General features: G+C 31.8%; 2 protein-coding genes across 3 annotated transcripts in view; one reads left to right on the forward strand and one right to left on the reverse strand.

The window, feature by feature from the left end:
- The first annotated feature begins 12,738 nt into the window (after positions 1 to 12,738).
- LOC124355454 (UDP-glucosyltransferase 2-like) lies at positions 12,739 to 40,731 on the forward strand. The gene is made up of 6 exons (XM_046806599.1): positions 12,739 to 12,925; positions 22,509 to 22,766; positions 23,841 to 24,407; positions 28,876 to 29,098; positions 32,695 to 32,914; positions 40,373 to 40,731. The coding sequence occupies exons 1-6, from the start codon at positions 12,917 to 12,919 to the stop codon at positions 40,659 to 40,661; spliced, it is 1,566 nt and encodes a 521-aa protein (XP_046662555.1). The 5' UTR covers positions 12,739 to 12,916; the 3' UTR covers positions 40,662 to 40,731.
- Positions 40,732 to 69,685: 28,954 nt separating this feature from the next.
- LOC124355456 overlaps positions 69,686 to 72,089 on the reverse strand; it is a 4,949-nt gene continuing 2,545 nt past the window's right edge. The window contains exons 3-4 of one of the 2 annotated variants that reach the window (XM_046806601.1): positions 70,036 to 70,329; positions 69,686 to 69,896 (exon numbers count right to left, since the gene is read on the reverse strand). In XM_046806601.1, coding sequence (XP_046662557.1) covers positions 69,819 to 69,896; positions 70,036 to 70,329 — 372 coding nt within the window. In that variant the 3' untranslated portion in view covers positions 69,686 to 69,818. Of the gene's footprint in view, positions 70,330 to 72,089 lie in introns of both variants that reach the window. The other variant, XM_046806600.1, reaches the window with a different exon arrangement.

The raw sequence follows: 72,089 nt of genomic DNA on the forward strand, positions 1-72,089 counted from the left end.
GTGGCGCTAGAGGCGCTATTGTTGCTTGCTATTTTTGATGTTGAGAGCATGGAATTGAAGCAACTTTGATTTCCATAGAAATTGCTCTTCTTTGTGATTTGCATTTGCTTGAAATCGCAGTAATTTTTTGGGTAAATTTTCTCGTTTCAATTTCTCTGTATGTCTACTATTGAAAATTTGAAAAAAACAGAAGGACAATATCAAATGTTTGTAAGTGTATTTATGGTTATGTTCCAGATTTAAACTTTGGTTAAAGATAGGGTCAAACTATTAATAACTTTGACTAAAGCATTTTTATTCTAATTATACCAAAGAGACTCAAAGGAGGCAATGATGTTCTTATTCACAATTGTTTTAAAATCCCTTGACACAGTCACCAGACCTCCAGGACAGGTCTCAAATACTACGAGCATAAGCTGAACTTCCATTCTTTCCAACAGCTTACCTTTTACATACTTCTTTCCAAATGGTTCTAAAAACATATCTAATTCTATAATTATAATCTTAGTGTATGATTTCCCTGACCTTCGGAATTGATGATGTTTCATTCTGATAATCCTCATGACGTTTATTTAAGAGATAGTTTCCTAATGTGTTCTCTCCAGGAAGATTAGATCATTGGATTAGTAAACTTTATTAATATAGTTTATTTCATCACTTACTGTTTCTTTGTATTACTGTAAAGAATTTTGTAGATATACCTCTGTATTTATAATTTGAAACGTCCAAAATTTTAGAAAACACCTATCTAATGTATATATTATTTAGGTGTATACGTAATCCGCTATAAAACATAGGGATAAATTATGATTAAACTGCGCATTTGAGTGTACTTTTTATTTTAAACAAACTGTATGTAAAAATCTAAAAAGAAAAACATTTAAGATCTCTGGAAGGATTTTATCGGTTTTAATACTATACATAATTTCACTGTGTTAAAATAGAATTTTAAAATTCAGTCCTCTCTAAATCTAATAGTGTTAGATAGTTAGTTTGTGTGTGTGTGTGTGTGTGTGTGTGTGTGTGTGTGTGTGTGTGTGTGTGTGTGTGTGTGTGTGTGTGTATTACTGAATCACGTAAAAATACTGAACCAACTGTACTGAAATTCTACATGGACATTCTTAGTGTCCTTGAATAACATATATGCCCATTTCTATTTCGAAAATCTCTCTGGGATACACTACATTGGTTTCTATAGTTGCAAAAATCCCATCTTTATCTCCAAAATTTATTACAGCAACCAAATATTATAACTTAAATAACCGTAACAGCTCAACCATATTTTTAAATAACTTACCATTAACTTAATGTGTTTAAATTTATAGTCCTGAAAGCACAGAGTAATCTTGATAGTAACATCACTTCTTATATCAACCTTTTCTGCAACCGATCTTTAGACTGTATCCAGAAACAGAAAGAAAATATCCAGATAAATGAATTAAAAATCGACTTTTAACTCTAGATTTGAGCAATTATGTAAAGAGCGTTACAAAAGGCACCTGAAGGAAACAGGATTTATCCGGACATTTGCCATCGTTTTTATTAAGTACATGATTTTAGAGCTAGTGAAGTTGACAAACAACATGGTGGTTGTAATTCCTGACTTAGGCGTGCCACAACGCTTTGGTATCATTTGTTTATTTTAACCTAGTTTGAAATATTATGTATTAGGTTAGTTATTTACCTGAAGAAGAGATCAGATTGCAGATCTTGAGGATTTCTTGTTTCACTGAACGATGGCGAATTTCCAGAAAAAATCCTGTTTCCTTCACAATCCTTCCATTGTCAAAAAATTGTCTTTTGACGAAAGTAGCGTCCTTGAATCTTCATATATTTGTGTGTGTGTGTAAATTATATACAAATATATATATATATATATATATATATATATATATATATATATATAAAACGTTTGATAACTTTGTGTAAGTAGCTGTAACCTGATTTAATTTTCAATAAACATCGAGTCGTAAAAAGTACTTTCTCCGCCGGGACTAGAGATGAAATTGTCTTGAAAAAATAGCAAATGCAATTTCAAAGATTAAAATTTGTTTCATTGAGATGTCGTACCGACATACAGACGACCTTCATCTCAATTAAAATAAGAAAACTGTCAGGGGAAATCAAACTTACAGTCCGAGTTAAAGCCATCTGAGTCCAGTGGATCAATTCACTGTTTCCTGTGAAATGAATTGCTTGGATTTTAATGAATACAGTTGCAACGAGTGAACGTAACGTGACGAGTCAATAGTAGCTCAAGAAATTTAATTACAGAATCTTTAATTTTTTAAACATGGGACAAATTTATATGCCAATAATTAAGAAATTACATGTTTTAATTAACTATATACACACTCGCATTGCAATCTGCCATTTGAAATACATACGAGTAGGATCAGTATTGAAACTTTCGAGCATCGCTATTATTTTGTTTGTGATTAGCTTTTGAGGTCTAATTTGCGGCATGATGTTAAACTAATTATGAAATTTAAAATAGTATGCATATCCACCTATGCCTATATTTAAGATTTTCCTCTTGTGAAGAGCTAGTACTGCATCAAAAAGTTTAATTTTATTTTTTATGCCCTATGCCACTGTATACAAAGTTTCATATTTCTACTACAACGAGTACAGCAGATATTTAGACCGTTTCAAGACTGATAAGCAACCCTGTATATATGGTTCAAGCAATAAGTATTTTGCTCTGTCCTGAAATTAAATTTGTATTTTCCTAACTTTTTTTAATCCTAATAGCAATTAGTAAATTCGTACCACGTTAAAATCCGTAATTACATAGTAGATATAAGTTGATTCTAAGTTGTTTAATGGCTGACACATAAGTGTAAGAATTGATCATGCACAATATTTTCACTACAATGAATTGTTCACTATGAGGGCCTGGTAGAAAGTATTCACTTACCACATCAAATATAACAGGTATTATTTTTTCTTGGTAATAAATCACCTACTTTTAAAAGTAGTTTGGTCTACGAAACTTCGTTGTGCCTTAAAGTAGTTTTCATTAAGCTTTGTTTTTATCCTGTAATTTAACTTTTTTTGACGTGTAATGGTGATTTTATATTTTTAACGCAAAACATGTTGATGGCCTTGTAGAGTTTAATGTAATCATTAATTATATGGAAGAAAGAATAAAAATCGAGATTATTGCAAGACATTGACATGTTAGTACAAAATATTTTAATTAGGTTAAAGCACCTATTGATTTAAATGATTAGTGAAAATAAACTAATTTAAAACTTTATTCTTCATTTAATTTTTACAAACATTTTTGCAAAAACAAAAAGTGAACCTATACTAAAGTAAAAAGTTATTATTATTTGGTTTTCATTATGTATATATTTATTAATATATTTATTTTTTTTTTCGCTTTTTACTGAAGTAAAATATTATTATTATTTAGTTTTCATTTTATACATATAAATATGATACATTTTAATTTTTTTTGCTTTCTACTGAAAAAATTAAACCATGTTACGTTACAGCGTAGCTTTAATATGACTATTAAATTCAGAGTTTCCAATGGTCTATGTTGGTTTATTTCTTTATTTTTTGTTAGCTACAGTAATTTATGGACACCTAATAACAAATGAAAAATTTTTCCACGCTAATTAAACCTGTCAATCTTTATATTAACGTGACAGTTATTTCACCCTAAATATTATAGGAGTATTTAATAGGAAGGCAGCCCTTAAATGTGTTTCTCTATGGAATTGATTTCGTAATAAATTGTTTTGGAAACAATACTCTGTGCACTGTGTGTGGTTGAGGTTCAGTTATAGATTGGAATTACGAGGATTTCACGTTATAGTCAATTATTTAATATTGGTCAAATGCTGTTACCATTGATTGCCACTCCATGATTAAACAAGGCAATACTCGGCCATCACTATTGCAATGATTATTTACTCAAACATTGCTGTTTGCTATGGTGATACGATAACATTGGTGTGCATAACGTTAATGTTATTAACTTAATAACTGAAATAACACATTATCCTAGTTGTAAGGATATGACTAATAACGTGGCAGATAGTATTCAACATTAATATATAGAGTATTTATGTAATTTTTCAAAACGTAAGATCAGACAGATGCCACATCGTACAATGCTTAAGACGGTAACAGTGCAAAGTACGCCAAACTACGTGTCGCGTATGAGGCTTCGCTGATGTTGACCGAAGACTAGGATAAAATATGTTTGAGATATCTTGCCAATGAAACATTCACATTAACATTTATTAATATTTAGGTTACGTTTTAATGGTTTTTTAGCGTAATAGCATGGAGAAACTAATTATTTTTATTTTATTTTATTTTGAGTGTTTAGCCACTACTTTGTACTAAAGTAATGTATATGAGCAAAAAAGACACAACGTTTTTTACCTTTCGTGTGTAAAACAATATCCTGTTTGAAAAATATAAAAGCTGTCCTTTTCAGTGTACTCCATGTATGTTTAGTGGACTTATATTATATATAACGCCTTATCAGATAAACGTAGGCAACAAGACATTAGTTTAGTGGCTTGTTTTATATAAAATACATAATTTGAAGTGGAAATATTAAGGATTTTATTTACAATAATCACAAAAATGGCATAAAAGTGTTTATAAAAACAGTATACAGTACACTTCCTTTATATACTAGAAGCTTTCATCCTACTTGGAATGAAATAGTACAAAACACTTTGTGTGGAGTACAATAGCAACCCTGATTCATTTGATTGCATAGTTTTTTACAATGATCACATCTCGTTTGACTCTCACTTTTATGAATCATGTTAACTTCGTTGTGATATAGTTACTTGTTTCTTACTGCTTCAACGTTGTAGTGACGAGGACGTTTATATCTGCTTCATCCCCCCACTAAAGCATATCGCAGGTGGAAAGATGTATATTTTTGCAGATGTGCATTGTTGTCACTCTCTATCTGATTTAAAATCTCGTAAAATGGTATATCAGTTAAAAATAAAATATGAAATCATGCTGTAACAGTATTCCATTAGTTAAGAACAGTTTAGGTTAGGTATTTCAGTGGTTGTTTTTGTAGTCGTAGGCAAAGCCGTAACTAATAGACTGTCCTAACAAAATAATAGTTATTTTAAAGCTACATTCATTGATAAATATATGTTAAAATGTTTTTATCTGAATTTATAAACTTTCATTACAAAACAATTATTTACTTGTCACCGATTGTTTACCTTTCTTATAGATATACTGTATATACAGTAGTTAAGACACACATTGATGAAATTTTATTTTATGATATTGCGTTATGTTACATACTTTTGGCCTGATAACACTGTAGTATCTTTTATACGTATACAGAAAAACAGAAACTACAGTTGAAGATAGAAAACATAGCACTGGTTCAGTGTAGCCAACAGTCCAACAAATGTTTTGAAATCCCAAACTGTAAACAAAATTACCTATATACACACTTTTCATTTACGTTACCAAAATGGAAGAGCAAGCATAAACGGGTAAAATAATAAAGTTTAAACATAAAGCTATAAATTGAGTATGTACATAAAAGGTATTTAGGCAAACATATATTACTTCATCGTACGTGTTTGTACGATACATTTCATATGATCGTATTTAATTAAAAAACAAATAAATATTCTCTGATTTTTCCATCTCCGCTGTGGTTACCCATTAAACCAATGTAAATATATTTGCTAACGCTCAGAAAAATCCTATTTAGTGACATACACCATTATCTACTTTCCACTTAAACAGTATTTCTATATAGAATGAAATTCTTGCAAAATTTGAAGTCTATAGGTCAATTCGTTCTTGTAATATTGTGCAGGCAGACAGCCAGAAATTTTTCCAGCCCTTTAGGTAATAAACATAGCTAAAGCTCAGCCAATAGTTCCTCATTGTCGTGCCTAAGTCGCCGCGTCGCTAAGACATTAGATAGAAAGTCATGATTCAGGTCGCTAGATACATGCTCCTTGCGCCTTCGAATTGTTAACAACGCAATATGTTAGCACATTTACAAAGATATTGCCAATAACAGACAGCAGTAGTTTCTTAATTTAGCTCAGATAGTAAAACGTGACATAGCTCATGGTGCTTTTATTATACAATTATATGTAACTAATAATAAATACATTTACTAAATTCTTATTCTTTTACTATTACCTGTGTTATTTATTTATAAATCTTATTTATATATAATGTTCGTTAAGATTATTTAGAATGTTTCTAAAAAAAGTTGAGGAAACCTCTTATTGTTCTCAGTCCAAGAAAACATTTGCGCTTACTTCCGGAGAGATACGATTTTCAGGCTTGGTAATGTTGGTGTTAGATGCCGCTTGCTGCCGAGATCCCATGTCGAGGGATACCGAGCTCTATGTCTTGGTCTTATCACCTTGGAAGAAGTGAATACTACCAATGTTCTAGTTTCCTCCAGTCAAGACAAGTAGGCTAAAAAATAGTACTTCCTCATGTTTAGTCTAGCAACAACCTTTTATAACAAGGAAGCTTCGAAAAGACACACACAAATAATTATCCTCCGAAGTAGTATTGATTCATTATTTTACTCCATTATCTCGAGATCACCTCCTGGACCTCAAATGGGTTGTAAAGATGAAAGTGACACATCGGTGTTTGATGCAACCAGTGTAGAAACAACTGAAAGGTTTGTAACTGGTTTGGAATCGTGTAAATACATTTTATTAATTATAGTGTAAGATAAAATAGTAAAACAATTACAATGCAAGTTTATTTTCATAAGCTGACAATATAAATTTGGGAATAAAGTTTCTGATTAAAATGTGAGCTATTGAATTTTATGTTTTCACATAATAGGGCAACTGTATGTTAAAGATGAGAAATAGCAACATGGTAGCAAATACCTCAAAATTGTAATAACCATTTTTTTCTGCATACAATAAATTTGTTTAGGTATGGCGAACAAAAACTCTGGAACTTGCTTGCTACAAGTTTAAAACAAATATAAATGATTCATAAATTAGTTATGGATAAAAAAAATAAAAATGGAAAAGAAATGTGATTAATTTTTTGCATGACACATTTCTGAGGTAAGAAACATTTCCAGCACTATGCACGGTGTGAGTCCCAGGACTTTATGGTCTGGGCGATAATTCAATAACTGGTGAGTATATTTTTAAACCACGGAACATCTGAAGCACAGCCCGTACAGCTAAAAGACAGGTGTGTCGCCTAGTCAACCGTAATGCCCAGTGGCCCGGAAAACCCCACTGAAACGTCCGAGCAACACTTCATCGCTGAACTGAGGATCGATTTTAATATTGGATATCGCCTTTATAAACCTTCACCGGCCTGTAGCCACTTCAGGATTCAATCTTCAAAGTGGATAATTTGGATCTAAGTAGTGCGTAAATTCGTGTATAAAGAAAAACATTGTATTTTGAACTATAATGTCATGTAAATATTATTTAAAATACTTAGTTTTGCTACTAAAAATCATTCCTCATCTTCGCTTTTCTATTTAAAACTATATATATATATATATATATATATATATATATATATATATATATATATATATATATATATATATATATATATATATATATTCAAGGGGTTTGAAAAGTCTGGGCAATGGGGCAGTACCATGTGCATAATGTACTTCACAATGTGTACCTAAAACAACCCGCCATTTCTGATTGGATAAACCTTTTGAGATGCGGTTTGCGGCATTCAACTCCACTAAGTGAGCTCTTTCAAATGAGAAACCATGTTTTCATTTAAGATTTCCATGTTTTTCTCTGTGGGCCGTCACCCCATGGTTTGTCATGTCATGGTAATAGCAAGGAAAATACTTTACATAGCCATATGACACTGTGCAAAGTTTATAGATGTTATCTGCTATGGTTTGTAAAATATTAAGCCGTACCCAGACTTTTCAAACACACTCACACACACACACACTGGCGCTGCAAGCGTCTAGAAGGATAATGGCGTTAGTCTACCGTCTGATTACCCCACACATTGCGAGTGCATTCCGCTGGTGTCAGAAATCGCAGTATGCGTAATCGAGAACCTAGCTGAGGTGCGGAGATCTCTCTATGAACGTTGACATATACGCTATATACATGTATATATATATATATATATGTATATTATATATGTATTATATTTATATATATGTTATATATATAATATATATAATATATATAATATATATATAACATATATATAATATATATATTATATATATATATATATATATATATATATATATATGTTACATATAATATAGATATGTAGCGTATATGTCAACGTTCATAGAGAGATCTCCGCACCTCAGCTAGGTTCTCGGTAGGCACCACTTGGCGATTACGCATACTGCGATTTCTGACACAAGCGGAATGCACTCGCAATGTGTGGGGTAATCAGACGGTAGACTAACGCCATTATCCTTCTAGACGCTTGCAGCGCCAGTGTGTGTGTGTGTGTGAGTGTGTGTGTGTGTATGTGTGTGTATGTGTGTGTGTGTGTGTGTGTGTGTGTGTGTGTGTGTGTGTGTGTGTGTGTGTGTGTGTGTGTGTGTGTGTGTGTGTGTGTGTGTGTGTGTGTGTGTGTGTGTGTGTGTGTGTGTGTGTGATTTTGAGATCTTAACGGAACTCTTAACGGTAGACTAAAGATACTAAACATCATTTTCACAGTAAATGACTCTTGTTTGTTTTACAGTCAAACTATAAGTCAAATTTCATAACACGGATTGCCTGACAGTTATAATAGCGAAACCCAAATGAAACATTTAGTTAATTAATAAAACATAAATTAGACCAAATGAGCCGTCTTTCTACATAGATATTAGGGGAAATATTATATGTATACTAAACAATAGCGACTTCATTTTAAAATTAAAGATAGATATAGATTTTAAACAATCTATTTTAACAATAGAAAACCACATGAGGAAAAATTGCATTACATATAAACATGTAATTAAAATTTACTCATCCAATGCTAGATTACATAAAACATATTATATAGTCTGACAAGTACTTAGTGAAGAGCTAAAAGAAAATGCTGAAGTCCTGAATTGTGTCGTTTAATTGAAGGGGTCCAGGAACAATCCAGTTTGTACATTTCACTCAAGCGTTTTTTAATACGAAAGCCTTCGTAGCTTGTTGAACACAAACACTTCTAGAGTTGTGTTTCTCCATAACATAATTGGAAACAGCAAAGAGGAAACACAAAGCATCGTGCAATAGTTGCACTAACAAGGCAGATGCACGCTCCACTTCAGATCGGTGTGGGAGACTATGTTCTTGTACTCCTCGCACTAACAAACTTGTCAGCCACTGAACAATACTTTACGTTATGTAGGTCGTAGCTTTACCATCGTAACCTATTAGAACTTTCTTTTACACATTCCTACAAGCGCGATATCGTTAGAAATTCTATTCCTTCGATGATTAGTGCATTCTATATTTTGTTCTCGATTGGAACTCGTCGGGATTTGAACCCGAGATCTCTCTATGGAAGAGGATCAGACTTCATTAGACTCCAAAATAAATATACAAACTTCTTACAAATAATTTACTCGTACTAAACCTTTAGAATGAAAATATGACGATTAGTATTGTCAATTGCCTATCGTTTTTATACTATCACATATTTGTAGGAAAACTTAATAAATTAAAAAATACAATCTTTTCATAAAAATCTTTGATTATTTATTAAAATATCATACACGCCAATACTTAGTGAAGTTATCAAATATGGTGCAACACTTTTCAAATGGCATTACTTCTTGAGAGTATATTTTGGTCAGACAGCCAATATTCAAAACTATCTTGCAGTTGTATTAGCATAGATTTATGAAACAAAGTAACAATGTTATGTTCGTATACGTGTAAGAATCTGTTTTCCGTAGCATGTATATGGAATAAGGTATCAAGAGGATTATGTAACACACAATTACAGGGCAAAGTCACAATGGCTATATCACTCGGTTTAAGGCGGGCAGGAACACTAGCGTTGAGAACATTTACATAGAAATTACATCTGGTTATGTCAGGCGTGTAGAACGACCTGACTTATGTTCACCACCTTCACTTGCAAGCAGAACAATACTCGCCTACTCTGAAAACATTGTGGATAGTCACATTTTTACGACACATGTACCATTTAAATAAATAAAATTAAATAGTGTACGATTGGTAGATTTTCAACAGTTGATTCATTTCAGATATGGATGTACTAATTGAAATATTTCAATTTATAATTTATTATATGTTGCACATATTTTATATGGATTATGTACACAATCCTGAATACCGAAACTTGTGGAGGCTATAAAAACCAGCCCTATTAATTAGAAAAATCAAATAAGTTTGTTGGTCAGCTTGGTACGACATTACTCTCCAATGTAGAGGCTGTTCAATATTGAACATTTCAGTATTTATGACCTTATGACCATTTCGCACACGCGTAGTTGGATCGCTGTATTTCTAAAATAAATCATATTAATGTTTCAGTATTCAAAAAAGCAACCTATTTCTTCCGACTGAGCCAGGACTATACTTTTACGTCATCTAATTTTGTAAATTATAAACCTTAAAATTAAAAATATAATTTCCGTCATTTATAGATTTATTAACAAAAATATATTTGTCGCCTGTTTCTCCACTAAAATATATATTGGTATTTAGGGTTATAACTACATGATTTATTAGTAGTTCTACGCATAGTCATTATTGCTCCCATATTATAATGTCGATATTAGAATGAAAACATGTTATTTAACAGAAAGTGATTGTTGTAGTTCGACATCAAATTAGTCATAATTAGTGTATATGCTTTTGAGGGAAGTGGGAGTTTAACACTTTTGTGATTGATGTTGGGAAACACAACTATTTTTTTATATACCGCTGTAGCAGTTTTATTACTACGTTACTCTTGAGTTTATTAAAATTACAAAGTGTCACATAAGTGATACATTGAGTCAGAATGTATTTAAAGGCAACATGTACAGTTGATAATAATCCTTTAAAGGTAATAACCCAGAATCAAAACATTGTTCTAATTATAATATTCATAAGTTTTTTTGGTTAATGGTCTAAATCATAGAACATGACCAGGCATTATTTCATGAAAAAATTTAAAATTTTTAGAATATCTTCGAGTTTTGATGTGATCAATAAACGTAATAATTCCAAACACTCCTGATAATACACTGTTACATAAATTAGAAATGTTTATGAGTTCTCCAAATATTGAATTTTCCAACATAAATTTAAAAATTTTATTTACACTAAATCTTCTATGCCAATTTAATATATCTAGTATTGGCACGTCTATTAAAGTAACGTGTAATAAAGAATTTGAGTCTTTTCGTGTTCAGAGACTTTATTTTTCATTTAAATTTTATGTATTATTTGACTAAATCATTAATAATTAGAGGTTCTAAATACTTCCGATTAGAAGCAATAGCAGTTTGGACAAGACCCCTATGCCTTTGCGCATTCCATTGAAAATTTGCAAACTGTCAAATTCCACTGTTAATTTTAGGAAAGTTTATTCTGGATAGTACAATTAAGCATTGTTTATAGGTAAGAGCCTTCTCTATTCGAGAATTGAAAATACTATCTATTCGACCATCTCAGACTTTATAAAAATGTATTGAAAATTTTTAATAAATTATAACTGACGAACAATCTAGTAACCCAACCTATTGTATCATCGGGATGAAAATAAATCCAAATAATGATTGGTAAATTCATTTGTGGAGTTTTTTTTTTACTTTTGCTACCATTTATCTTGCAAAAACCGAATAAATGTACAGGAAAATTAAACGAACCACTTCATTGAAATATCAAAATTTAAAAATTTTTTGGACGCAATTTTATTCCGTGCAATATTTAATATGTATAAAGAATATTTTTAAACTTATTTATTCATGATAATTTTTCTTTTATACTACTCGTTTAGAAGTTAGAGCCTATTTAATTTTTTAATTAAACATTTTTCCACATTTAGGGACCATTGAGTATGAACTTTAAATGTGAGAGAAATATCTAATGACGTTATTTTTAAGGGAGCATCAATAAGAATGGAGGATTGGAGTGCTAAAGATGTAATCTTCCACTTTAATTGTCGCCTCTGAAGATCATTATATCCTGTGAATTTTCTTTTGGAATTAAGCAGTATAATTAAAAGTCATAATGTAGTAAATATTTACATTGAGGAATATAATTGTAATCTATAGAGTTAGAGTATGAATGATTTTCTAAAAGTAAATACAATTTCATGTTATATGAATAGTATTAAGAATAAAGTTTTGACCTACTTAGAATCTGTCTGTCACTTTGCTGTAGGCATGGTGACAGCCGGGGCACGACATTTCTACTATACTAGGCATGTAGCTATGCAGACCATTTATTTAATTCATAAACTAGTATTTGTGTTTCTTTCTATATTTTTGTGAAACAAAATAAAAAATATATTAATTTACAATTTAAATTGACACACACATATGCTGTAAACGCTTAGTTTACTTGCAGTCCTAACTGTAGTTCCTAATCAATTATTTTTATAGTTGTAGTAACTATGAAAAAAAGAAATCCACAAAATAAAATAATATCTAATCCGCAGTTATTTTTCCATCAAGATAAACAGATAACAGTGGTAGGGGAAGTTGGTTGACATGTGAGAGCGATTATATGCCAGGGGTCAGTTACGAAGGTCAGGCCTACTTACCCAAAGCGATAACTTGGTTTGTTGTTTACTTCAGTCAATCAGTACGGAGCTACGGGCATGTAGACAAGTTCTTACATGAGTGATGCTCACACTTCGTAACACGAGCTAGTTTTATTGTAACGTCTTGACCGAACTTCTGCTGAACTGCTGTTATATATAACATCATCTTTCATAAACTGAGGGACATCTGATGTATCAGGTAAATATTACTCAAAGTGTGGAATATAACTATATTACATAAGTATATTGTTGATACGTCACTAGACAACATAACTTATGAATATCTTCTGAGGAACACATTACTTATATTATTAGAGTATAACATTAAACATATAATTTAAACGTATATACTTAAGTTATTAGTGTTTGGATGATAAGCAAGACGGCATATTCTAAATATGGTAACTGTTTTCGTCTTTATAATCAATCTAATGCTACTAGTAATTTTAATAAAAATATTTTAGTTATTTTCATATTAATTTAAGTAGGATATATTGTTCTGTTTCTGGTGCTCAGACTACTTGTTGGAAATAATAATAATAATTGAAATGCTCATTCTATAGCAAAAAAGAATATTAAGATAATTCATTTTATGTTATATGAGAAATGGTGATAATACAACGCACATATAAAATTACGAGTAATCAGTCAAATATATCTTCAGGTTATTTGATTAAGTAATGTTTATTCCAAAAACAGTTTTGAACTTTATTGCTACTGAAATTCTTTTAAGCTGAAGTGTTATATTTAAGTATATTTGACGTTTATTTTTTGCACCTAGAGTTGATTAAAGACGAATTAGTTGATGAACTCATGCTTACAATACAAGTAACCCTTTGGACAAAAAGGTGAACAAAATTTTGTACTTATTTTGTACAAAGGTTGTATAAATTTTAAACACTATGCAAATAATATTTCTGTATTTAGCAAATTTTAATAAAATTTGATTTTCCTTATTAGAATATCATCCATAGTAAAAATATCCTAAAGTGGTCTTATAAAATATTACTGGCAGCATGTTTAATTATACATATTTATACCAGTAATGTTTACTTTAGGATGACTTCCAAACAAAAGTTAGAATTATTCTAAATTATTTAAGATTTCATGTGTATAACATCCAATTTTGTACGATTAAGGTTACACTTTCCTTTTCCACCAAGCCCTTAAGGTTTTAATAAATATCGCAACTATATACAGCGTGGTCCATGTTTACTTAATTTTACTTTCGCAACTTTACGAAATTCGAAAATAATATGTTTACTGCATTTGTTATCTTTATGTGTCAATAAACGTTTATATAATCTCCTTTCCTTACCACTTTTTCGTTTATGGAATTAAAAAATATTTTTATAAATCATGGATATATGATACGTCAATGACCAAAACTCATTTTATACTTAAAAACTTCGTAAAGTAAACAATTAATTATACAGGTTGGCTAAAAGTAAAGTTGTCATTCTTAGCTTGTCAATAAATGTGTTCTGTGATCACGTTTGAGAAAATTCTTGCATATTGGTATTTAAACTTTAAGGTTATGGGTGAATTAAGATGTATATTGTTCCAATAAAGTTATATTAAGTCTCAAAATATTGTACGACATAAGCAAAATTATAACAGGCTTGAATTAAAATTATCGGTTTGTATTTGTCCAAAATATTTATGTAGTATAACACTGTAGTGTAACAAGTTCATTATTTAGGCTAATTTACGCAATATATAACCTAATATTTGTAAAATTGACATGCATAATATACGTATTGTGATTTAAAATCGTTAAAAAAGTACTATAAAAAGAGAATATTTATATTTTAACTGTCTTGCAGTGTAGAGATAACCGGAATATATTTTATAATTGTATTAGACATTTGAAATTTTTGCTCGTATATTGTTAGATTACAATATACTCTTGACACATACAATAGAATGCAGATAGCATTCGTGAAATGGTAACTAATCTATTGTTATGAATTTAAAATAAAACAAGTATAAAGATAGTAAATACAATTACCTTAACTCAGTTTAAACGTCAAACTTAATATTGAATTACTTATTAATATAACGATCCGGAACATTTTCCAGATAAAATTATTGCAGTTTAGTATAACTTAAATTCATTTTCAGTTTTTTGATGTTATAAAATAGTTTCCTTTCTAACCTTTAAAACCTAATATTTATTTCTTAGTCATTTAGTATTTCCAAACTAAAAGAAATCCAATAAGCACTAATGTTCCTAGTTAAAAGCTATTGCTATAAGTATTATCTTATATATAAGGTTTCAAGAGGATAGCCGCTCGGAGTTATAAAAAACTCTTATGTATGACATGTTTCAAAGATAAAAATCAAAGAGTAATATTTGACCTCATGAGCTATGTACGATAGGTTTTGTATTTTCACATGTTTTGCTCCTTTCGTAGGATCTGAGTTGTAATAAACTTGTTTTAAATTGCATATATTTTTGTTTGGCAAATGTTAAAGACGGTTATATTATAAGTCGTTAATTAGTTAGGGTGTCTTATGAACTGTCAAGGAAACTGTAAATTCTATTTTTATAATTGGTATATTTTAAATTCATTATGCTGTATTTGCTACCGTTTCACGGATGCATGATATAGGTAATATCTTGTATTTTTAAAGAGTTTACTAATTACTTAATATAACTCAGTGTAAAAAATCCATACGAGATTACGGTGTTTTTATGTCCAATAAAATTGAAAAAAATATTTTCCAATTCTATGTACCACTGTATGATAGTTGATATAAACCTAAAGAAAACTTTACCATTGTAAAACATTTTTAATCAATCTTGTTACCATTCATAATTTATAAGATTACTTTATGACATGCTTATTTTAGACTAAGTCTGAATTAATAAAAATACAATTTTCTTAATATTGCTGAATACGGAAGTATTATTTGCAAAATGCTAAAGTATATGTTAATATTTGCATATTTGAACCATATTGATGTCAAAACGATTTTATAGTATTTTCTAAAATACATACAGCATTTTTGTATTATTTTAATTCCATATAAAGAAAATATAAAGTAAAAATCTACATTTGTAAAACCATTTACGTACTATAAACAATTTGATATATTGTGAGGTATTAAACGAGAGCTTCCCAGATTTTGAAAATCTTTGGCGAACGTCAACGAAGCCTTTAGGCTTCAGAGACTGATAACATATGGTTTTTATCTGTCTGGCCGCATAATATCTCGAGAGTGAATTGATATTTTGCATGACGCATAATTTTCTATATAAGCAACTTTAACTTCGATGATGATCCATATCATTCCATGTGATTTGGCTGAGCATTGTAATACACACTTTTAGATTTGACATTAGGTTTATGGGTAAAAATCATTGGAACATGAAGATCAGAGAGCTAATAAATTTGTAACACATTTAATACAATCATATATCATTTTAACATGTGGCTTAGTAAGGCATGTAGCCTATTAAAGTAAGCTATAACTTTAACTTTAGCATGCAAATATATATATATATATATATATATATATATATATATATATACACGGAGGATATACATGGTGTTCATAAAAGGGTGTCACAAACTTCATTGGCTGATAGTTTTCATAAGTTTAAACAAAAAATGCAATAAGAATATGTCGATAAATGTCTCGTTTAATCGCTAGCCGCAATTTCGTATTTTTTATAAAAACTTATTATCTCTATAACTAGTTAAGCTAAAAAGGCAAATTTTAACACATAGGTTTGAAATGATATAAGAAAAGTTTAGACAGGAGCAACAAACAACACATACCTCACAACTGTGACAAGTTTGGCGCTCCCGGCTTGTGCAAGCGTGGTTGTGCTCGCTTATGCATTGACAGATTTCGTTGAAACAAGTACCGTTGGGATTGTAATAAAATAGTTCAAATATTTGATGTCTACTAAATTTTTAATAACTATACTAGGTGTTTTTTTTATTTTTTTTATTTTTATTTGACTTTAACATTTATTCAACAGACGACATTTTGTTCATATAAGTGAAAATAATACAATTATTTTCCAAAGTTTCTTATTATCTATTTAAACGTAGCTTTACTAGTATTAGATATAACATTTTTAATAGAAAATTGTGGCTTGCATGTAAACAAGACATTTCTCTACCTATGCTTATTTGAGGTTTTTTTTTAAATTATGATTTTCTGACACTCTTTTGTGAACACCCTGTGTATGAAGATCGAATTATTTTTCAACAGCTGCTTTCACCCTAAACATTAAAGAGCGCCATTACATAAAGTTTAATACTTTTTTATCAAAGCACAACAAAGAATAGAGTTCCGTTATGTTGGTTAATTTGTATTAGCCACAAGGTTAATTGAATATGAGCGTTGTTAATTAAGATCGAAGCGGTTTCAAACCCAAGTTTCTGCAGTCCTGATATTACATATATTAATTGATGACCTATTTTAAAGTTTAGCTACGATAACCACACATTGTTTGTATAGTAGATTAAACTGCGGTCTATTGTTATTCCATACACTAACTATTTTCCATGTTAGCACTAATTGATTTCGGGAGTCACGTAGATAAAAAAAACCTGTTGCAATTTTATAGGTACTTAAAATTATGTAACTCAAAATCTAAAAGTATTTTGTAAAATATTAAACATAGATAAACAGGTCTGCTGATTATTTATATGGATTTTAAAAGCAATATAAATGCTAAGTAAATAAAAACCTACCAAGTTAAATTATTTGGCTGATTTGTGTCTAACAGGGTGTGGATATACTTGTTTATTATTCCATATCATATCAATGGGTAATCTTGTTTAGTTGGATAATCCAATCTAGTAAGATATTAATAGTATTTTTAATAATATTTAACTTTGTATTATACACTTATTGGAGGTGCTTATGGAATATGTGGATCCTGTTGCAGAGCCTGCGGTTAACATTTTCTAACCTAAATTCTTTTCAACAAAACTAAGTTTACAACCAAATAGTAACAAAAGTTTTTGAAGTGCAAGTTGTATAAAACACTGGGAAAAACAAGAGAATTGAAAATAAACTTTGAAGTGTAACTGTGTGTAAGGTCATTCATTATATAATACTATATTCTGGAATTTATCTTGGGGCAATTAACTTTTTATAACAAATTAAACAATGTAACAAAAATAACAAAAATTTGAATATAAATAAGTAACGAACTTTTTGTGGAAAATATTTGCTTAATACAGTTAGTTATTTAATTAAAATTCACAGTTTTCACACAGCTTCAAATAGTTACAGACCCTCGAAAACCATTTGAAATTCTTATCACTGCCACTTTTGTAACATTTATGTAACTAGATTGTGTCCAAAATTGTTCCTTTGTATACTAACTTATAAGATAACCTTTTACGAATAATTGGGTAAAGGCCATTGGTCGGTGGTTTGCGTATCGGTTTGGGTTTCTACACTAATTAATGGTTCTTCTATTTGTTGCGTTCTTATAATAGATTTTTTATATTTGATACGTTTCGTTGTATAACATATTTCTATTATACAATGCATCATATTTTTCAATAATTGGAGGCTAAATAATTGCATTATAGTTATATTATTTTACAGGCATCATTGTATAGTAAATCAATTAATAAATATTATATAATGTTGTTATCTGACATAGTTCAATAAAGCTGAAGCTCAATATTAGAAGTAATTAAGAAAGAAAATAATATCAGCAAAGAATATTGGATTAGATGATCAAATGGCTGCCTGTATGTGATCCATATTATGTAAGAATCCATATTTGATCATGATTAAAGTACCTTGACAAATATGACGTCCAGCGTAACTGCGGGAAGCCAGTTTCTACCTTGATGGAACCTTAGACTTGTTAAGGCTGTAAACGAACTTAAAATAGCTATTAATTTATCGTGCAGATTTTAGTCCAGTTACGAGATAGTTATCCTGGCCGTGTTTGTAAAAATATAAAAGTACATCAACTCAGATATTCTTCACGTATTTCACCTCTGTACATTAAAAAACGTTAGGTAAACACAAATGCTCCTATAGATGTTACATAACGTTTAATTAAGTCTAAATTTAATATTAAATTTTCTTATTCTAATATTCCTGGGAGATTGTCATAAAAATATGAGTAAATAAATATATTTGCTTGAAGCTCTTTATAAGGTAATCAGTTCATCAGATCTTAATATTATCATAAGATTTTATCTCTATATTATTTATGGAGTTACGTACATCCCATGAAGCAGTTACATCTTAGGGCCAAGAACACTGCATTCTGTAACATTATTGACAAGTAACAACCTCTTTTTTATGTTATAATAGCCAGTTCATTTAATTTGTTTATCATGGACAACAGAAACATGTTCACTCATTACTAAGATGTATGTTCATGGAAGTAGCGTTTACATAATTTACATCCATTACATAATAAAGGAATAAACATTTCAAAACAGTGACAACAGTTTACTTTCATAAATGAATATGAAATCAATTTCGTGTAATTTCATAAATGAATAATCCCCTGCGTGTGCCACGAAATTAACAAATTAAATTGTTTTAAAATTCCATTTTTATATTATTGAGTGCTGAAAACAGTAGAGAACAGATGGTATTGAAAATAAATATGTAACATCTATCAGACACGATAAACAGTTAGTGTTTCGAACCCCGTGTTGTAAATAGGATATTATAAAGAAAGGAATTTAAGAAATTATTGGTCCTAATATAAACGTAATCAAAAGTAAGTCTAAAATTATTAACACATTCAATTGTTAATAATACAATTTGGGATTAGGAGTAAATTTGGAAAAGGTCATAAGAGATAAGTACTTTGTCCTAATTTCAATCACTGGGGATTTTTTCAAGGTGCATTATTGAGTGTAGAAAAACTTTAGTCAACAAACTACTTGCTTTGCTGTAAAAGCATAGGTAACCAACTTTAAAAAACTTAATACTTGGAATTTTACAACATTTATTTCAGAATTTATAAATCACTCTTATATTAAATTCCATGAGACTTGTATATTAACCTTGCCTAATATGTTATATTAATGTAGTGATCAAGGATAATTGTCAATTAATGACATTTATAAGCATATTTGTAGCACCAAAACTCTTATTAGTGTTAGAGGGTTACAACCGCAAGGGCTATATACTCAAGCAGTGTCCTGGGTATCGCTAATTACCTCAACCATCCCTAATGTGCGTGATGGCCACTTTGGTGATCAATACATCCGAATCCCATATTGCAGAAGGAGGTTTACAACCGCAAGGGCTATATACTCAAGCAGTGTCTTGGGTATCGCTAATTACCTCAACCATCCCTAATGTGCGTGATGGCCAATTTGGTGATCAATACATCCGAATACAATATTGCAGAAGGAGGTTTACAACCGCAAGGGTTATATACTCAAGCAGTGTCTTGGGTATCGCTAATTACCTCAACCATCCCTAATGTGCGTGATGGCCACTTTGGTGATCAATACATCCGAATACAATATTGCAGAAGGAGGATTACAACTGCAAGGGCTATATACCCAGGCAGTGTCTTGGGTATCGCTAATTACCTCAACCATCCCTAATGTGCGTGATGGCCACTTTGGTGATCAATACATCCGAATACAATATTGCAGAAGGAGGTTTACAACCGCAAGGGCTATATACTCAAGCAGTGTCTTGGGTATCACTAATTACCTCAACCATCCCTAATGTGCGTGGTGGCCATTTTGAGGATCAATACATTCAAATCCAATCTTGGTTCGGTTTAGTACAGGTCAGTTAGGTCCCCGGACGATGAGAAGACTTCTATGTAATCATAATTATAGAATAGGGATAACTAATTATGAAGTTAAATCGACTGCTGTTAAGAAACTAATCAATATTTCAAACAATTTAATCGTTAAGATAACGTATCCCAGACGTATAATGATAAAGGATATTCAAGTTTTCAAGTGCATTACCAATTGGAACGGATCGTGGTGGGATCGTAAATAACACCTTTGGATAGACAATTGAACAACTATGTCAGCCTCTTTAGTGGTAGTCTATAATGACGCTCAGAAAAATCCCATAGGAAGCGACTATCCCATTATCAAACATAATGTTCATATAATCAGTCAAGGAAACAATTTATATGTAAAGAGAAAGTTTAAATACAAATGTTGAAGGGAATAGCTTAAATAATTCTTGAGAAATCTTTCTCAAGAGAGATATGAGCTTCGCTAACGCCCAGCCAAATATCCTGGATGGACATACATTATCATTAAACTTGGTATTGCCTAGTTTAAAAGAAGCTCTTGCAAAATTTTAAGTCTATAGGTCCATTTGTAATCGATATATCGTGTGGCAAACAAATGACACATTTTCCAGCAATCTTTGTAACACTCAGCCAATTATGTTGACACACAGGCAAAGTTACAAAAGGAAAGTTCTTAAAGGAGACGCGATTAAGTCTTGTTATCTGTACTAGTTTTTATGATCAGCTTACATATTCTAGTAACTGGTGGAACAAATTATATGTTAAGCATATAAACGTAATATTTCTCTTCCTCCTTCCCTACGCGCACACACGAAAAAAAACATAAATTTACACAAACATACGTGTTCTTATGTGAATCCATATCCTCGTTTTAAGAATGGGCTATAAAATGGCCCGTATATTAAGAAACTTCTGATATGTTTGTAGAAATATTAATTGTTCCATATGCAATTAATAATTACTAGGAGGTAAAACTTTTAATAGAGGCCTATAAATGAAACTTGAACATTGTTATCACAGGGAGTAATTCTGAGTAGTATCAGTTGTAATAAGCACACTAACTTATCAGTCCAATAGTTGTGCAATGTATTGTCCAGCCATATCAGATGTGGACTCAAGTAATAACCTAACCAGACCTCATTCCGTTGCATAAACAAATGTTGATTAGACAAAGCAAACAACGACAATGAATTGGCACATTTGTCATTGCCTGACGTATAGCTGTAGCATCAAAATTATATTTACGTCTGTTTTGTTTCAGACAATACTGGTGAATATTTTTTTGAGTTGTGTAATTTATTTTGCTTATATGAAAATTCTGTTTGAAGTTTTGATGTTTTCTTATTGGTTGACAAACTTGCGTTTTAAACGTATTGAAATTAGTTTTAACCTTTAAAATTGCTCAAATTTCTTGAAATTATATTTTTAACTATACAAAGTAGGATAACTCTACACTACGTGTTGTTCAATACGCTTCGCTGAAGTGACAAGCAAAATTTCAAGTCTATCCTCATTAGGCTACAATGTTGCAATTTCACATGGTAAATATCATATTGTTGCATTCATTTCTTGGAAATTTATTTGTTCCGAAATTTTCTCTTCACCATCACGGTTAAACATAAGACTAATGCAAACATTTTTGATGATGCTCAGCCAAATCCTATGTTGTGACATGTCATAATGTCAAGTCTAAAGTTTAGTTCGTTCTCTATGTATCGTGATGCCTGGTAGAGAGACAAACATAAATAAAGATCTCCAGACCTAATAAATAGGCTTCGCTAACTTTCAGCTAACTACCATAGCGAATATATTTTATAATTCCACCGTAATTCTTAAAAAAATACTTAAAAACCTATTTAGCGCCATTTTAAGTTACGGTACTGTTACCATATGAACCTATTTAAAAGGATTATCCAAGAATTCTATTCTTAAGAAAGTGTTGATTCTATATTTAATAATATAGGATTGTTTCATTTTAAGAAATTATGAATGTAGTGGACTTATATAAATTCATATGATTTGTTTTACTGTGTTGCAGACAATGTGGCTTAAAGTATTCGTTGTTTTGACCTTTCTGGCGACTCTCTGTCACGGTGCCAACATTCTAGCGTTCCCTGTAAGCAACAGTTACAGTCACTTTATAGTCATGGAGCCGCTATTCAAAGAGTTGGCCGCTAGAGGTCATCAGGTCACCGTGGTCAGCAGTTTTCCCCAGAAACAGATTGTGAAGAACTATTATGACATCGATGTCGGCTACCTCATGCCTCCAATTCGGAGCAACTTCTCCTTTGACATGGTAAGTAAGTTATTTTACATTTGGTAATGATCAGGTTGATAGGTCCTGTCGGTACGATAGACAATACTAAATATGTGAATAATAACGTATCGTATTATGGTAACCGCGGCATTAAGAACTTACATGTTACAAATGTAATGTAGTGTTTCGTGCATTTGTTAGCAAAGTTTTATTTTAACTTTGAAAGCCACAAGTCGAATATATGTCACTGGAATAAATTAATAAATTCGTGATTATAAAACATATTACCATTCATAAAACGGTTTAGATAGTACACTATTGAATCCGTTAGATATATATCAAAATGTTCTGGTAGCATAGTCGTACCAAAATTGATAGGATAACAGGTTTACGGATATTTGCCACCGTTATGTGTTACAAAAAGTATAGCAAGGTAATCAGTGTATGAAAAGGTATAACGATGGCAAATGTCCGAAATCATGTGATACTTTCAAATCTTTCATCGTCGATAACAACCTTTAAACTAAGAACAAAATTGATAGCTGTGCCAGTTATCGTACAGCGTCCATAAATAACCATAATAAAACACAAAGTGACAATATATGGCAATAATAATTAAAATTTTCGCATTTGCCAGATTCTCATCATCTAGGAAAACTACATCAGAAATGTCGTTTGTAAGAAAACTCAACTAAACTTTCCATTAAAGAGACGTCTATCTTGCATTGCTAATCTGAAATCGTTACATGTAAAAAGGTCTAATTTGCACGAAGTACTTTAATTTACTAATTTAAACGAAGTAGGGCAGGTGCACTTCGAAGTAGCCAAACCTAAATATAATTATTTTTAAATGTAGGAATTAGACATGCATATTCCTTTAATAATTTGTTCTCTATTATATTGGATTATTACCTGCAGATGTGTAATAAAGTTAGTTATAAGAAATATGTGCATTTTTTATTATATAAAAGTTAAACCGTAATCAAATTAACTAGTATGAGTGCACAAACTTTCTGAATCCAATTAAAGATACGACTTTATATAGAACAAACAATGTACAAAAATTCATTTATTATAACTCTTGATTCTGAATCTGATCCTTTTCCTAACTAGGCAACAGACATGGGAAAGAACCCTCTAACGAACATGAAGCAGATATGGGACGTAGGTAACAGGATATGTGATACGGTACTATCTAGTGGAGAACTCAGGGAGTTGTACAACTCCACGGCCCACTTCGACCTCGTCATCACACATTGCTTCGCCTACGATTGTTTCGCCGTGTTCGCCCACAAGTTCAACACCCCCATCGTCACGATTGTCACTGCCTCTGCCCTGCCATGGTCCAACCCTCGCGTGGGCAACCCCGACCACCCTGCCTACATCGTCAACAACTACATCAACTCCCACGAGGACATGACCTTGTACCAGCGCACCGTGAATACTCTCGCCTGGCTGATGTCAACTATCGCCATCCATCCTCTCAACTATGACCTGAACAACGCGCCCATTCAGCACTACCTCGATGCCTCTGCTCCGACCGTCCAGGATATCATCAGCAGCAGGACTTCCTTAGTCATGGTCAACAGTCATTTTTCCATGCTCCAGTCCAGACCTCTGGTGCCTAACTTTGTGGAGATCGGAGGGATTCATATCAAAGATGCCAAACCTATCCCTAAAGTAAGTTTAGTAACGGGTACGTATTAAATATATGCAAGAATTTACATTCCTAATTAATATTATAAATGCGAAAGTGCCTTTGTTTGTTTTTATTTCAAGCGTTAACTTTTTAACCATTTGTATTGAAATTTACATGGACATTCTTATTGTCCCTGGGATGAATATATAGGCTTATTACTATTTCTAAAACCCCTCTGGACTACATTCCACTGGACTTTAAAGTAGCGAAAAGTCCCATCTTAATCTCTAAAGTTATATTATATAGAATATTAATTAAAAGAGCATGTCAAACGTAATCAACTGTTCTGTGTAAACATTGTTTATTAGTTTCAATTTGCTTAAATTTGTAGTTTTTTAGTAAATAATCTAAGGAATATTACATATTTTTAACGTGGTTTTAGATTTTAGGGATTGGGTAAGTACTCGTCTAACTTACACAATTATCTTTTAGATAAGATACTCAGCAGTCTGCAGGAATTATGATAGATGATAGTTTTCTGGACTGTGCTTTCGAACTACTGTACCAATTCCAGATCTAAATGTTCTAAAATATTAAACACGTTTTTATTTTATCAAGAAACAAACAAAGAACAAAGAATTTTATCAAGAATAGTGTCGTTGTTGACTTACTTTTAACTTTATATTTTTAGCAAATATTAAGTATTAAATCTAAAAGACAATTCCCTATCTAACTTTTACTATAAACGTTAAGACTGGTATAAAACTCATCTTCGTTCACTTGTAATAGAAGCAGGCTTGTCTGATCTGTGATCCGTGATCGAGAAACAAGGCAAATTCACGTATTAAAAACATACTAAGAACAAAGTAAAGAACATACTTTAACTATGGCAAAATTTTCTTGCGTATTTCCTGATCGTGGCAACCAACAAAGGAAATATAATTCACTCTAACCAGCAGTGGTTATACGCATGCAACGCTTACTAAATTAAGTGCAAAGAGCAGGTGACTGCTAGCAGTGCAGATGTAAGACGCAACATAGCAGCATATAGCTGCTTATTATTGTATTTTCTTGATTATGAAAGGGCAAAATCAGGTATGGAACAAAAATTACTAACATAAAATTAAATTAAAATGACAATAGTTATGCAATTTTAACATATTTTCTTGATTTTAGGAAGAAGGTAAATTCAATTGAAATATGTTTTAAGCAATAATAATGTGTTACAACTGGCTTAGGCTTACAGCAAGATTACATGAATATAACACCGATAAATAATAACTATAAAACACGTCTTGACACCAGGAAAGTTCAGAGAGTGGGGGCTCCGAAATAAAGGCACCTTTAATCCTTAATCTATGGAACATAAGTTTGAAGGTAACATTCTAACTGTTACTGTTGGTAGGACTAATTTTTAAGCTCAGTGTTTGTCGAACAAAGGAGATCCTCGATTGTTGTTGCTGGACTAATTTAGTAGTTTTTCGACATAATATTACTGACGATGATATGTAGATAGTTGATTCGCCTTCCACCGTTGAAGAATCAAAGTGTTCTTAATATAAATTAATACTCTATAGATTCGTAATCCTATGTAATATGGTATATCTACATACACTATAAACCATTTTCTGTCAGTATGAATTTAGTCAAAAATCTTTCGGTAATATCAATAATAATAGCCCGTTAGATAACGAGAAATAATAAGTAATATCGAGAACTGGTGATTAATCATTATTAACCAAACATAGGAAGGCAAGCAATCATTATTTGTTGAAAGATCTCCCCACTGATAGTTACCAAATAATTACAGTATTTGATACGATGTTTTCGTCTGACAAATACAAACGGTCCAAAGAGCCAGTCTGCTACCAAGTAATGACTGGCTGCTTCTATTTTTTCCAATTAGATTCTGAGTAATAAATTTAGACTTTTTATGCACGGTGCTCCGTTTGAGGAATTACATACGAGTAATACTTCGTCTGTCTTAGGAATCAGCAACTATAGTAACAATGTGGCCTTCGCCTGGAGGTAAATAATGAATACAAAGTATGTGAATATTTTAAATTGAATACATATGTCTTGAGGATAGTAAAAATGTTTCCACTCTAAATACGTTTAGATTATATAAATACTTTCACATATCCTCGGCTTCGTTCGCAATTTCTATGCAACATTGTATGTCTGAATAGCTCCCACGATTTCAACAACATGATTTATAACGAAAATGTACTACAATGTCGAGGTCCATGTACAATTTCATTACAAGTGGTCGAATATTTTATGCCTGAAAAAGAACCTTATGCACTTTCGCATTTATAATATTATAAGGATTGATCTGTTATTATTTATTACTTTATTATCATTATTATTATATGTTACTTTTGCAATCTCATTGTTTCTGTATTATGAAGAGTCAACATGGCAAAAAAATACGCACTCGATTCATATACATATGAAATATATGAAAGATGCATAGTTGATGGTAGTATGCTAGAATAATAACAAAACAATCACTTTTATCCATTTTAAATTTAGATAAAATCTTTCAGTCAGAATCATAAACACAATGTTTCAGATGGCGATAAACAATATAGATTATCGTGAACTGATAAATAATCAATAATAAACATAGGAGAGTGATAACGACTATTTGTTTTCACATATGCCTCCCCAGACTCCAGATACGGTCTAAAAGTCAATTGATCCAAACAATCATTAGTCATTAATGTTTCATGTATATATATATATATATATATATATATATCAGTTAACCGCCGCTTTGTCCACAATTTAAATAATCATAGCGTTCTTAATTGAAGCACTAGTGATATAATATAATAAAGTACTATGATATTTTCAAACGAAAGTAGGCACATATCTAGTACATTTTATATCATAGTCCATGCTTAAGAGGGTCAAAGATTGAGTAATATAATATTAGCTCTTAATATCTTAGTTAAGATATTTCACGTTTCGGATCACTTGAATGAATCATATTTCCTACATCGTATTAGAGGTTGTCTTTTTGCATTGATTAAGGAAATATATGTATTACATATGCAAGTCACAGAAACCTATTTCAGTCAGGAAACATCTACTTCCGGTCTACGATATTGCCAATGCCTTAGTCGAGTTTTCCTTGTGCCTCTATCAAGAAAATACATGGATATGTAGGTCACAGAATCCAATTTAGGTTAAGCAGCGTCCACTTCCGGCCTTTGTAATCTTTCTGCGATGTAACTCAATTTCAACCGCTATCGGGGATTGAACTCTAAGAAGAATTTAAAACTTTTTTCAGAGCATAAGGTAGTATGTGTGCAAAACTTTATATTTATAGAATATTGAAAACTTGGAACACAATAATCTAGATCTTCCAGGAATTTCATCCATTTTAACTCCTGTGGACCTCATAAAAAAATTTACTTTGTTTCTTGTGAAAATAAGAAACTTATTGTGACAAACGACATGTTTTTTGTAGACGTTCGTGAGTCTATATTTCTGTGTTCCGTTCTGCTAGATTTTAAAACCCTTTTTAAGGCAATAGAAAGGTTTTATCTTCAACAAATCTAATCAAATCAAATTACTCTTTATTTTTAAATGTACAATAATTACAATTTCAAGCTTAACGCCACATGGACCGAGGCCTGTGCATGACATCGAGCTCTTATTTAAAAAGTTTAATAGAACAATCTGTATATATATATATATATATATTTATATATATATACATGTACATACAATAAGCAAAATTCAGCTCACACATTCAGTCTCATGAAATAAAATAATAATTACGACAAAAAAATAAATATCAAAGTAAGCAGTTGAACATGTTACATATGCTGACACGACGGAAAAGCAACTGAAAGTAAGTTACAGTAAAACGTAGTTAGTAAAGTTAAGTGGGAGTGAGGAGAGAGCGTTATCAGAGCCGACCATCCGCAGTCGGGTAGTAATCAGTCGTTTGAACAGACCGGTTGGTTCGGCCCGCAGGTCCCTTATCACTGGAGGTAAACGCCTGTACAACGAACTCGCCACGTAGTATGCGTTTGTGCAGGTGCCTGCACGCCTGTTTATTTTAAAGCCATGAGGACCACACGTGTCACATTTCTACTATCTGAAATATTGGAGAATTAGAAAGGAGTGGGTGATACTTCTGCCCTTTAAATACAGAGACCGTAGAGTTATTCATAAATTTGTATTTTGTTTCCATCAGATACTTTATTATCATCTCATGGAGACAAACATGTTGATGGCACTTGTTTAAGTGTTAGAAACAAACTATTAAAGACGTTATACTAATATTGGTAGTACTTTAGTTACTATAACATTCCTTTTTGGAGCACAAACTTTTATTATTTTAAAACAACAAATAATTTTTGGTTGTAGTATGAATTTATTTCCCATTCCATTTACGCTTAGCTTTTATAAATAATTTGGATTGCAGATCTTATTATTACTATATTGTTGAATAATGATCAAAAATATTGACCGACTATTAATGTTTTACAGGATTTTAAGAATTTCATGGATGATGCTACCCACGGGGTCATTCTGTTCAGTCTCGGGTCGCTGGTACGTGCCAGCTCAATGTCCAACAGCACCTTTCAAGCTCTCATGGGTGCCTTCGCCACACTGAACCAGAGAGTAGTCTTCAAGTTTGAAGAGGACGTTGTGGATGGAATCCCTCCAAACGTCATGGTCAGGAAGTGGTTGCCGCAAAGAGATTTGCTGGGTATGTTAGTCGCGTTGACAACATTATTTTCTTGCTCTTATCTTAAATATCTTACTTAATCTTCCCGTATGAATTCAGTCAAATAATATTTAATATGTTTTGTAGTTTTTAATGTGTATAAAAAATATAAAAATATGGATACTGTAACTAGAATACTGTTTTGAGATTTGAGAGAACTGTTTAATTAGCATAACTTGTTTAGATAAACCAAGTTAGGTCAATTTCTACTTAAATATTCTATTAATTTTGATGAATATAAGAATAGCATTCTTGATTGAACATTTTATTTTGCCCGCTATTTTTTTGTAAAGCGTATTATTTGAAGGTATATAAAAACTGCATTTCTGTCTGTATGTCTGTCTGTGTATCTTTTTATCTGTTCATTTTGAGAACGAACTAACGTTGTAGACTTTAAATTTTGCACGAGGCTTCCTTTCTATATAAGCAATATTGATACAAATGTTGGTGCATGTCTCCTTATGCCAAACTGATTTCAATAGCGATATTTTTACACAATTAGTTATATATTTTAAACTTTGAATTCACTATCAGCGAAAACTCTTGGGGACACGTGGTGATGGGAACTCTTACCTTCTAGCCGAAGTACATGGAAATGTGGACCACAAAGAAATATGAATTTGATACAATATTTGTTGTGATATAGCCGAGCATATTAACCCTCCTGTAAGACTGAGATAATATTGTAAAATGTTTTGAAATAATTCGCGGTGTAGACATTAAGAAGCGTTTACAAGTTAATAATGTCCGAAATTAAATCTTGCAGCGTCTAGGATCAGTAGACCTAAAGAAAGCTTATATTCATATCGGCCACCGTGTCTTGGAACATGCCTTGCTTTGGTAAAAAATATGGGGTTCAACAGGAGTGCATGTATTTAAAACCCAAGGAATATTTATATATAAGTGTAAACCGGCACAGATAACTACGAAATTATATAACTCGTTCTTATATCTAAAACATTATTGCTTCATAATTGTTGAACCCCATTGAAGGTATTGTTGAAGGTAGGTTGAAGGTATTAACCTTAAACCTTTTCAAATTTTCGTGTTACAACTTACAAATATAGAGGGTATCTCTTTAATTAATTTGAAAATCATGCAATCAGTGATTTTCAATACTGTTTACTGTTTTACACAATGTGATATTTTTATTACAAAATTTCGACTGATATTATTATTAAACTCAAGTATTGATTTATGTTCAATTAAAAATCTACATTAAACAGATTTGTTTTATCACAAAAAATAAAATTTCGAGTATAATATTTATATCAATACTGTAAACGTAACACGTTAAAATTACATTGTTTCTTGTTTTCGCACCGTACCAACAATGGTTTTTTTTAATCAACTTAATAATGGAATATGGAATAAAATATAAATAAAACAGGTTGTAAAATTCGATTAAATCCTTCCAATGTCAATTTATCCATTAAAGGAACATAAATAGAGCAAGTTCCCAATCTATCCTTTTAAAGATTCGCCATAAATATTCTGTTAAAGGCACTAAAGTCCTAGTGAAACTATACTAAATAGAAGAATAAAAATTATGTACGCATATATCTAATATGCTCATACGTAAGAGATTGTTTATTAAAAGAAATACACACGCGCGCGCGTGCGCTGAATTGTGCCTGGCGTGGCTTAGGGTGAAACATCATCATCTTGATTTAAATCAAGGTAAAATCAATTCATAGTAAAAAATATATTTCATATATTCACGTTCTAATATTTGTGTAATAAACTTCTAAAGAATTTTAGTAACGAAGATCGAATTGTGTTATAATCCAATTTGACTGAGTGAGCTACATACATAAATATAACGTCGCTGGAAACCACCATTAAAGGACGCAAACAAGCACTAGTCGTCTAAAGATATAGTTATTATCCTTCCCTTTTGCTATGGCTTAAATGGTATCAAAGGTTTATCCTGATATGGCTTATATTCGGTGATTTAGTCTCAGGATATACCTGAACTTAAGTCCGGAAATTATGATCATTGTTACCATTCTAATATGTAGATCGCTCAAAGAAACTTCTTAAAACCCATATTAAGTCTGAAATTTTCAGTTTGTAAAATATGTTTGTATATATTTATGTACCTTCCCAAAACTCACTTTCATTCATCTTGAAAGTGTACAATATATTGTTATTGGAGTTCTACATAATGAAATTAAAGTATATTTACTCTTAAATACTCGTCATGGATAATAAAACCGTTATCAATCAATTAATATCGAAAAATGTACTTCTCATGATAGAGAAAAAGTTTGTGCGTCCTTCCATTATCAGCTCAATGAAAGGTTATCAAATTAAATGCTAATTTTCTTATGTAAGTAAAAGGCTAAGTGGATTATAATTTAAACTCTTTGTGTTATCTAAATAACTAAATATAAATAGCAGAGTAAGCATTGAGGTTGCTTTATATTCGAATATTGATGTGTCATGTTGCAAAATGAATTATTTCATGGATTAATTCACAAATGTAAAACTTCGTCCATTATTAGGCATTACTCAGCATTACTGCTCTTCTTCTATTATAAAAATTGCTAGCGAGGAAATAGTGAATACATTTCAACATTCATGTTATAATTTACAATAATAAAAAAATGCATTAATCGTTACAACATTATTTACATTTCACCTATAAAGGACCACTATTAATATCCAAAATTGACAACTAATGAGTGAAAATAATGTTTTATTTTATAATGGACAAATAGCATAAATTTTATAATATAACTACTTGTAACTTTAACATTTGTAACAGTTGGAAATGTTTTATCATGAAGTACATAACATTTATATCGCACCAACGATATAACCGGTGATATATTCTGCATTGGTCAGGTGTTTGTCATGCTGTCCAACTTCCAATCAATAACGGGTATCCCAAACAAAGGAATACGCTGTTTCAATATATATTTTAATCAAGAATGGTTGTTTACAGTACTCTTTATAGAAGCAATTCTCTTTACCTCCTCAAATCCTCAACTAGGCAAAAACTATTGTTTATGTGCGAAAGATAGACAAATATAATTTAACAATGCAAATTATACTCCTTGTTAGTTGTCGTTTATAATTGAGGGTCCAATTAATTTCTTTCGATTTTACTTCACTTGAACTATCATGAAGTATCCGGACAGAGACTTCTTAAAATCATGTCTTTTGACCGTCTACCCGGTTGCGCGATAACTCTGATAGAAAGGTCTTATATACATGGTACACAGGTTTCTGTTATTCGCAGTAAACCAATTATATACTGATTTTGTTGGGGGAAATTTCAAATAGCAGTCTGTCCGTATGTATGATAACTCTTGATGGAAAGGTTCTAAAGACTTGGTACATAGCTTCCTGTTAGTCCATGGAAACCATTTACCTGTTAATTTTGGAGAGATTAGAAAATGCCAAAGAGCAATAATTACCTGATAATGTCTATTACGTTTGAAATATATCATAAGCCTCTTACATGTTACATCATAAGTGCTTTTACTAAGAAGTATACGGATTCTATTTTGTATGAAAAGCCACGGGTAACAGCTGGTTATAACTAAAATAATTCCTGTGTCGTGTTGCAGCTCACCATAACGTTAGACTTCTGATGGCGCACGGAGGACAGTCTAGTACTATAGAAGCAGTATACACAGGCACCCCCATGGTTGGCATGCCGTTATTCTCAGATCAGTATAATAATATCCAGACACTCGTACTCAAAGGTGCTGCGGAGCTCTTAGACCTGCATCACCTGACTAAGGAACGGGTGTTGGAAGCTGTCACCAAAGTATTAAATAATTCCAGGTACTGTATCTTAACATTCCAAAATTTAACATTACAGTATTGATTTTAACATTCGGGAAACATATTGGGCTTAGAGTTTTGTTTAACGGATCACAGCTCTTTATAGTACTCACTCACATACTCACCTTATTCATTGGTGTATTTTTATGCATATTTTATACTTTATTCATTTAGGATATGAAGAAGAGGAAATATTTCAGGCACTTGAACCTAAAAGGGCCTTTCCACTGGTTCCGGATGAGAAGGAAGTACAGTTGCATAAATTCTCTTATAATCGTAATACAAAAATAATGTCCGGAATTTCTAGAACCTAGCTAGATGGCCAATGAACTCATAATAAGTCTGTACACACTGGAAGGAGGTTGACAGTTTGGTTTCACTCTGCTAGATTGCTCGGTGGAGGCCTTGGTTCAAGTTCAAAAAGAATTAAAGACCAAATCAGCAAAAGCTATTTTATTACTACATGCCCAGGTTCCATAACGTGGTTTTCAAAATTAAATCCATTCAATAAAATTACAAAGGTTCTCAATATATTGAATGTATAGCTATCTCAACAAGTTTAATAATAAAATAGGTTATCGTCGTTCTTAAACCAAAGACTTCAATAAACTAGAATATCAATTGGTAACGTCATTTATTCAATACAACATCGAAACCACAACAGACATTTCAAAAGTCTCAAGAAGTGCGAACATGTGAGGAAAGCTCAGCTGTCCAACAATGCTCAGTTTATATATCCATCTGGATTCGTTCTAGAGCAGGAATTACTGATTACACATTGAAACCAATTTTTTTAAATATTACCCTAATAATAACTCTTGACCATGAATCCTTCTGAGAATATAATTTTCTCAATAACTTGTTTGAAATCCCTCGACGTATATGCCACCTGTCGGCTAACGCTAGAAACACACGCTATTTGTGACTGGAGAGCAGCGCCAAGCGGAGTGTCGTGGAACTAGTTTCTTAATCCGTCAGCAGCTAAAGTGTAATAACCGTAGTACTACGCAATTGGGCTTGCACTTTACATACTGCATACTGTCATAGCCGTTCGGCGACTGGGTGAGCTAATAAATTCATGAGAATTTTGCACACGCGCCTGAGAATATTGTTTCAAAGGTCTAAAATATTGTGCAACGTCTCGTAGAGAAAGAGCAGGTAGACAGAGCCGACTACCACCGACAAACCCTGATCATTTGTGGGTCTGCGAGTTTTTGGGGCATGGCGGGATTGAATGGTGAAGCGATGGTTGAAACTCTGGTGGCGGGTACACAAACCCCGTAAAACCTTATATGCTGGCTGTTTTAGAGGGATGAAATATATATCATCCCTCATAAACCCACCCGTAGGGATGATATATATTTTCAGAAAGATTCATAATCAAAGAAATAGCGTACCTATGTCAAGCTATATACATACTGTATAGGCAATCCGCAAGTATCTGAACATTCGGACGATAATGTCACTTAATCAGCCACGATTAAAAGTCACAAAGCAGCTGATCATGCAAAATGTCCATTGTCACAGATGAATCACGTACACCACGTTGATTGAAAAGTCAGGTTGTTGAGATATAATGCTCCAACTGGCAAGTTTAAGAAACAGCAAACTTCATTCATTGGGACGTAATAGTCCAGTACCAAAAGTGGTCAGAAGAAAGTTGCGATTGGTAGTAGAGCATTGTCTGATAGTTCACAACAATTAAAGTACTGACAGAAGACGAATAGAATAACAGTCCAGAGACGAACAGTCCAAAACACTTGTAAACAAGATGTATAGACAGTGACGTAATTTTGTAAGCTTAGATTGTCATCAGCGACGAACTCATTTTAAATTTTGTTTTGTCACCACGAATTATCGAAAACTGAATTGTAATAAACAAAAAGTGTAAGTACCATTGGACGCTAAATGTGTTGAAAATCAAACTTATTACAGTTGCATTAATTCATTACCAAGTAAGGCTCTTTACTTATCCAATTGTTATATACATGAACAAACAAATAATTGGGTTTATAGTTTTGTACTACGACAGGGTTCTAGTCTGCTGTGTCAAACCTACAAACCATTATTTTTATTGGGTGAGCATTAGTGAAATAGTGATACGCTCGACTAGCTGGAGTATTTTTATTTCTGTCTGTCTCTCTGCAAGCTATATCGAAAACAAACTAACCTATAGACTCGCCATTGAGAATGAAGCTTCATTTCTATATAAAGAACATTGAGTATAATGACAGTGCATACACAAGATGGGATATAACTGAGCTTTCACGAATAGTTTTACATTGGTTTTATGGGTAAAAATGATAGCAACGACAAAATCATGGAATAAACAAATTTTGAATCTGAGTTTTACAAGTTCGCATAGTAAAATGCTATGTAATATTTGGTGGGTGGGTTGGTACGACTTTCGTTACATTCTATGGAGTTCTTTAACATCCGTAATATAAGTTTATTTGTACATAGACAAGGCAGAGATCGATTATGTTCATGTATGTACATTCATGGGATTTAGCGAGTGATTCGGAATAAAATTGGATGTTGATAAAGGATACGTGTAGCCTTTAGAACTGAAGGTTACGAAGCAAGGATAAGTCAAGCAGATGATTCGAATCTGTAGATAAAAATATACCATCCCAAAGAGAGGAGAGGTCGTGCTTGGAATTAACTCAGTTGATTCTACATAATTTTGAATAATATGTACATACATAATTGTATTACTTGCAGCGTTGTATGATCTACTAATTGTTTTAGCAAATTTACATGATTTAGGTACTTGAGTTTATCCAATTAAAAGCCAAACTTGGTGCTTTATTAAAATTATTTACAAGTTGGAAGTCTTCTATAAAAACATTAACACTAAGGTATATCTAGGGTATATCACTAGGTTAATATCCACAGCAAAGGTTTTCGTTCACCCAAATCATTGTGGAGTGGTCACAAGGAAAATGGTACAAACACGAAACGAAATTTCCAACATTCCTATGTATCTTGCCTTGCTTGGTGTCAAAAATAATAAGGTTAAACAAACACCTGAATTCTGGTGGAATTCCAGTTTATGCTTTCCTTTTATTTGATAAACTTTGCACTCGACGCGGCGGCTTTGCTGACCCGCTTGCTCTGTTCATGAGCACGGAAGTAATTTTCACTCGTTAGCTTCTCGTATCAAAGAATATTCTGAGTTATAATCCTATTCGTTAGTCTTTGTAATTTCTGTTAAAAATATACGTTCAAAAAACACATTATAGCTTCCACAATAAACTTATTTTCAAATTATGTTCTTATTTTCTTTCGCACAATTAAAACAAACAGACATTTTAAGAGATGGCGATACTTTTAGGGATATAATAATAAAATACGGAACTTCCACATAGAAATATATTTAGGCCTAGCTCAGAAAAAAAGCCGCTGTTTCGAACTTTTATCAGCTATTCGTGTTGCTAGTAAACAAGTCCGCGTATAATCTATTTTCAGAGGTCAACTGCCCAATCATAGGTACTAAGTCCATTTCCAAAATAATATTTAAACACTAAATTTGAACTAGAAATCCAGAATTGGTATTTAATTACATCCATGCACACTTATGTAACAAAAATATTTACAATGTTGATGTAAATACTGATAAAGTTTAAGTGAAAATGAATATAATTTAAAATCTTAATTGTCGATTACCAATGCTACAGCTAAATAAATAAATCTTCATAATACTTATATTACTCTAGAATTCCATAGTAATATTTTTACCTTTAAAAATGTAATTGCTTTGATCTGCAATCATATAATTAGGGGGCAAAGAACATAGATCCTGTCCTAAACTGCACGGTCTGACTGGCCATTCGGCTCAGAAAGCAACATTTAACGAAGGCTGTTCGTATCTTCATATCTTATTACTGCAGACTCTTGTTGGCCGGTTCGTTGTTTGAGAGATTTTCTGAATTGTTTGAGGTGTTGCAAATAATAAATGAAAGATTTATTAAATTCATAGAAGTTTAGGATAGGAAGTACTGCCTCTACGATGAATAAGATAAGAACGACTGTGATCAGCAGATGATGAAGAATGCTTGACAGGCAACATTAACGTCTTCGAAAATGCAGATATTACAGCTTACAATTTGAGTAGTTGTATTCGGTTTTGTAGGAGATGAACATAAATCAGTTATGGGTTGTGCGATTTGGTCGTATTCATTTCATTTTCATTTAATCCCACAAAAGTTATTAAAATAAGGTAAGGCAGGATGTCAAACAAATGAATTACATCATGAGTTTTAAATTAGAAGAAACTGCTATTAACCAATCATGAGACCTAGTCAATGAGGTAAAATAATTGTGATGAGTAACATGAATTTTAAAATAAGGATCTTTCCGCTCATTATGGAATATACAATGGCCTCCAATTTCATGTTTTTCATCTACAGAAGAAGGGATCCACAAGGTTACAAAGCTTCTGAGGACATGTTCTAAAATATACAACAAATATTCTATACACGTACAAGATCGGGAAACAAGTAATGCTTCTCTTCACATTCCTCTGTTTGCAAATTGATCTCGTTGACCTAAAATCCCCTTCCGTTTATTGCTTCCTTCAATATACCGTCATAGAATTGACAGTTTTTCATACTAGGAGGATGGAGAATACATTGCTATTGAGACAGTAAAATATACACAATCACTATACCCGAAATATCTAACCGTGATAACAAGTAAATCAGAAATGGAACTGGTGATGGGCAGGATACGTAAATAGCAATTGAATAGCTGAAGGACGCTGGCAGATAAGGATGATGCCAAGGAGGACAGGATATGCAAGCGGCAAGTAAACGGGGAACGGACGCTGGCAGATAAGGATGAGGCCAAGGAGGACAGGATATGCAAGCGGCAAGTAAACGGGGAACGGACGCTGGCAGATAAGGATGAGGCCAAGCAGAGCAGAATATCCAAGCGGCATGTAAAGGGTGACATACATTGAAAGATACGGACAAGGCCGGGGAACAGTAGGTTAAAGAATTTTAAGGTTAAACGAAACTATCACCATTGTTTACAATTTTGAAACTATACAAATGATTATAAAGGGATGGATCAATTTTTGTATATTACAAAAGTCGTCATTTTATAAATCGTATACATGTTGAACATTTTAATTAATTAAAACAAAAAACATTACACCATTAACTAATGTACATGAAACGAATTTGCTCTGATTTTTATTTATATGTCTTTGGTTTATATACTAAGTGCAACGTACATTACCGGTGTAGTGTGGCTTTAAAATACTCCGTAAAGTAATCTATAAAGCTTATAAAGTTAAATCACATTAATATTTAATATTAATATCTAAGATTTTAATAAAAAATTATCGCGTGAAATTTAGATTTAAGTAACCTACACAGACAACATGTTGTTAGTTACAATATATGCTTTCACTCATATAGGTTTTAAGGCTTCAGGTTCTATATTTTTAGTTATGTCAGGAATATAACATTAAAACTACAATAAGATGGAAATTGATATTTAATTGCTGTTCCAATAATGAATGAGAAAACCGGTAGCTGCACGTCATAAGCGACGGAAATTGTACCTGAGTTAAAGATAGGGCAAATACAAATCCTGTCCGTAACCGGATATATTGTGATTACTGTTCACCGCAAACTGTACGGACTCTCACAAATTATTTATTTGATAAGATACTCAGCAGAGTGCAGACTAGTATAAGCCTTTATTCAACTATAAGAGCTTATATGTGCTGAAACGGAAACAGATCCTTCCTTAAAGCAATAATTTATCCATAGTAATTTTCATTAAATTAAACTGTTTCTCAATTTACTCTAGCATTCTGACGCAAGTTTTCTATAGTAAGAAAACATACAGGGTGTCTCTGAACACTCTAATACTACTTTCTTGTATTATTCCTGGTCCAATTACAAAACCAAAATATGTTCAAAGGACTTCACAGTACTCTGAAAAGTCGAAATTAACCGTAATACAAAAACTTATAAATTAAAGGTATCAATATGAATGTAACCATCACAATCCAATCCATCCTGAAATAAAACATTATGTACTGAAAGAGCAAACTGGCTGCTTTGTTTATGAATGATACAGTTTTGAATATGATATTTTAAAACTTTGACCTAATATTATTTTACAGGTTTTAAGGTATTTTACGGGCTGTCTGATATGTACATTTTATTCATTCGTGCATATTTAAAAAGTTCAAAGTATTATTATGACCTTACTAAAGTTAAGGGTTGATTTTGATTCTGTATTATGCATATATTTACATTAAAATTGGTCTATGTTGTAAGGATTTTGAAGGAAATACGAGTGTCTTCAATAGACTAATGTTTGAGAAGATTACTAATCAGCCTTTGCAGTTTGAGTTTAATTTACCTCAGTAAGGTAAAGATTCAATACAGTACGAGATGGGAAGATACGAGATATCTAGTACAATCGGTCTAGACAGAATGTGAACTGTGTTATCTCAAACCGAGACTCGAAGTCGACGACCGTATCAAACCTACCTTTTCCTATCAACTCATCAGACTCGTCGCAGACTATGGAGAAGAGTCAGTACAACATGAGAGGGACAGTGTAGGTAAAATGGGCAGCCGGTCCAGACAGAATGGGAACTGTGCTATTGTAGTATTTATTGCTATTGAGAAAAGAAAAAAAAAATCAATGATTTATTAGATAAAAATTTGTTTCAAAAAATGTTTGGAGGACCAGTTGGGGTCTCCAGCTTCCTACAAATTTAAGGAGACAATTTGAGGATAAGCAATTTCATGAAATGTGAGAAGGAAGTCACTCACTAATAGAGGTAGACTTTACAACTACCTCAAGAGGAGTCCCTGGACCAGGTGCACGAGATCAGGGGGAGACGAGACCAGTGAGAGTTTCAGGGGGAGGGTTGTTCAGAGGTCCACGCTGACTGATAGTCCACGTCCGCGTTAGAGAAAATAGATTAGCACTCACAATGGGGCTCATAAAGGGAAAAACCGATAGCAAGATAAGTAAAATAATAAGGAGAATGGAGAGGTAAAGAGGGTGAGATGGGATAATCAGCAGAGAAGAACTTAATATGCGCAGAAGACAAATAAGCATAGGAGAAATGAAGAGGAGTGATAAGTTGTGTTGAGAGTGACAGCGACTTTAATGGTACAAATTATGCAGCCCCACTGGCCAACCGAGCGGGAGTGGGCACAGTGTGATTCGACCGTCATAAATTTAGACGTTTCATTTGAGGGACAGCAGCTGATCTCATTTATTAAACTCATTATGCCTAACTAAATAAAATATTACCAAATGCAAATAAAACCAAACTGTTATCTCAAACTGAGACTCGAAGCCTGACAACATTATGACAACCTACCCTTCCATTTCAATTTACCAGGCTCGTCACCGGGATCTGTAATAGCGAAATTGTCACACTTATTTTAAAATTAAAAATTTTATTATGATTCCCAGGTACAAAACGAACGCTGAACGTCTGTCCCGCCAGTTCAAGGACCGGCTAGCTACGCCCCTGGACACGGCGGTGTACTGGACCGAGTACGTACTACGACACCGCGGGGCCCCACAGCTACGTTGCCAACTCGCCGACCTGCCTTGGTACCGCTTCCTTCTCCTGGACGTCATCGCGGTCCTTGTCTTGGGGATGTTAGCGTCCATCTTTACCGTCAGGACAATCATTAAATATGCTTTGTACAGTGTTATATGTGTATATAGAAGAACAGAGAAATCAAAAGACGATTGAATATTAAGATGTATAGAGTTGTATTGTATGTAAATAAATGTGTGTTTCGTGTATCTGTTAATAATCTAAAGAGGACTTATACTTATTAATTTGTAACAATATTCTAACCTCCATCAACTATTCAATAGGATTTTTATGTAGATGATTAATTAAATTATTTATTACTTTAGAAAAACCTTATTTTAATTATGGGTGCTACTATTTCGGTTTGCCCAAGTGCATATTAAAAATAGATAGCAATATTTTTGTAAATACAGTAGTTAAATAACTTTAAAAAAATAAAATATTTTAAAATTATTAATAAATGTGAGATTCTTAATCATTTCAATCTAACATTAAACAACTAACATCTTTACAAAGTAAATATGTATTTCTAATTTATTAAAATAATCATTCTTCGAAAGATTATTGATTACAAATTCACATACGGAAATCTGTTAGATGTATTACTGCGGTATATTGATAATGTATTTTAGAAAATCTGTCAATACTGTCTAAGCTAACATTTCTATGCCTCAGAAAAAAATTCTCACAGTTTCAAGGGCAACTAAAGAACGTTCATATAGATACTATTTATCGGTTCCTAATAAAATAAATGGCTTACTAAAGGAGTTTTGCTTTTAAGAGAAAAAATTAAACTTTTCTCAGAAATTTATAGACACCGAAGAAGAAAATTTAAAAGTATTTTACTGAAACTATAAAATAGTCAACAAACTTGATACAATCTGCAAAAGCAATTTAACCCCAAACAATATTTCTAAAATAACTTGGGATTCATTACAAATAACACCACTTATCATAAAAGTATTCAAATTAAAATTGGTGACCGACTGTAGGGATCGAAAATTAAAAATTGATGGACCTGAGGTTCTAAAAGGGTTTTTCAGGTGTTTCGCAACTGTTGTTTGAGAGCAAGACCCCACGCGAAGACATAGTCCAATTGTTTTAATCGTTTGGGCTCCCGTTGTAATATGATTTGCCATAAACGTTAAATGTTACTTTACTACACCCGGAAATGCTAGACTAACTAATTAACGCAATTCTTAGTTGTTGCAATGTACATAGATGTATTTTACATTTGTAGAACGGAAACGAGGCCAGATCAAAGACATAAATTTGTTACCACATCCTATTAGTATTTGATTTTATCAGGATTGTTTTCCTTGACCTTTAACATAGACAGCTATCTGTTTGCTTGACTTGTTTTGTAATTTTATAGCTACATAACGTTTCAGAAACTAAATGTTCTCGAATTAAATTATTAATTTGTATCGAATACGTACAGAAAATTTTGGAAATATGTGCTAGTTGGATTTTTTCCCTCTCTATGTGTGCCAGTACCAAGTATCAGTGTCAAAATTAAATAGAAAGATTCTAAACTCCAGTCAACGGACAAAACTTAACCTAAGATGACGTGAGACTACACGTATCGTACACTTGTAACACTTCTGCTCCTAACCGCCCTTAATGATCGAATTTAATGAAAAATTCAAGGAACACTTAAGAGTTTTGTATTAATTTATAATTTATATCGGTTTTTAATACATCGTGGTAAAAACCAAACTCAACATTTGCGTCAGGACTAGAATTTACTCGAACCAGCATTTGTAATACAAGTGCAACGCCTAGTAAATTGAGGGTAAAGCAGCGGTTAACTGCTTGCAGTGCTGATGTAAAACACCAAATAATCAAACTTTTACCATACATTTAAATACTGTTATGAAACCTAACACAAGTAGGCTAAATATTATTATTTATTATTTATTGATCAGGGAAAAGACAAAATTAAATATAAAACAAAATATACCAAGGCTGAAATAAACTCAAATGGATATAAATATACGCATTTAACATATTTTCTTCATTGTGGTAAACTCAACTTTCGCATCTGTATTATAATAGAATCAACCCAGCAGTTCTCATACAGGTGCAAAGCCTACGAAATCGCATGCGAAGGCGCGGGTAACTGCTAGTATAAAAATACTTTTTTGTCTATTGTTATTCTATCTGTATTTTAAATACTCTTTTATAAAAAAACTATGTCAAGGAAAGGATTAGTTTTTAGATATAATCATAACAAAATAAAACGAATCATTACAATATCTTAATTTATTTAATAACCGGCTTTCTTTCCATCTGTAAAACTCATCATCAGTATAAATACAGAGATTTTTGTTTTAATTGAAAAATCCTGCCCCACAAATTATGTTTAACATTTATAAAATCAGAGCAAAAACCCTTTATTTCTTTAGCAATTTTATTTCCTCATTAGTTCAATCAATTTAGTGTTATTGATAATGAATTTAAACGAAAGATGAGTAGAGTTAACAATTTGGCGGTGGAAGCTAAATCTATCTAATTAGGCAATCAAAGATGTACTACGGCGATGTTGTTTCCTGTCCTCTTTTGTCATATACCAAATGGTACAGTGATTTAAGTGAGTGAACAGTTATTGAAATTACGATCCTCTCCCTAAACTATATCTCTTATCAAAGCTGGAATCTTTAATCGAAAGGAAAATGCAATGGGGAAAATAAAAATTTTGTAGCAAATGCAGTTTTTAAACTTACTTAACTGCTCTCAAACACATTAGGGTTTATTGGGGTTTACCATATAGATAGTGATCATATACAAACATTCTTCTTTAAAAAAATCTCTTTCCTAGCTATGCTCCTGCTAGTGTTTTTTTTCTAAGTAGTAACATACTGCTTAGAGTACTTACATGTGTATAATTGTTTTCGTAATAGGTATAAGTTTTCCTTCTCAACCTATTTACTGGAAAATACGGAATATTAACCGTTACTGAATAAATATTTCAATAACAACAAGATATAATAGCCTAATGATATGAAAAATAACAATAATTTTGGTTTTACTCTATTACCTTTTTTAGTACGTTTCTTTTGTTTATTTTTAAAAATTAGTACAATAAAAGGTAATAGAATGATCGGGTGGACATTAAGAGTGTCACTTTCAATCACGGAACGGTTCCATCGTGTGACTTCCGGAACTGGGTCGGCCAGGACGGAACCACGATACGACAAAAATGGATTAAAATGGAATATCTGTTCATCCGGCCAATGCTTATCTCTACACTGTTTACTATTAGCGTGTAGGAAGTGCTCAGGACACACTTAAGTTAAACTTAATTGATTATTAAGTTACTTTATTGATTATTTACCACGTAGAACGTAAGCTACTGTATTTCTGCACTATTATCAAGTAACGTTTGTGTCTGTATGCAACTTGGAGAATGTTAAGCAGCAGGCTTTGTATTGTGCCGCATCTTTTAATTATACTCACATTTTTAAATAATATTTGAATCATTGCAATAAATTATAAAAATGACTTTTTCGTACTAATGGTACAAATGCGTATTTTTGTGAAGAATTATGTTTGAAACTTTTAAATTTTTTGTATTTTTCATACCAAATTAAACAGAATCTAGAGGACAGATTTAAACTAAATTTAACATGTAGAGTGCATAGATACAAGAGTAAACCATAGGCATATTTATATTCTGAACAACTTCTGACTTTAGTATTTCAATGAACACAATACTATAAATCGTAATGTGCTGAAGATGTTTAATGTTTTTAATTTTTTAGTGTTATGTGACTTTAATTATACATGGTAACAGTGACGATTTCATACCATTTAGACGTACATTTGTGTATTCGAAATATTGTACTAATAATGCTTTTTAAGGTAAGGCAAATTTCTATTAAAGATTCACTAGCCACACTAAAGATTACTACCGTACATAAGATTGTAAATTAATTATTACCTATAAGAAAACACTATTATTAACATAGTAATGTGATAAACGTATGAGGCAAGTATAGAAAATTTAGGTTCTTATGTTCTGAAAAAAGATTTTCATTAAATATAATCACAGTTGTTGTAATGTAAAAAAAATAAGTTAGAAATCCATAAAAATTATGTTCTTCTTATTTCCCATAATTGTTCTTTTAATTAAATACTACCATTATGCATGATGAATACGAAGTCACTCACCTATTTATTACTGTACAAATTCTTCATATTCCTACTAAATTTTTCTCGATAACCACAAATAATAATTATTTTTAAATTTACAAACTGGAGTAAATAACTACAAGTTAACTTTAAAAAAATTATAATCCTGTTCAAGTATATACGCCAAATAATTTTTTTTATACATTTTCTGATTATTATTGATTATTATTCTCTAGAAATTCCTCTTTTATATAAAGCTCTAAATTAGATAGAAAATTATTTGAATGTATGCTTGCAACGTAATTTTTAGCAGATATTTGCAACAACATTTGTGTTTAGCATCATTTTACTTTTTATAGTGCTACTAGTTATTTTTTCAGTATATGCCCTATGGTGAGGATATAAAAATAAGTAAATTGGAGTGTATAGGGCATATTCAAAAAAGAATGGGAACTTGATTGCGTACACTGAAACAGAAATCAAAGAACACAAAGCTTGCTGATGGTAAGCCGCTTTCGGGAAAAAATCGACTAACAGATTTAGCTGTTCAAAAGCTTCAGATTTTTTATGGCCTAGCTATAAGAAGGAATTGTCACAGCCTGAATGATATGAAAAAAGCAGTCTGGGCCACTTACTTCCATGTCATGTCAAGTAACAATGAGCCACGTCATGAACTCTGTCCTAAAGAACCTGATATGTGGTGTAAGTACAACATTGCAGTTATCGAGTGCAAAGAATATGACCACGACAAGCACTTTCACCTTCCTGAAATCATAATGTCAGAAGTAAAGCCAATATTTAGAGATCTCTGTAACCCTGAATTGTTAAAAAACATGCTTAGCTGGTAAAACACAAAACCCAAACGAGGCCTTGAATAATCTTATTTGGACCCGTGTGCCTAAAAGGACCTTCGTAGGCCTACCAACATTAAAATTTGGTGCCCAAGATGCTGTATTGTCTTTCAATGATGGCTATTCAAGCAAATGTAAAGTAATTGAGCACCTAGGGCTACAATTAGGTAAGCACTTCATTGAGGCTATGCATCGCCTAGACAAATACCGAATACATAAAAGTGAAAAGGCCGCAGAAGAATTGGAAAAAAAGATCAGACAGAGCAGAACCTTGCTTAAAAGGAGACTTGAGGACCAGTACCAAAATACAGAAGACCCAGACAATCCAGCATATGCTGCTGGAGGGCACTAAGTGTGAGTAAATAGCAAAAATATGATTTTATTTTAGTTTTTGTTGATTTTCCGAAAGTTGCATTTTTAATATTTTGAAGACACATAAGTAAAAAAGTATAAAAGGTAGACCAATGAAACTTTCAGGACATCTTTATATGGGCTTAAGCTAGTTTCCTGAGAGAGCATATTTGAATTGAGTCACTAACTTTTGAGATATTGATTTTTTATTAAATAAAATTTGTAAAAATAAAGTATAATTAAAAGAAATAAATAAAATAATATTATTATTAGTTGTATTCAAAAGTCCTCTCACCACAACCTAGAAAAAGGTGTCCTCTAAGTACTGTAAAAGTTTCATCTAGATATCTCTTTTAGTCTTTGAGTAATGTGTCCCACAGTTAACATTATGTTTAAATGGCGTTCGGGCTCCCCTTAAAGTATATCGGTTGCTTTTTGACCATTTATAGAACATTTTATAATTAACTACAGGAAAGTGTTACTTTTTATATGTTTAGCTATTTAAATAAAGTACAATTTAGTATAATTTATTTAGTAAGTAAATAAAGTATAATTTATTTAAAAGTACAAATTACAAATATAACATTTATAATGGATCAAACATTTTTTGCTACGTTGATTAGTTTTGACTATTCTTATCTTATATAGTTTTAAAACATCCTCGTATTTACTATCAAAATAATTGTTTATACATTTTCATTGAGCGCGTGTTTTAAACTTAAAAGTTAATTTGTTTATATGAAAATTGTTAGAAAACTAAATTTGTAATAAGCTTCATTTAAATATAATTTCATTCCATAGTTGTGATAAAATTGTCTCAAGTGTAAAGCACATAACAAAAAACACTAATGTTTGTTTCAGTTGTTCATAACTAAAAAATAAAGAATAATAAAGTAACTTAATTAATTAATCATCACACAACGAATAAGCTTTGGTCACTATGGTTACGAATAAGCCTTTGGGGAGGGTCGGTTTGCAACTCTGATTAAATTCCCGAAGTAACATTAAATCAAACAATTCAATTACAAGCTTTGCGCCCTATCATCGGCAATCTCCGTTTATTGCGGTTGAAAACTCCGTCTCTTAGAGGTAATAAATACTCTGTTTTGTTTTAAAAGTGAGATGTTTTGTTTTTACTCTCGTTGTGTTGATAAAATTTAATATTTTCACGGATCAACAAATAAAATGGCAGGGGAAAACATTTTTATATAACTGTTCTGAGAAAAAGTTATGTAAAAATTCGGTTTTTCTGTATTAAATCAGTTTACTCTTCTAAATGTCATAAAATGTTAACACAGGACACTATGTTATGTATTATTGATTATGCTCTGGCATTTGAAAGGAGTGAAAGATAATACTACAACTTCAACTTTCTATTACGTCAGCATATATATATATATATATATATATATATATATATAATATATATATATATATATATATATATAATATGTATACATACATAATATATATATATATATTAAAATTTTTCATGCAATACGAACGAAACTTGTTACGTAACACATTTTGTGGCGTAGTCTTGCTTTATTCAATAACTTAAATGTGGCTTCTTAAGGAGCCACCGTATTTTATAGACTGTAGTACTCTTAAAGGAAATTTGGTTTCTTGTATTGATAGTTTTGTATTCTTCTCAGTTTAGGTAAAACTTTAAATACTGTTTAAAGTAACATATCATAATATATTGATGTTTTTAAAATATAGAATAATATCCTAATAAACAAAAATGGAATGTGCCATCTGCTAAATATATCATGTAGAAAAAGTTGAGATTATAATATCACAACGATTTTCCTGTAACATGTTTCCAATAAATTTTTTAATACTATGCTAAAGGAAACGAAATTTTTTATCTGATATGGTCTTTAAAAGTAGAAAATAACGTTTCAATAAATAATATATTCTCTACACGGTGAATTTGGCCTTTAGTTAAATTGCTGAAGTCCAAATACTATTTTGCTATTGTTAACTGTGGAAATTTCTAAGTAATCCGTTTACCCATTCTCTTAGGGCACGGACAAGCAAACTAATTCCTTCATTAGTGGAAAATGTTTAAGTGTACTCAACAATAAATGCTTCAGTTGCTTCTATGTTTTGTTTAGTCAGATTTGTTTAGGTGAAAACTACCGAATATATACAAAAACGTGCGTGAAACACTTAGCAATGTACGTTCAATATGTTACATCTCAATCCCTTTATGACGTGACGGTATCCTGAGAGAGGGAACATTCAGTAGCAGCCCTTTGTTAACTGTGGAAGATAATTGAGAAATGCGTTGGCCGCCTCAGTATCAAAGGAGAATACTAATTGTCCTGCGTAGACTAGAGGAGTTGCTTCCTGCTTTGACTGGCAGAGTCTGAGTGACCGTCTCCCTCCTTCTATGTCCATTGATTATAAGTGGACACCTAAGTATCAAAGGAGAATTCTAATAGTCTGGGGTAGACTAGAGCAGTAGATTTCTGCTTTGACTGGCAGAATCTGAGTGACCGTCTCCCTCCTTCTATGTTCATTGGTTGTAAGCTGACACCTAAGTATCAAAGGAGAATTCAAATACTCTGTGGTAGACTAGAGCAGTAGATTTCTGCTTTGACTGGTAGAGTCTGAGTGACCGTCTCCCTCCTTCTATGTCCATTGATTATAAGTGGACACCTAAGTATCAAAGGAGAATTCAAATACTCTGTGGTAGACTAGAGCAGTAGATTTCTGCTTTGACTGCCAGAATCTGAGTGACCGTCTCCCTCCTTCTATGTCCATTGGTTGTAAGCTGACACCTAAGTATCAAAGGAGAAATTAAAATACTCTGTGGTAGACTAGAATCCAGTAGATTTCTGCTTTGACTGGTAGAGTCTGAGTGGACCGTCTCACCCTCCTTCTATGTCCATTGGTTGTAAAGTGGACACCCTAAGTACCAAAGGAGAATCAAAATACTCTGTGGTAGACTAGAGCAGTAGATTTCCGCTCTTTGACTGGTAGAGTCTGAGTGACCGTCTCCCCTCCTTCTATGTCCATTGGTTGTAAGCTGACACCTAAGTATCACAAAGGAAAATTCAAATACTCTGTGGTAGACTAGAGCAGTAGATTTCTGTTTTCTGCTTTGATGGTAGAGTCTGAGTGACCGTTTTCCCTCCTTCTATGTCCAATGATTGTAAGCTCTGTACACCTAAGTACCAAAGGAGAAAATTCAAATACTCTGTAGGTAGACTAGAGCAGTAGATTTCTGCTTTGACTGGTGGAGTCTGAGTGACCGTCTCCCTCCTTCTATGTCCATTGATTTTGGTAAGCTGGACACCTAAGTATCCAAAGGAGAATTCAAATACTCTGTGGTAGACTAGAGCAGTAGATTTTCTGCTTTGACATGGCAAAAATCTGAGTGACCGTCTCCCTCCACCTTCTATGTCCATTGGTTGTAAGCTGACACCTAAGAAAAAAAAAAAAAAACTATCAAAGGAGAATTCAAATACTCTGTGGTAGACTAAATTCAGTAGAATTTTCTGCTTTGACTGGCAGATCTGAGTGACCGTCTCCTCCTTCTTTGTCCCAATGGTTGTAAGCTGACACCTAAGTATCAAAGGAAAAATTCTAATAATACTCTGTGGTAGACTAAAGCAGTAGATTTCTGCTTTTGACTGGTAGAGTCTGAGTGACCGTCTCCCTCCTTCTATGTCCATTGGTTAGTAGCTGACCGTAAGTAATCAAAGGAGAATTCAAATAGACTGGGTAGACTAGAGCAGTAGATTTCTGCTTTGACTGATAGAGTCTGAGTGAACCGACTCCCTCCTTCTATGTCCATTCTGTTGTAAGCTGACACCTAAGTATCAAAGGAGAATTCAAATACTCCTGTGGTTAGACTAGAGCAGTAGATTTCTGCTTTGACTGATAGAGTCTGAGTGACCGTCTCCCTCCTTCTATGTCCATTGTGTTGTAAGCTGACACCTAAGTATCAAAGGAGAATTCAAATAGTTCTGGGGTAGACTAGAGGGCAGTAGATTTCTGCTTTGATGGTAGAGTCTGTGAGTGACCGACTCCCTCCTTCTATGTCCATTCGTTGTAAGCTGACACCTAAGTATCAAAGGAGAATTCAAATACTCTGGGGTAGACTAGAGCAGTAGATTTCTGCTTTGACTGGTAGAGTCTGAGTGACCGTTCTCCCTCCTTCTATCGTCCATTTGGTTGTAAGTGTAACAAACCTAAGTATCACAGGAGGTTTTCAAATAGTCTGGGGTAGACTAGAGCAGTAGATTTCTTTCTGCTTTGACTGGTAGAAGCGTCTGAGTGACCGTCTCCCTCCTTCTATGTCCATTGGTTGTAAGTGGACACCTAAGTATCACAGGAGGATTCAAATAGTCTGGGGTAGAACTAGAGGAGTAGGTTTTCTGTTTTGACTGGTCAGAATCTGATTGACCGTCCTCCCTCCCTATGTCCATTGGTTGTAAGTTGGACACCTATGTATCGAATTCACTGGGGTAGTTAACTAGAGGAAGTAGTTTCTGTTTTGGGAAGAATTGATTGGACCGTCTCCTCCTCCTTCGATTATGAAACTAGGTAAGGAAAACAACTGTTTTCAAATGTGTCCTATTTAAAAATGTTCTCCCCCACACAAAATTTTAATTAACGTGAAGTTCAGCTTGAAACATGCAAGTGCACACATTTATATTAAAAATAAAAAATGAAATGAAATGATTTAGATATGATACAATTTTCAAAGCGAAAATAAACGATACCGCAGCATAGTTACATGTTTACATGTTAAATAACATTAAAGAGTTAGCGAGCAGTGGATTGTTGAGGAGTAGTTACTCGTGTTTAGAGAAAAGCGATTTGCGAGATTCTCAAAATCTTCATCGTTTTGATAACAATCAGCAAATACATATGTCTACAGAAAGTTTTTGAATACGAAATACGACAATAGTTTAGCAACTCAAACATTAATATGTGGTTATTTAAGACATTTTAGTATACTAGTTGAAGATGGTTTGAGTAAATGTAAGTTTTATTGATTATTAAAGGGTTTTAATGTCATAGAATGGTTTCCAGAGTTGACAGATGATTGTTCTGAGTGGAGAGATGACATCTATAGGGCGGTAAAAGGTAATTACGGTACGTATGGCTTTAACACGGAATAGTGTAGTGGGTTGAGGAATGAGATACCCATTCAAATGTCAAATTTATGGAATCGTGTTTTTAAAAATAAATTTTAAATAATTTTAACCTAAGATAATCATAGTTTTACAACACTATTATATATAACATAAATTTATTTACAGAGATATTTTGAAATGAAATCAACGTGCAGTAATTAAAAGAGTAACTGCACAATGCACAGAGAGTAGAATAATCACGTATCGAACCAAAAATAGAATTTTAAGAGTTACTATGAGTGTTGTTTCAATACAAACTAATCGTTTTACGTATACAAGCCTACTTTATATTTTATAATAGCATGAATACACTTTTAAATTAATGTAAAATTACTAATTGAAAAAGAAGAATATTGCTAAACAAAGTAAGAAACGTATTATAGCAAATAAGGGAATAAAGTTTTTGCGTTATGCTGTGTTTATGAAAGTGAAAACAACTTCTGTAATTAAGAACAACATGACTGCTTCGTCGAGTAAACTTGGGTATAAAACTAATGATGGCAAAGTAACTTAATTTAGCTTCTTTAAAACTTCTCTCGCTTATGACTGACGTAAATGTTATAAATCTGTACTATTTTGGAGTATAGATTTTTTATTCTATTCACTCTTTTTAAGAGAGTGCTATTTTTAATATGTGTTTTAAATTTAACACAGGGTAGAAATGTTTAATTATAATTTACTATTAGTTTTTAAAAATTATACTCGTATGAAAAGAAATAATAACAAACTAAATGCATTCAGTATAAAGTTATAATCAACTCTAAATATAAACTTGTTAAAATCTTGGATGACTATTCACTTTTGCAACCATCAGCCTTTGTATTAACTCACTGCATAAAAATAGTAAAAAGAGAGTGAACGAGACAAAGTTTCAATTTTTTTAAATGGCTTGAGAAATTTGAAACAAGATGGTTTTTCACAAATAATTCATCATTACCAGAAATTAAATTTGATATCAGAAAACAATGGGAAGCGATTGCTAATACATTGATAATACAATGTATTACTTCTCATTCTAAAATACAATTCAATGCTGTGTAATTAGTTTTAAATAGTTATTGGTATTTTGTTTACTTTAATTGGGTATATTTTTCTCTAAAAAAGGAGTTGCCTGGCTCATCTGCCTTCAATTAATTAGTGATGGAAACCTTGCCTCAGCTCTTAGCTCAGAGATAATTATCCATTGTACATTTATCCACTCTTGTTGTATATCTTTGTGTTAACAAATTATTGTAATGTACTTTGAAAAAAACATACTCATCATTCTTGAAGAATTCCAACATATGACGGACAATAACCGTCCATATTACGTATCTCCACTAAATTTAGGATTGAAATGGAATGATATCTGATGAGAAACATATATGAGATAATTTGACAAAGACGTTCTACTTGTAGTTAGTAATATCTAACGTACGGGTAAGTTTACACATGATTTACAAATTCCCGAGCCAGTAACAGCAGGAAATAGGTTAGGTTATGGGTTCATGAATATTCTCATTATGACTATAATCAATCATGTGATTTCTTGGTACAATCTTACTGTCAAAGAAGTTCTCGATTATATTACAATTTTATTTGGCAGAGCGAGATAACAAAAGGTTATGAGAAAAAGTTAAGGATAAATAATATCAATCAGTCACTCGTATGGTGTAAAGTGCTATAGCTTTTTCAACTTAAGTTGTCACAGTATTACAATTAATGTAAATTAAAATAGTGCCGATAATGCATTTCAAGCATATGCACGTATAAAACCCTGTAGTATTTATTAGTTTTATTTATAGAGTTTATCCGTAATTTTGGAATAATATTCTACTACCGATAGTAATAGATTTAAGTAATTAATAATATATTTGGAATTTATCCTATTACAAAAATGTCCCTCAAAAATTTTTTTTAATAGCACAATTGCTCCATTCTTCTGTAATTTTAACAACTTATAATCCTATAGTAATATCTTAATTATTTAAATAATGGTGGCATTTATTTGTTTAATGTAATAAATATAGTAAAGTAAAATATATATCAACATGAACTTAATCTTAATCAGCAATAATGAATGATAAAAATTGATAGTGCTGTGGTTATATAATACAAATATATCATTAATATTTAGTAAAGACCACATCTTTCCAAATACAGCACAAGTTATCTGAGGTAAAATGTAATTATAAAATGAATGTTTTTGAGATAAAACTCTGTACACGAGGTAAAAGTGCACTTTATTTATAACATAAAAGAAATACGATGTTTCAAAATAAATGAAAGTCAAAAGGAAAGCCAAAGATGTCAGGAAATAAGTTGAGTCCCTTTGAGCTCCTCGTGCCTGTATTACTAAAGAGTCGGGACATACTAGTAATGTTCTGGCTTACGTTCTACTTTTTCAATATCATCAAAGCATCTGAATAAACGAAATACATTTGTCTTTTGAAAGAATCCGTACATAATCTGTTTGATCATAAATTTATATATTACTCTTATTGTACCTTATCACGACAACCATAAAAAATTTCTACACATTGTTTATCTCTTGAATGTTGAAAAACTGCTGTTTTAAAATTAATTAATTAATTCCGATAGTTTGTAGTTTTATATAAAACAAATCAGGCGTGATAATTTTTTAACGTTAATTAATAGTTTAGATTTAAAATTAATTGGAGCTTTTTGAAAGAAAATACTACACGTTGTTTGTGATATTACACTTCTTGTGAGCCACTATAACCAAGCGTGTGAACTTTTGCTGCTATATTCAACTGATTACAATGTTAAACTGATGGATTGTGATCATAATAACCTTATATATTGTAGGATTTGGGGTTCTTATTAGGATCTTCGCCAGTTCGGATTTCTACTCTTGGCTCCTGAGCTTTGACTGGCTAGTGTTTATTTTCTCCAGTCTGGAATTCAAACCGGTCATGTACCAGACAGGTATAACTTAAATTGGTCCATATTTAAGAGACAGTCCATTTACGCCCTTTTTGGTTTATAAGTTATTAATGTGCTTCGGGTATTACATGTGTTGAAAGTATAGATTTCAGTCTTCTACACGTAGCGTTGTACTAATTGTCAGTCATAAGTTGACTGTGTTTAATGTTTGAAATTCTACTCCCTACAAACTTTCAACAAAGGATATAATTATCTAATAAAATTTTTAATATAAAAATTAATAGATTCACGTTGAAAATTGTATCGGCAAACATATTACAAATGTGAAAAAATCACTTGAAAGAATCATATGAAATTTTAAGAAAATTTAAAAAAATCTAAGACTACTATTAATTTTTTTAACATGTTTAAAAAATTTAAATACTTCTAATAATTAATTATAATTTTACGTAGCCTACCAAATTTGTATTTAAAATGTTATTTTCTAAACGCACCGATTACTTCTAGGGCCTTTTCATCTTATATTTAAATCTAAAAATTTAAAAATATTTGTATCAAATGCAAGCTTATTTTGATACAAATCACACATCGATGGAAATCTTATGATTCTTTACTTTTAATATCATTGATCCCTAATACCAACACACACACACACACACACACACACACACACACACACACACACACACACACACACACACACACACACACACACACACACACACACACACACACACACACACACACACACACACACACACACACACACACACACAAATATATATATATATATACTTTTAGAGCAGTTTTAAAAGAAACAACAATTATTTTCTATACAATATTTCACTCTAATTACAACTTTATCAAGTACACTCTATAAACGTTCACTGAATAAATAAAGAAACAAAAGATTAAACACCCGATAATAAACTGTCTAAATGTAACTAACAATTTTGATATTTAAACATGTTTCGATTATATTTTAATAAAAAAAATGATAATATAATATAATGTTGAATTTAGGTAAATTCTTAGATCAGAATCTAAGGATTCAAGTGGAATATCATAAATTCAGCGAATTTTAAGTCCATATGGTTGTTTCGATTGTAATATAAGTTGGTGTGCCAATTAATTATCCCTTAAATTCAAATCATTTTGAGAGCTATTTTCACAATGTGTTGTTTTGCTTATGGCTTTTAGTTTATAGCAATCCAAAAAGCTTTTGTTATGGTGAATAGCGTGTAAGGCTAGTGGTTTAATATTATATACATTGCTTTAAGTTACGAGATTCTCAGACAAAGCTTTATTTTTAAATACTTCCGTTCAAAATTACTGTAGAGCAATTTTATAGCACATTTAGTGTCGTATTTTCTCTCTCTAACTAAGATAAAAATGTATATTAAATCTGTATAATGTACGTACATGTTTTTTTATATGTGCGTAAAATGTGTTAAGCGTTATCAATAATTGTATTGTTATTGGATTATTACCATGGATTTTGTCATATAAGGTTGCCATGCGTATTGTTCAGTATTCTACCTGCTATAGAATGCGAAAAAAAAGGATATTCGTTAAACTTTAATAAAACGTAAATTCACTCCCCAATTCTGTTTATTGTACAAATTTATCCAACTTAATTTCAACGCCACAAACTGTCAGGATAGGGTATCAAAACCATGGCAACAATAAACTACCTATTTGTTTCTAGGCTAGTTAAAACTTTAAATTTCATACGCAAAAGTAAATTTTTAGTTTAAGGATATACCGGAACATGAGATGAAAATATCACGTAGACGAAAGTCATTGGTATTCTCACCACGTGTTATAGGTGACTTTTGCATAAGTTGGTTTAAAACTCTTCTTTTATATTAAATCTGTTGAATACGGTAGAAACTGAACTAACTTTTCAATAAGTAGCAAGTAGATAATTATCTATTCGCTTCAAAACGTCAATTTGACTATTTAGAATTCCTAAATTGTATTGTATATAAAAAATACTTTTATTTCAAAACCAGTTCTGTTTAATTTGTAGATATATTATTAGATATTAATATGTATTTTATGGGTGTTTTCAAATACTATTGTCCGTAGATAATAGCATGACTACATACAATGCATTTGCAGCCTTGCCATTAATGATAAAAGTTATGTATCAAATTATTATTTACACCAATTCTTATTATTCAAGTCGTAAAGCATTCTATAAGCGTGTACCTACATCAATGAGATCATATTGTTTTACTTTGTACGCAATTATATTGAATTGGAGTTATATACCAACTGGAATTTATAAATAAAAAGTATATACTTTACTTCACCAGAAATGAATAAGAATAGTTCTTTTTATTATTATTTATATACTTAGTGTGGATTAATTCAACGTTTCTATTTATTCTAGTAGTTTATACTAAATATTCAGTAACTCGTACGTACCGTTTTTAATGGTATTACATTACCAAAAATTGTTTCATTTTGCCCAAAAATCTTAAGATTAAAATTAAAAATTTGGTTTACGTATTAAAATTAACATTTCGCTTATTTCTTTAGAAAAATAATAATTTATTTTATTTTACAGAACAGAATAGATCATGAAGGATGCATATAAAATTCTAAAAAACTGTTTGAAAATATATAGGTAAATTGAGTCTTGAGTACACAAAATATAAACACATAAAGTAAAGCTAATTAAATGATTACAGAATCCTGTGTGTTTACAACTCAGTGTAAACTGTTACCAATATCGAGACCGTCTCAGATTCGCCATCCGACCGTCATTGATGACAGCCATCAAAGGGAAGCTGCGCCATCAGGCGTAAGTGCACAGTTTAAGTTAAGGTAATCGATGTCGTTATGGTTCACCTCAGGCCGGAATACTTGGCCGGGCTATCCACCGTAACTCCCGCCATCGATGTGCATATTCACTCATTCCCGTTCTACCATCCTTTGTTCCTATCTTCTCCATCTTGTTAATTATTCTTTCCACCAATCAATAAAAGTTATTAACCATATGTTATATAATCATATTTTTACTGTTTGTGTTTTAATTGAGATTGTTACAAAAATAAAACATTGAAGGTTGGTTAATAAAGTTGACGAGGACGATGAAAACATATGTTGTACACCAAATTATGAAGCAAAAGAAATCTTTAGAATGATGGGTCACACAATTTGAAATCAATCTTCAGAAACTTCATTTTACCATTTTATCTTTTGAAGAGAAATAAGAACAAACCTTTCTTTTATCGACTACTATTTTAAACTTTCTTTAGACTACAGTCTTTCTAATCTTTCTTTCTTGGGTTTTAAATGAATACAACCTAATAGTAAAGACATACCGTTATCAGGGATAATTGGGTACATGAAACCAGACTACAGGGTGCAAGATAAGTTCTCAATTTTAAAATTTTTTTAAGATACGTTAAGCCATACATAGCACATATAACAAGAAAATGCAAAGTTATATTTTAAAAGCAGGAAAATATATTTAAGAACCCATGTTATGAGAAATGTTTTAGATAATTTAAGGTATTAACTCTGGATAATTTATAAAAAACATTTACATTGATAAGGTTCAAGTTATCCTTTTTAGTATGTGTGTTTGGTATATTTTTGTACTTTCAATATAGAGCACAGTTATATATTAGGAATTTAAACCGATGTGTTTGAACTGATCGTTTAAAATGTAAGGTGCAGGGTATTTGATGAACAGATAAATGCCATTTTCTGGAAACGATTAGGTATATATTCATGACTTTCAAGTTAAAACAAAACAAGACCGGGCACAAACAATCCTGCCCATTTCTGTGTCACACTAAATATCTAGGGATATCATTAACGTGTCTAACTATTGTAATTTTATATATAAATTACATAAATACAAAACTTACAAGTAACTTATGGTAATCACTGGAAGGGCGACTTTCATAGTCAATGGAAAAGCGTGTGAACTGTGTACTAGTTTATGATCGCAATCTCGACGAAAAATTATTTCAAGAAAAAAACTGAGAATATAAATACATCATTAATAATCTTAATTAACTGAAGAAGACAGGAACTTCGGGCGAGAGTACCGGATTAAGGGACAATTCTGATAGCTGGAGTTACGATGGATAGTCCGGCCAAGTATTCCGGCCTGAGGTGAACCATAACGACATCGATTACCTTAACTTAAACTGTGCACTTACGCCTGATGGCGCAGCTTCCCTTTGATGGTTACAATCAATGACGATCGGATGGTGGATCTCAAACGGTCTCAATATTGGTAACCGTTCAGATTGTTCAGTTAGCTTTATGTTTTGTGCCCTGTTTGTAAATATAATCATGCACAAAATATGCCACTGAATCAATCCGATTGTTAACATTGTCGATCTGAATTATTAATGTCACTTAAGTATCCTAAGTACATCCTTACATATTTTTAAATCATTGTATAATTCACTAATAAAAATTTTTACAAGAAGTTGTGTCAAACCAGTTTAATTTCCTTCGTACCCTCAATCATGCAGTAATATTTCATCCAGAAAATTATAATACAAATAAAAATATAAATAAGGAGTGCCGATAGCCGAGCAGCCTAAGACGTTAAACTTTAAATTTTACAAAAATAGTGCATGTTAAAAACCCTGTCTCTGAATGTAGCACCTTTTATCAGTACCACTGACTGTGTACTGTACGACATCAGAAATTATTCAAAATATCACTGTAAATTACGGATAATAATTGAAGACATTCAACCATACTATCGTAGAGTAAGACAATTCATTGTTAATGGCGTATTTCAATCAATTTTGGAGTCTAAAAGCTTTTAGATCTAGTAAAATAAGATGAACAGTAAGGAGGAATTATAGTAATATTTATGGATATTTGGGGGTAACCACGCACATCCCCCCTGGCCCCACACTAACCCTTGCCATAAAAATGGAGCTCGTATTTATTGTGATTATTTATTTTTTACAAAATTCTTAAAAAACCGAGTTCAGGCTGTGATGTATAGTGTAGCTTGTACGAGAAACAATGCATGATATGTTGTATGCCAGTAGCCGTTAATGTTGTCAGATTATTTGGAATAAAAATAAATAAATGGAACATTTTAAACACCATATCATTGTAATTTCACGTATTTAATAATTATAAATAGATTTTTTAACTAATAATAGAGTAAAATAAAATACAATTTACTAGTTTCATAATTTTAGTTGCATTTTATTTCTATTAAAATTACGTTGATGAGGAGCAGTTATATGAGCTTCGTAAGACAATTATTGTAAATCGATCTTTATGTATTAAAGAAGTTTAAATCGGCAGCCTACATTTGGTTAAGTACAACTAGACCTCTATATCAACTATAAAGACAAAACTTGCCATCTGTAGATGTCTTAGGATTAGGACTAGCCTGGCCCAATCTTCACTAGTCTGCATCGACATTCCACTACACTGCACAACACTCAAAACTATTTCCGCTACACAGATTCACTCTCACTGTACTAGACTGTTGTTTATTCACACTAACTTATCCACTGACCACGAAAAAGCCATCAAACCTACTTCACTCAGTGAGCAAACATAACATAAACATAACCCAAAAACAAAACATAACCTAACTACACACGATTAGCAGAAACTGTTTCGACCAGACAACACTACTGAAAACAACTGGAGACAGACAAAGAGGAACAAAATCAGACATGTATGCACATATTTCACAACCCTGAACTCCTAGAATAATATATTGTTATTATTATTAGAAGAATCATTTTCAAATATCAAACCATGTCATTGTAATTTATATTGTTTTCGTTATGTAATCGTTATATTATTTTATTGTTATTGTTATATTAAGTTCTAACCGTATTCATACAATTTCCAAATATAAATAGAAAAATCATGCCTGCCCGAAACCGCAAATAAATCATCATTAGTATTTTCATCAAGCGAATTGATTTAAGCGATACAACTTATTAAAGACATTATTACCAGTAGAACTGGAACAGTAGAAGTAAGGAAATATCGCTGGACCTCGCCGAAAAGTTTTTTTATGTAACTTGGCGAGGCCAAACTGTATAAAACAATGTAATTGAATAAATAAATGTATATTAAACGAACCATTCCGTGTTAATTTGAAATACTGCAGTGATTATTCTTAATTTTACTACAAAAACTTTCTATTTTTGTGTAGTTTATCAGGGAGTATTGGTGGCTTAACATTATCATATTCAATCAAAATTTAATTCTGCACGAAAAGAGAGAAAACCTAATTGCTTTAATGAAAAATAACATTTAAATATATTTTTGAAATTCCAAGTCCAGCCTTGTCTGATTTATCCGCAAGTTAATTGGAATTTTGTTCATTTGAACATTAAGTTCTGGCATTATATAATGTATATTTACAGTTCATTTGTAACCTCTTCCATCATTTTATTTGGTAAATCTTAATATTCACATAGATCATTTCTTAGCTAACTGATTAGAAATTTTATAACCCATACTTTTCTAATCAGTGTTGTACGTTAATGGTGTTTCTTTCACAATGATTGATTGGTTGCCATGTAATATATTGTGTTATGGTTAGGTTAATGGTAAGTGAGAAAATGGTATTCGAGAAGCGATATCAGAGACTGTAATGGATTCTTAATGCAGATTACAAACTATTAGGTCTCGAGGTTAGGGCAGGATACCCTTGATCCTAGTCGCTATCGATTACTTGTAAATTGAGTTTCACATTAGCATTAGATTGTACATACTCTGGTGTTATATATTAATTTTAATCTATGCAGTGATTATTGAATTGTTGATAATTTTAGTACTTTGTTATAATTATATACCAAAGTAAAGCACAAGTATTTTGTGCCAAAGGATCATCGTGTAATTAAGCAGGTCCAGCTAGTAAGTTCCATACATTCTCTTGAAACTTTACTTGCTTCAATGTTGATAATTTGTGCTAAGGTGCAGTCATATGAAATTTACGTCTTATTTTATCTTGCATATTAAAAACCCCGAAATAGAAGAGTAATTTTAAGTAACTATTTCTGAATCGAACCCTAAGTAGGTATAGTAAAATCAAATGATATTAAAATTTTTACAACTTTATATTGACTAAATAAATGGAACATTTTCGAAGGTATATTATTGTGATGAGGGTATATTAATAAAGTGAATGTAAATAGTTTAAATAGTACTATTACAGTTAATAATAGCAAACAAAGAAAACATACAACAAAAATTCTCGGTTTCAATATTTGTGTCACATTTTCATTCTTTAAATAAGTTTATGAAAAACAGTTCTATTAGGTACCTTCGTAGGAAACTTATTGTAAATCGACCTTCGCTTATCTTAAACCCTGGCCCGCTGTCCCAATTTTAATTGATATCTATTTTCTATTTCTTATCATTTCTAAAAATAAAACTAAGAACGTTTTTATTAAAAACAATGTCATTATAGCACGCACTGCATACTTGAACTGAATGTGGATTCAAGTGTAAATATCCGAGATAACATTTCACTGAAGTCGTTACTGATCAAAGTTAATTTTGACATTCCAATTAAGAAAGCAATGATGCCGAGGTTATATCTTCAGAATGTTTAGTATAACTATATTTATATTGAATTATACAATTATTGAATAGTACAATGTGTATGTAAACACTGACTGAATAGCTGTATTAGTTCTGTCTATTTAATGGTAAATTAGCAATCGTAAAATTTATTGCAATACGTCACTACTAATTAAGTATTAATTATGTTATAAAATAGATATTAAAATTAGAATGAAACAAGTCGCGTACAAATTTTAATTAGGTTGTTTACATATTTGTATACAATGATATTTAGTTTTCATAACATGAACATATGATATGAACCTAACATACATTGATATTTTTCATAACATATGAACCAAACATACATTCTGCTAATCGCTCACAAAATGTCAATAACAGTTATTTTGATGCAATATGTAATAAGATTTCTGTGTTTCACTAAACGGCTGATCCTAAACATTAAACACAATGTCAGTCATAGAATATCAGTCATGTTTACCAATTATTAGAATAGTATATATATATATATATATATATATATATATATATATATATATATATATATATATATATATAGAAAAGTAAATATATTTGAAACCAGTTTAAAATCTACTTTCTTTTTATTAAGTAAAACTTCAGCAGTTGTTTAAACAATATTTCCTCTCCTCCTACCCCAAGCGTTTGCTGTTCTTGAAAAATATTTTTCTTTATTATTAAAAAACTGGAAATAGTTTAATGCACATTTCATGTAAAAAAACTTTCAATTATACGTACTAACAAGACAGCTATAACAGTTTGAAAATTTTGACCAACAACAGTTTTTTGAGCTCAGCGAGTGAAAGACGCAACCAATAATTAACAAAGCCGTATTAATAAAGTTTGTAAAGTTTGGTCTTGTTATTACGCACAACTTTTACCACTAATTCTTTACTGTTTTCTCTTACTGTTTCCAAGATCTCTTCAGTGTGAATAACATATGGAATTCACTGTATAGTAGGTTCTTAGAATTCGTGAAATGTTGGTCTTCTGCTTATTCATTTCAGGTGCAGCAAAATATGGCCTTTCAGTAATTATTGTTCAGTCACTATCCTAGATTACTGAATCTACTAGAATTAATATAAATCCACACATTGCTGCTATTTTAGAATTATATGGGATTTATAAAACTCAAAATTAATGCCAGTTACACCACACATCTTTACAGTCAATGTACATAAGTGGCTTGGAAAAAAAACATTGATATTAAGTTTTTTATATATAGCCATACTAAATATGCACTACTAAATATGAAAAATATTGTTAGCATATAAAACTGTATTAAAATAGATTAACCGAGTAACTGCTACAGCCGTATGATTTATGGCCTGCTCTGGTTGTTTAAAAGGCCTCCAAATATTGACAGAATGTTTTTGACGGTGATTAGATGCTTTCCTAAAAAAATCATTTATTCTCTAGATCTTCACTCCTATTGGCCTTGCTGTGCTCACGATAATTTAATTAACCTCTCGTGTTTTCCTCTTAAACGAAAGCAAACATTTCCTATATTATAGAATGGAGGCTTGCTGTTGTTCATTAGTGCTGGGAACATTCCATTTATTGGGAACAGTAGAGCTTAGACCTACGTAACACAAACTGTCGGCATATTTGTTTCCGAAGAATCCGGAATTCCCTAGTTTTGGATATAAATTTAGACAAAATTGTCCAACTTCTCCTATTTGTCAACCATCTTGCTACTCTTTCCCTCAATTATATTTCCGTGCCTGCCCTAGACACTTTACACCTGTTTATTAATTTTTAACTAAGTAAAATACTGTTAAATTAATTCCATCCATTAAACAAAGATTATTATCATATTGATCATTTGCCCAAACATGTAAGCTCTAATACATTTATATTAGAATCAGCCAAACACATCCGTCTTAATTTTTATGTTTTACTCAGGTTAATAAAATAATGTTTTATTAAGTTATTTATAGTATACTATTCCTGAATATAGTAACGTAACGCCCACTTGATTGCCTTTATTTAATGCAGATCCTACCTCTGATCGTACCTAACAACTACACAAGTTTTATGAACACTACTTTTCATTACACATTCCACTGAATCGCGATCCATAACAAGTAATAAATTGAAAGAAATTAATTTTGTATGTATACGTCTTTCTAGTCCTACCAATAAAAGAAATTGTGCCCTACGGGTTTTGATCGATTCCTTCCTTGGAGAAAATTGCTTTACAGACGCCACGACAAACAAACAAAAACAAATAGGCTTCCGAATTAGGCTATTGCAGTAGGCTTTCTGAACTATTTACAAGTTTTATTCATAATGAAATAGACCTTTATGTTTATTGTAAAAAAACTTTAATTAATTTAATTCATCACTAATAATCATACAAGTTATAATGTCTCTGAAAGTTGTGACTAAAAATAGAGCTTTTACTGATTAAGAAAAAAGAACTGGGTTCCCACCCTGTTGATAACTTCGCTAGGGTGGTTCCAATTAAGAATTTTCTCTTGTGTTCAATGGACCTTGCTGGCTTTGTTGTTGATTGTATAGTTTTTGAACATAAAGTAAGTTCTAGAGGCTGAAGGTTACCAAATATAAAGCTTTCACTCTGTATAAGACTAATTAGTTCCGATGCCAAATTGTATGGTGTAATAATTACGAAGGCAAGGGCATTGTGAGAACTACGTCACTGCGTAGAGGCTTTAATACGTATTCTATTCAGAGCCATTTACTCCTCTAAAATGTTTTATTTACTAGCAGCATGAACTTCTGAGAAAATACATTTCAATTTGCAATGTTCGATGCATTATATGAGACAAATATAATATTCTTTCTTAAATACCTTCTACTTATTCTTCGTTTTTTATCCAAAGTACTTACATCTGCTTCTGTACTATGAGAACAGTTCTCACAATTTATAGTATCCACAGTATAATCTACCACATACTCATTGCTTATCTTCCTAAACAAGTCATACACACTGCATGAAAGGGCAAATCCATTTGAACGTAAGTATTTTGAAAAAGTTCCATTAAAAATCTTAAACCAACAAAAAATGTATAACTCATTATTGCCCTTATCTTGAATTATTGTTAAAGAATTATAGTAAGGTATTTGCCTTTCGTACAAAATCCAGAACATTATCTTCAGAGAGCATCTTAATTTAAAATAAACAATGATTAGTTACAGTCTTGTAAATTGCAAAGAACTTTAATATATTTTAGTATCCCCAATGTAGAAACATTGCAGTTACCAACATGTAAGGTAAAAGTTTGGTATCTTCTGTACAAAATAATTATTATTATTTTTGAAGCCTAAATATTATTTAGCATTCCAAATCGTATAATTACGTACTGAGCTGATTTGGGGTATTTAAACGATAATAATGAAAGAGTATTTAGTACATAAATATTTATGTATTATATCCAAATATATATATATATATATATATATATATATATATATATATATATAATAATGTAAGGCTTCTAGAATAGAATGAATTTACCGAGGAATCTAGTGAAAGAAACTGCCACCGCTGAAACAGCATTTCTTGATTACTTCTACTTTTGAGATTATCCGATTGATTCTTTTAACGATTTAAACTGGAACAAACTACACTCAATCCAAAGTTCATGTTGTTTTTTATATTAAATAAATTTAAAATTAAATTGGTTACTTCACATGCTATAAAAGCAGAACAGCATTATGTTTGAACGCATGAGGTTATGACTCATATAATTTAGTTTCTAACTGACAATATATAGTAGTTCAATGTATTTCAGGATAAGAAAAATATTGATTACGTTCACTGAATATCTATTCGGATTAAGTAAGTCGTTTTTGCATGATGCATAAAGTTTGAAATGAAAAAAAAATGTCGGCTTATTCCTACCTAAACATTCATAATGCAGACACAACGAACAAAAAATCATATTTAAGTCACTCCTATACTTGGCATGTTTTGAAACATAATTGTTTTTTCTCTGTACCTATTTTTTCGTATATAAATTCCAACGTCAGAATTCATGCAAAAAATTATTCAGTCCCTGAAAATACAGGGAATTAGATCATGTTGCTCATCTCACTGATGCTGTTGCTTTGGCCTGGCAAAAAGTTACTGCACCCAATAACGCAAATGACACGGTTACTAATGTTTAATCTTTTCATATCAGTTTGTTCAATAAACATGCACCGACTGTCTTAAAAAGTCTCCTTAAAGCGTCTGCCCCTTGTATGAATGATTCCATAAAAGATTTACAGAAACACAGAGACTCAGCATTCCATAAGGCCAACAGGTCAAAGTCTACCCAAGATTAGAGTACATACAGACGCTTTAGGAATCGTACGCAGCAGTAATTTAGATGTTAATGTTTAATATAAAACTCTGTACCAGCGGCAGTTCTTGAGGTTACTATGGAATTAAGGGCCTAGGTATTAGAAAATAGAATTGAAAGGAAACTCCTGTTTCTCTTGACTTTAATGTAATAAATGACTATTTTGTAAATTAACCAATGGATAAATCTGCATATCGCGATGCAGAGGGCTACCCTGTCGGGGGTGATAATATACCTTTAAAGTTTCTAAAGGATACCCTATCAATCACACTGCCTGTTATAGTTGTAATTTATAATTGTGCTTTGAATTTATTCAATTTTCCCGATGTTTGGAAGCGCGCCCATTGAAGAAAACATCTAATCTTCAAACTCTTTCTGATCTACGCCCAATAAGCATTCTCTCATGTCTATCGAAATGTATCAAAAGAGTATTTCACCTTATCTACAGTTTTCTTCTTATCTTAATAACTGTAATATTCTAAACAAGTTCCAATATGGATTCAGATCTAATCACAGTACTACTACAGCCTTATTGAAGACTACTTACGATATCCGATTGGCATTGGAGAAGAAAATAGTGACATTTTAAATATCATTTTATTACTTCTCTAAGGTTTTTGACTGGGTATACCAAGCCTTCCTCCTTATCAAATTAAAAAAGTATACTTTCTCCGATGGTGTGACGAATCTTACCTTATTGGACGTCATTTATGTGTGAAGGAGAGGGGGGAATATCAGACTGGAAATCCGTTACACGGGGGTCCCACAAGGCTCTGTACTTGGGTCCCTTTTATTTTATATAACTTATATAAGTAACGCCACTTCAATTATAACATATTAAAACTTTCATCTTTACGCTGACCATTTGCAAATATATGTTCACTGTCTACCAAGTGAACTAGCCACTTTCCTGTCACTACTCAACGTGGATATTGAAGCCATTAAATTTGGGCAATACAAAAATGGCTGAAGATAAATGAAAACAAAACGCAAGCAAAGATAATTGGTAACTCGAGAATGATAAACCAAATTAATCTTGTCACCACACCGAAACCTAAAAGTAACTGTTGTGAAATTAATTACAAAAATAAACTGAAAAATCTCTACTCACTATGAATACAAATATAAAATGGACCTTGCTGGCTTTCATGGTTCGAAGCGGTTTGCCTTATACCTGCCATTCAATGTTAAGGTGATGCTCGTTAAGACTTTTATACTACTACAGTTTAACTTCTGTGACGACATGATGAGTGACATAACAGTTGAGCAACTAAACAAACTTCAGCGTACTCAGAACTACTTTATTAGATTTATTTTTAATCTCAGACGTCAAGCGCACGTTACTCATTGTCCGTTAACTAAGTAATCCCACATTATTTTTAAATTCATTAATTTTTTCTACATTTAATTATTAAAACAAAATGCTCTATTTATCTTTCCTATCATTTAAACTTTATATCTGATGAGAGTAAACGACCAACAAGAAAGGGAGCCAATATCAATTCCAATTCATCGTTTAACGAATTTTAATAACTCTTTTAATGTTCAAGCTTATTGCCCTTTGAACACTCTCCGCTATTATTTTTTATGTATTGAGGACCGTGTTTGCTTCGGAGCGGGGGCTAGGGGCTTGATGTTGGGGGACCTATGGGGGAGACGGGTGTTGCTGCTTGTTGCGGTCATGTGGTCAGTCAAATTAAGCAATTTGTTATCTTGATTTAAAGTGTAAAATGATAATTTACCGCAATTGTATCAAAATATTGCAAATTTACTGTATAAGACGAGAGTGGTAGAGAGGGAATCATAGCCGTAACTTGGCCCCTTTAATAAAACCATATTTTAATTTTATTTCATATCATGGTAAATTAGCCAAACTTCCGACTATTTAAAAAAAACTATTAAATATGTCAGAATTAAAACTGAACTAATCTTTTCACTTCGCTTTTGTGCACTTTAACACATCGGTTAATTGTTATATGTGTTTATGTTCCTTTTCTACCAAAATATGTATACAATATAAAAAATACAAGAAGTCTTTTCCTTCCTAAAATAAAAATTCCCTTTAAAAACTCTCCATATAATAATTATTAGGTTACTTGGGATAAAATAATGGTTTGATATCTGTTATGATGTTTCAGAAAAGTAGTCTTAAAATTTAAAAGCTTTCATTTTAGGGTGATTACAAAAAACTCAAAACGTTTGTACCGTTAGTTAGTTCCATTTTATATAATGCAACATTTCACAACCTAGTTAGCCAGTACAACTTAATATTATTTTTTATCCAATGATACGGAACTAAATTATAGACGGACTAACAACCTAATTGGCACGCGTATGAATATTTTATTGTAACCCTTCGTAGCAGCCCAACTACATGACCGATTTCACCTCGCGCGCTATGTCCGTAAGTAAAATTTATATTTTCTTATTATTAAATTAGCCCTTTGATGCCAAACATATAAAAAGGAATGTAACGTAAAGTAAAGTTGTAAATAGTAAAGTAACATACCCTTGAAGATCTTTTATTTGCTTGATTGAAATGGATACAAGTTGTGGCGTCGTCCTTCTGACGAGCACGTAGTCGTGATAAGTTTTTTGTCTCATTAAATGGCTAATACCGTCGCGAATTTGTTTTAGGCGAGCTCACGTATTATTTGAGTAGATGGCTACCACTTTCATAACTTCTACTCCTCTTCTAGTAATTACCGACTAGAAATAACCCTTCTTAGACTACAGCTTCAATGTCTCGTGCCAAGACGCCGACGCCCGGGTTGTGAGTCTACATATTGCGAAGGGAAGTAAAATCTTAAAGTTTTATAAAGTAAAATATCGTAGGCATAATTCCATAGAACATTGGATATTTTAGGCCCACCTATCAGATATACATTTTTAGTTCTTGTACTCTAATTGGCAACAACTTGGCAAGGCATACATTTAATTTACCAACTAAAAGTGGTGCTTGTAAGTTTCATTAATTAAATTGAACTTATAAGTAAACTTTGCAATTCGAGTATTTATTACTACGACCTCAGAAGTCACCACCCCTATGTGTTATCGTCATTCGGTACACGTTAAATGTTAGGTACTTTCTAAGCCTTGGCCAGATAACATTCTTTACACTCTCATTTCAGTTTTGTATTTTCTCATGTAAGCACTCATGGAGCAATTCTGGAGCATTTGAAGACGGGTTTAATAAATTTAATTATGGCGGAACTAGGTGTTCTGTGTTTATGGAAGCCTATTTAATTTTTTGATGCTGCTACCTGGCAGCTGTTCTATTAATCATAGGCTACATCATATTATAACGTGTGTTCCACATTTTATACAAGCTAAAGGGATCTTGGAAACTATATACAGCAATGAATTAATAAATAAAGTTTTACGTAATAACAAGGCCAACAATTGAATGTAGTCAAGTTGATTATTGTTTATGTCAATCACTCGCTGCCCTCAAAAAACTCTTTTTGGTTAAAATCTTCAAACTGTGACAGCTCTCTTATAAGTGAATATTGAAAAATGTGTACATGAAATTTTGCATAACATTTTTTTTATTTTTAAAATATTATAATGAAAACAATTATTGGCAAGCAAGCAGGAGCTGTAAGGTTTGAGTAAATTTTTATTGCAACGACCATTAAAGATTGTTTATCTTATAAAGAATGTCTAATTTTTACTGATTTCAAAAATACAATATATGTTACAGTTTCGTTTAGTCCCTTGAATAGTGTATAAAATATAAATGCTCAAACAGACCAACACAAAAGGCGACTTAATTTTATACTATGTATTGATATATATGTTTTACTGTAGTACAAATTAATAGATTACTTAATTCTTTTCCTTAGCTTTACTGATGCTTAGATGAATTAATTGTCCGCAGGAGACAATAATTAAAGGATGGCATTAAGTAAACAATTTGGTAGCATTTACACATATATTTTTCTTCTAATATAGAATTTATAAAACATTTATACAACCCTAAATATTAGGGAACTATCAAGTACAATTAGATTCACAGCACGTTTCATTACACTTACAGTTGAAGAGTTTCGATCAAGGTATAGAATAGGTGGCTCCAACTTGTCCTTGAACCCTACTGGAGCCTGGAACTGTATTAGCTCCACCCCCTACCAGGAAATTGTAATATACCGATTTAAATATAAATCACCAAATATAAAATTAAGTTTTACTGCAAGGGTACAGAGTAGGTAGCTCCAACTTGACCTTGAATCTTACTGGACCCAGGTAGTGTGTTAACTCCACCCCCTACCGTGTAAGTTCCAGGCCCCAACTTCCCGCTGGCCCCTACAGTGCCACTGAAGGAGTTGCCCACCCCTCTTGTGTTTGTAGCTCCCACACTGCCGTGTAGGCCGTTACTGTGTTGGTAGTTCAGATTGCCGCCGACAGTCTGCGCTCCACTGTACGGTCCTCCGATCACTCTGGAGCCGCTCACTTGAGCGTGAGCGTTGCTGGATGGACCTTGGTGGACGGGGATGTTGGCGTGACCATGGACTACGGCTCCACTAGGATTCACTCTGTCTATGCCGATGTACCAGTCTTGGTTCTGTAATAAGTTTATATTAAATATATGGATTTGTACAGTATAGTTTATGTGAATACTTAGTTACAATTATAGGAAAACGACATATTATAAAAATATCGTGAATATACATAATAGTTTATGTACACCTAAGCAAGATCAAAATATATTAGTATCGTTTAGCTTGTATTTTTGTATCCCAAAATACAAAAGTTATTTTTAAATCTCTTAATCCATTCTATTGAAAGAAAGAACTGAGTTAGTTTAGTATTTCGTAGTAATATAGCAGATTACTGCTTACTCACTTGGAGTACGCATTAAACTATGAAATTGGCGAGTAAATTTATTTACACTTGCAATTTGCATCAACAATGTTTCTAGTATCTTAGTTACTATAATTAGTTTCCTTCCTTTGACCCTGTGACCGTGGCAATAGACTGGTTTTTCTCAATGGTTTACTACACAAGGTTGAAGTTTTGTGATAAAGAACTTCGAGGTAGAGTCATAGGTTATCCGGTATGAAAATTAATGTCTTTTGTTGTTTTCACTTAATTAAGATATATAGTAACAATTAAAAGTTAATTGCAACCAATATAAATACATGATATAATTGTGAAATATTTCCGTTATTAGAGTATGCATTATTATTTATGACTGGGAATATATTTCTTTCAGGGATACTAACAAGAACATCTTTACAAAGTGATTATATATATATATATATATATATATATATATATATATATATATATATATATATATATATATATCCATGTATTTATTTAATACCTCGCTTTTACTCACGTCGCAAACGATGGAACTGTTTGTTCCTATAATCATTTAATCGAATTATATTGTTAAATGTATTTACATCAATCTGTACTGGACGCTTTAATATATTCGTTATATTCATTAAGTAATTACAAATATTGTTTGGCGACATTCAGTATACAGTTTGTAAACCCTTGGATATTATTTTTTAAACATGGCTGTTGTAAATATTTTCACAAAATGCGCGGCTTCAAATTAATGATTTTCTAAGGAGTAAAAGACTTTTAATGCACTGTTTATTGAGTTTATTACATTTTGAGATTCATACGATTTGGTTTTTGTGCTCGAATTTCATTATTGTGTTTTTTTATACTCATAAATTTCCTGAAACAAAATTATGCTTCAATTAATTACTCAATTTTATAAAATGATTTCCCTGTGACTCTGTAACACAGAATTAACATGAGTGGGTATAATAACAAGCTCATTATAAGCTACTTGCAATTATCTGAATTATTCGTCTAACTACTGTAGTTTGAAAGTGATATTATTAAAATCTGCGCTCAATATAAAAATAAAATTAATTAGGTTTATCAATATGTTTGGCCTCTATGATTACGAGAAAGGGAATAATGAAATAATTGAATCCAGACAGCTGCAGTGTATATCCATAACCTACCGTAAGTAGTATTTGAATTTTAGTGTATTCAATAAATTACACGAAAGCATAATACTAAATATAAATTAAATAATTCGTGCCTACTTCGTTTATGAAGTGTCCCAGACGTTAAAACACATGTTATGACACTGTTAAGCGAAGCGATCTTATTTTTTACAGAGACCTAAATTCGAACATGAGCTTAGACAAAAATTGCTGGAGGCAAACAAGAATGTCCCTTAGTTTGTTTGTAACGTGGAAAACTGTGTAAAGAGTGGCCCAAGAACAAGAAAGTTGGCAACACAAACTCAGCGTTTTTCAATAACTTCACAAACAGCGTTTCCTTGTTACCATG

This window comes from Homalodisca vitripennis, chromosome 2 (assembly GCF_021130785.1).
Source record: "Homalodisca vitripennis isolate AUS2020 chromosome 2, UT_GWSS_2.1, whole genome shotgun sequence".
Classification (NCBI taxonomy): Eukaryota; Metazoa; Arthropoda; class Insecta; order Hemiptera; family Cicadellidae; genus Homalodisca; species Homalodisca vitripennis.

Coding starts and splice junctions, on each gene's coding strand:
- LOC124355454 (XM_046806599.1), top strand. Junction 24,408..28,875: donor ATGCCAAACCTATCCCTAAA/GTAAGTTTAGTA, acceptor AATGTTTTACAG/GATTTTAAGAATTTCATGGA. Junction 32,915..40,372: donor AAAGTATTAAATAATTCCAG/GTACTGTATCTT, acceptor TATGATTCCCAG/GTACAAAACGAACGCTGAAC.